Source organism: Schistocerca serialis, chromosome 9 (genome assembly GCF_023864345.2).
Source record: "Schistocerca serialis cubense isolate TAMUIC-IGC-003099 chromosome 9, iqSchSeri2.2, whole genome shotgun sequence".
Classification (NCBI taxonomy): Eukaryota; Metazoa; Arthropoda; class Insecta; order Orthoptera; family Acrididae; genus Schistocerca; species Schistocerca serialis.
In genome coordinates, this window is record NC_064646.1 from 207,913,127 (window position 1) to 207,985,215 (window position 72,089).

Sequence of the window (72,089 nt, forward strand, 5' to 3'; positions counted from 1 at the left end):
CAGAAAGTTTTGAGGTTAATTGTGTGTGGCACAGTATCGTATGCTGGAGAATCATCGGCTACGGGAAAATCTGAAACGGGGAGAAACGAAGCGTTTGAGAAAACGTATTTCAGTTAAGTAGCCTGATAATAAATAAGGAAGTCAGCCCCAATCAGGGGAGGAAAGTAGTGTGTGTGTGTGTGTGTGAGAAAAAGACTTATAAGAAGGAACGGGGCGACGGTTCATGTTTTACGACGCTACCGAGGTTGTAGATGAAACTGTAGGCTGCGAGCTTTGTAGGAGGAAGCGGAGATTGTAGGATGCATAACAAAGACTTTAGGAACTTGAGTGGGAGATAAAAAGATTATTACTCTGAGGTAGGTAGCATAAAACCAGTCACAAGATTCATGACCCGAAATAAAAATTTCACTGAACGAGTCAATTTCAGATCAATTCCTCACTCAAGAGCTGCTAATGGAGATAGTTCCTGTGCTTGAGATCTCATGCCCGTGTAGCCACAAGGAATGTTATCGTTCAGTTTGCCCCGTGACTAGCATGTAACTGCTAACCTTGGGCCAGACAATGAGACATAAACGCACTTGATCGCGGCTAAACAGCCCGTGCTCGAAGGCTAAAACTCTTCGTCTTGCCGACACTGGGCTTCACATGTAGCATCGTGTCAAGAAAACCACAAACCGCAGTGATGAAATTTTTGAATACGGAATTCATCATCAAATGTAGCGGGTTGTAGAGGCGGTCAGACAGACTTTAGGGCAGTAGGTCACTCACAAACTTTATGCTGGATTACAACAGCTAATTAGAACCATTCTCACTATACCTACAGAAAAAATTAATCCGGACCTCCGTTCAATGCACGTTAAAAAGACACTGAGATCAACAGTGATAAAGATATCTGGCTATTGGACGTTCTAAGTACGGAAACAGGCACTCAGTACTGATGAGTCAACACATATAATAATGAGGAATATCTTCTTTGGAGGTGCACTACATTTCCTTAGTATACTTCCACCATACCTCAGTTTCTCATCTGCCTCACATGCGATTGCTTTTATACGGTCGTTACACTTTAAATCGCTGGATACGCATATTCCTACATATTTTATGGCTGTGGCTGCTTACAGTTACCATAAAAAATGAGTCTTTCAGCACATTTATGCCTATTACCCATTTACCTTACATTTTGTTTATGTTGAGCGTCAATTGTCAGTCCCTCTTCTCCAATGCGTCGATCCTGCTGCTACAATTTTCTGGCACTACGGTTTCTCTGTGTATAGCAGCATCATCATTGAGAAACCTCATGGAATTTCCCACGCATCCACTATGTCATCTCAAATATTGTCAACGGTAACGAGGCTAAAACACTCCATTTCCGTATGCCTAAAGTTACTGTTACGTCCGAAGATTTTTCTCCATTGAGAACGATATGCTGCGTTCTGTTTGCTAGAACTCTCCAAATCACACAGTGGGTCTGATATGTGACACACAAGAATTCTGTTCGGTGGGTGACAGTGTGGACTTGTGTTGAACGCCTTCCAGAAGTCGAGCAACAACACATCAATTTGGCCGCCGGTATCTGCTGCTATCTAGGTCTTGAGATCGAATGCAGTGAACTGGGTTTCACACAGCCGCTATTTTCGGTTCCTACAGACGAGATTTTTGGTCTCCATATGTGTCATAATAGGCAAGCACAAAACATATTCCCAAATTCTACAACAGACCGACGTCACAGATGGCGATCTTAAGTATTGTACCTATGTTCGATGACCCCTTTCGAAGACCGGAATGACTTGCGCTTTTTTCCCAATTATTATGTTAGCTTCACCCCTGAAGAGACCTACGGTACGTTGCTCCTAGTCGAGGGGTAATTCCTTTCCATCCTCTGCGCAGAATCAAACTGGTATCCCGTGAGGTTCAGTTACCTTTCGTCTGTTAAGCGACTTCGGTTGCTTTTCTATTCCACAATCATTTATTTCCATGTGTGTCATTTTGACAATTTAAAGTAGCAATCTTACACAATGAAATTAGTTTTACAAAAGTTTAGTATTCCGGCTTTCCAGACGTCACCCTCCGTTTCGATGTCGTTGTGGTCACAGAGTGTTAGATTAAATGGCTTCAGTCCATTTATAATTTTAACAGAAGATCAAAACTTCTGATGATTTTCTGTTAAGTTTTGTAGATAGAATTTTCCTTTCCAGTTCGTAGAACGCTTCACGCATGGCTCTCCGTACGCTAATTCTGGCTCAATTCTGTTTTGGTCTGTGTCTCTTTTGCTACTTTATACAGGGTGAGTCGCGTATGACGTAACACCCCCTTTATTCCGGGGGCGATTGCACCTATCGGCAAGCGGTTTTCGGCGAATCATAGCAGACTATGGGGCACATACGTTGGTACATGCACAATAATCACTACGTTTACTTTGACCGAGATAATGAAGCAAGTACATTTTTTTAAAATGGGACGCTGTACTTATTTACCATCATTCGAAAAAAATGGTTCAAATGGCTCTGAGCACTATGCGACTTAACTGCTGAGGTCATCAGTCGCCTATAACTTAGAACTAATTAAACCTAACTAACCTAAGGACATCACACACATCCATGCCCGAGGCAGGATTCGAACCTGCGACCGTAGCGGTCGCTCGGCTCCAGACTGTAGCGCCCAGAACCGCACGGCCACTCCGGCCGGCACCATCATTCGAAAGCTCTGGAAAAGATGAGTATGGTGATGTAACGCATGTTGCTATTGTGATTCAAACTTTGCTTAAAAGACGCTGGGAAATATTGTAGCCGGCCGGTGTGGCCGTGGGGTTCTAGGCGCTTCAGTCTGGAATCGCGTGACCGCTACGGTCGCAGGTTCGAATCCTGCCTCGGGCATGGATGTGTGTGATGTCCTTAGGTTAGTTAGGTTTAAGTAGTTCTACGTTCTAGGGGACTGATGACCACAGATGTTAAGTCCCATAGTGCTCAGAGCCATTTCAACAATTTTTGAAATACTGTACGATTGAAGGAAGAGACGGTCGGAAGAGGCTGCAGACTGTAAACACGCCTCGCGCGACGTGCAGGCCGAGTTGCCGTGCTCTATGCAGCAGGCACGGCCTACGCTAGGTCGGTAAATCCTCATTTCCCAGCGTCTTTTAAGCAAAGTTTGAATCACAATAGCAACATGCGTTACATCACTATACGCGTCTTATCAAGAGCGTTCAAATGATGGTCAAAAAAGTATAACGTGCCATTTAAAAAACATGAACTTGCATCCGTATCTCGGTCAATATAAACGTTGTGATTATCGTGCATGTACCAAAGTATGTGCCCCATAGTCGGCTTTGATTCACCGAACAGCGCTTGTCGATACGTGCAATCGCACCCGGAATAAAGGTGGCGTTACGTCTTACGCGACTCACCCTGTATATGCCGTGAAGCTCTCTCTGCTTTTGTACAATGTTGCTATCACAGCTATGGAACCAAGGCGAGTCTTTCTCATGCCTCACAACTTTGCTTGGTACATACGTGTCTAAAGTGTACTCTGTAACATTCTTGTAGTAGGATCTTTGAAGCCCCTCTTTGTCAGTTCTGGAGATGAAGTTTCCTTGTTGACTGCTCTTGTAATCTGAAATCTGTTTTATGTCACTCTTGCTAAGCGGAAATATCTTCCTACACTCCCTTATATTCCTATTTATTGCCGTATTCAATGATTCTGTAATGACTTCATGATTACTGAATCCCTGCACTACGCAATCTAAAACGAAATTTTCGGACCCGTCGGTGACCAGGTGAGCAAATAGGTTATTTTCATGAGTCGGTCCTCTCATTAGCTTCTCAAAGTAATATTCGAATAAGACATCCAGAAGTATTACACGTGATTCCCTGTCCCTACTACTAGCCTTGATCACTTGAGTGGCCATGTCTAGAACTGGTAACTTGAAATCGCCACCTAATACTATAACACGACCAGGAAACTAACGTGAAATATTCTCCAAGTTTCCCGAGAAATATTGTGTCACCACTGTCCCTGAGGCAGAGGTATGTAAAATCGTCCGATGACCATGTTCGATTCTTTCTTAACACTTACCTTTACCCAAATTATTTCTCATTAAGAACATTTACTTATCGAGTAGATATTGTCATGTTCTTGCCGCTATAAAAACGCCAGTTTTTACTGTATAGATTCCAGTGAAAATATAGAAATTAATTGCTATTACCATCTGGTTTCAGCCAGGTTTCCCTCCTTAGTGCTGCATGGGCATTGTGGCCCTTTGCCGTATATAAGCGACACTTGTTGTGGGGCCTTTCCATAGATACTCGGCAGTTAGGCAGTAATATATTAACATTTTCTTTCTCCGTTAACTAATCCGTGTAGTATTTCTCCATGTGTGAAATTGAAACGTATCTAATCTGGCCCAGGAAGAGATTTCTCTTTCCTAAAAAACCCACATGTGCACATCACACATACTCTACCACCTTCGTAGCCACTTCTTGTGTATTGTGCTCGCCTTACCTGTTAAGGGGAGGGGATCCTACACGTCTCAACCCGGTAGCGGAAGTCGAGGAATTCGCATCCAAGATCGTCACTGAATCGTCGAGGCAGGTTTAAGTCTTCAGCTCTGCTCCAAACCAGAATACAATGTTGCGTTCTGGCAACGATGCTGCCTCCGCTCTGCGAACGTCGCTAGCTGTCTTCAACAAATCCGCCAGCCCTCTTTAGAGGCCGAGGGTGGGTTCTGTACACAAGTGGCAGCCATAATTCGTGCTGACAAGAGCCACAGTTTGCAGCCTGGTGCTATTAGTTATAGGGCAGTACTCATTGGCCTACACAGTGAAATATACAGACACAATTCGCATGTTTACAGAAGCCCGTGAGACAAAAATTGAACTAAATCCTGCGTAGGAAACTGAAACTGCTGCTGCTAGCATATCTGCGGCCTCCATTGCTGCCACTACATGATGAAATATTCTTCTAAAACTGAGCCTTAGTTCTTCTGCAAGCTCTTCCCCACACCTAAATGTAGGGTTCCTAATTGGGATACGACGCAACTGCTTCTTCAACGTTTGCTCAACAAATAAATCCTTTTGTTGCCCTTTGTTCTTCGCTTATCATTGTGGCTACAAGTGCCTCATGGTTACTGATATTATTCCCAGAGAGGTCGGGCCTCGTTGCTACTGTTAGATTCTACACATCCCCATCATGACTAGAGTTCCGAACAATCTGTCCTATGACACTTTCTGCCAGATTGAAATTATGTCTCATGAGTCGTGCTTGGGTAGCTCAGTGAAATGAAGTATCCCGGAAAAAGAAGAAGTGCCGGGTTCGAGTCCTACTCTGGCACACCATTTTAATCTGCCAGGAAGTTCGATATTAATGCTCAGTCTGCTGCAGAGTGAAAAATTCTCTAGGTACTTGTCCGATAAGACATTCAGTAATGTTTCGCAGGATATATTGCTCTGCTCAGCTTCTACAAAACTGTAGTTATCCCCATAAGTGTAGGACGATTTAAGTCTCCTCTGATGACAATAATATGATTGAGGAACTTAGGCAAGAGTGTATTTATTATTTCTCTACAGTTTCTGGTAACATCTTATGGTCGATAGAAAGATCCAACGATACCTTTATGCACACCCTTGATATTGGGTCTTGTTCACAGTCTTGCATGAAGCTTCTGATTCTATCTTGATACGTTTTAAGTTGCGAAAAAACAGCACCTCCATTTACCTATAGTCCATACTTCTGATATACACTTAGATTTCTGTACCTAATATTACGCGAGCTCCACTGCTTTTTAGAAGCGCTCCAACCTCGGACATTTTGTTGCGAATGCTTCAACACTTAATCACTAGTATTTTAAAATTCTCGCCTCTAGAAGGCATATGTTTGGATCTTATACTGACGTTTCCCGTCCCTTACAGCTATCGTTATCTGGGCCAGATAGAGAGTCGCCTAACCTAAAAAACCATTGTCTGTACCCTACACGAACAGGTAGTCAGAGAATTGGGTAGCAGCCTCTGATAAGTAATGCACACGTGTACTATTCAGGGAGCCCCATCGTTCTCAAACCTATGACGCAAGTCCACGATGTGGCAACGAAGCGTGACAGAGAACCTTCGAACACGCTGTTTCAATCCTTCCACTCAAATCAGAACCGTGGGAACACACAATCAGGTCTGGTGACTGTGCTGTTAATTGAGAGCTCTGCTTAAACTCTATGAGCAAGGGTGGTCCTCTCTACCTTCTTTGCATGTCATTGAAATGATCCAAGTGTGAGTTGGGGACCCAGATGACACACATCATTTGCTCCAACATGCACCACAATTTCCTATTGGTAGCACCCCGTTCCCTCAATGGCTGCCGAAATGTATCTTCAATAGGCTAGATGAAGAGCCCAGGCTCACATAGTGAGTGCGCTTCTCGATACAGGACACTGCCAGTCTTTCAACAGGTGAACTGAGACTCACAGATTCAGTTTCGCTTTCAGTGGAAGAATGGGCCTCGAACTTGTTGGCTAGGGGCTCGGCATAATACCCTGAGTTTTCATAGGTCCCTGAATCCCCAGATGTCTAAATTAAACCAAAAATCTTTATAAAATCCCTAAAATAACTATAATATCAAATTTTAAAATGGTGTGAAATAAAATATAATCTCAAAGATAGCAGTGAAGTGAACGAGTAGTGACAAGTCTCACTCTTCCTCTAAAGCATACGGGATCCACAGGAGAGAAATGTATTTGAAGTAAATATGATATCCGCGGTACATGATTCTCGAAGCCGTCTCAACACACTCAGTCACAGCAGCTTCAGAACACTTGACAGCAGTCACTATGATTTTGAGCTGCTAACGAATGTCAACTAACTCATACTGCGTTCGAGGACAACATTCATGGTAGATCTGCATTATAGCTGGGGCAATGTTTTACAGAACAGTAGACAAATAACTTTAAAATAAGTTCTGTGATACCATTTTAGTTTTTGAATCCATCAAACTAAATCTGTTACCAATTCTTTAAGAACTCAAGCAATTAGTATGCAAAAAGAGATTTCTACTAAGACCACCAAAAATATGGGATAAAAGTTACTAATATTCTCAAACTTGGTTGAGCTTATAGCCACAAAGGAACTCGAAAATGACATCAGTTTATGATAAACGCAGGCAATATGCACTCCTCTTGAAAGAGAAAATTGAATTTAACACGATATATTAATTTCATGTGCTACAGTTAATTAAATCACAGACGCCTATTTACTAAGGGATAAGTTGTTCACACCAACTTACCTTCAAAGAATCATAAGATATATACGTCTATTTATATTGATCTTCACTGAGATCCACGATGAACACTACGAGTAAATTGTGTAAAACACCAATGTTGGAAAAAACTGGAAATTTGTGGTAAGTTCTATGGGACCGAACTTCTGAGGTCATCGGTCCCTAAGCTTACACGCTTCTTAATCTAACTTAAAATAACTTGCGCTAAGGACAACACACACTCCCATGCCCGAGGGAAGATTCGAACCTCCGACGGGGGGAGCCGTGCGAATCGTGACAAGGCGCCTCAGACCGCGCCGCTATCCCTCGCATCACCTGTGTTGATCACAATTGATGCTACAGTACAAATTTCTTTTCTTTACACCACTTAGTGCACTGTTTGTTGCACGAGACATGTGGGACTTCCACTGCAATCAACACGAAAAGCACATCTACATTTTGTTGTTATGTTGTAATACCGAAGTTTACGAGAGGAATTAACCTGACTCACCTGATTTTACTCGAACACAAAAGGAATACCTGAAGTCACAGTTTGTGCGTAAATGCAACTAATTTAACTTGCTAACTGCGTCGATTTTGCACTTAACTGGTTTTGTGGGACCTCTTACACTACAATGGCAAAGATGAACGCTATAGCTTCAGTAAAATTCACAAAATATACCAAAAATGTGGAGAACAACAAAGCATGTCTTCCACTTGGGGCAGCTAACAATGGCTGGTTTGAGGCGGTCAGCCACCACTTCTGCTCCTGTGCTAACCTCTTCTTTCGGAGCAGTACTTATACTTGACGTCTTCAGTTCTTTGTCGGATGTGTTCCCGTTTCCATTCTCACCGTCATTTTTTATTCTCTACTACTTCCTTTCTTATCACTGAACACATTCCGTAATATCTTGAGACATGTCGTGCCATTCTGTTCCTTCTTCTACCAGGAGTTTTTCATATACCCCTTCCCTCAACGGCTCTGGTGGGAATCATTTTCAACTTCCTTTCTTTAGACGACATGTCAAACTCTTCGATCAACCTTTTCTGCGGTTTTTTCATATTGTGTAGTCATGCACGTTTCACTGTAGATAATGGCACCTTTCTCTGTTACCTGAGCGTTCATTTTAAGCTTTTAGGAAAGCCATTAGTGTTGGCATCTGCCTCAATACGCAAACATATGTCATTCAAATACTATTAGTTCTAGTTCGTTGTATAGGTATATAAGTAATTTTGTGGACAAGAGGTGTCGACACGAGAGTATCAAAGGAGCAGATTAGGAGACTGTTAGTTTTCATTTTAATTCCGTTGTTCTTTGTGTATGGTGTACGGTATCAAGAGATGACGTCACATTAGGACGTGTGAAAGAATGCCCGCGCCATCAGCGGCCGGAAAAAATGTAGGCTAATCTTCAGGTATGTGTGAGCGCGAGTGACAGAGGTACTAATAACATGATGCCTGCTACATCCCTTACTTGAGCTATGCAACTGAGAATTTGTTTGCTTCTACCCGCGGCTACAAGGTAGCGCGCACCTTGAGTAACAACACGAAATAACACTCCATTCCAAAGAGGTGTATACTATACATAATTATGTTAACTTTAGATAACGTGTTTTGTAAATCTGTATTTGGGAAAATGACAGTTTTCTCAAATTATTGGTATAATCTATTTGTAACGCGAGGGAGAGAGTTTTTGTGAAGAGAAAATTTTTTTGTGAATTTTTTAGTAGTTCTCTCATATTCAGTTGGCAAGACAGTTGAATGTAACTGGATAAATGAAGACTTACAGGTTGGCTTTGGAGCAATATAATGTAGTACAGCTGAGGTTAATTTTATGTGATGTAATATAACACTCCCTGAGAAGAAAATATGTCAAGAAAGTAATAGTGAAATTTTTGCTGTAAAATGTAATGTTTTGTTTTGTGTGTGAAGATCGTGTGACGTAAACTGAAAGTGTAATGTGTCTTTTGTTGTGGAGTACTGCTGTGTGGAGACAGTGCAGTAAGAATTAAAATTATAAAGTACACTTTCTTCACGACGTGTGGTCAAATTGAAGCTGGATGACGTTTTTGCAGTTGCGTTAGAATACACATCAAGATATAAGCCTTAAAAAGCCGCGGGAATGGAGTATTTTTCCTTCTCAGGAAGCGTACATCAATGTGGTATGACACTTTCTATTGTAAGAGAAATAATTCCCAGTGTTTCACTAGTGGAACGATACTAGCTGGTTGTTTAAACAATTTATGTAGTTAAAGTTAATAGCTCTACTCTCTCAAAACACAACTGTAAAACTGTGTAATAAACGGAGTTCATAAAGAAGTGGATTTCTGTCATTGTAGTGAAAATGCAATAATACACATCTTTCCCGCTTTCCTGTGCAATAAAGAGAGAGCAAGTATTATTATGTACTCGGAAATGTTTGACCTTCGGAAAACTTCAGATGTCATGTATAGCAAGTAAGTGATTATTACTGTAAATGAAAATGACCAGAAAGTATTACGTTATAGGCTTTTAGCGTCACTGTATTGGTTTCAAGGGTCAAGTAGTAGATAAAGTAGCCTAACGGTGAGGTTCAAACACCCGTACTAAATTTCCAGATATTAATGCTGATTGTTACACTGACACAATTAACTCTCTTTTCTCACTTCACATGAGCTGTATTCTCTCGCTGCGTTCTTCCTGACAGGTGGAATTTTTTGTGCTTAATCTTGTGAGCCGAACCTTCACTGGACTTTACTGCTTTTCTGTATTCTCGCGTTTGTCTATGCTGTCATCCTGAACAATACAAATGGTGTATTTACAGAAACGCTATACGGTAAAATGAGTCGATTGGCGACTCCATGGAGTGCTGTGTGCACAACGACCATATATGTTAAATTAAAAGAAAGGTCAGCATTGACCGTAATATTGATGTTTTATTGATGGCAGAATCGATTTTCGATCACATACTGATCATCTTCAGTGCGGATATGTACAAATTAAACTCAGTCACTGGTATCAAGTTATCAATAACCGAAACTGAGAAACGATCACAATAACTTCAGTGATCGCTTCTCAGTTTTGGTTATTGATAACTTGATACCAGTGTCTGAGTTTAATTTGTACATAACAGCACTGAAGATGGTCACTATGTGATCGAAAATCGATTCTGCCATCAATAGAACATCAATATTACGGCCAACGCTGACCTTTCTTTTAATAAGATGAGTCACCAAAACTGAAACAGTATAGCTGTGCGTAAATTAACTTCAACAACTTATTTTAAAAAGCCAACCTATAAACTAAATAAGCAGTCTTCTGTAATTTAATGTTGTGTAACGCACTAGGTTAAAGCACAACGGAGGGGTATGTGTTGAGAGGCCAGGCAAACGTGTGGTTCCTGAAGAGGGCAGCAGACTTTTCAGTAGTTGTAGGGGCAACAGTCTGGGTGATTGACTGAAATGGCCTTGTAACATCAACTGTACTGGTACTGCGAACAACTGAAAGAAAGGGGAAACTACAGCCGTATTTTATCCCAAGGGCATGCAGCTTTACTGTATGGTTAAATGAAGATGGCATCCTCTTCGGTAAATATTGCGAAGGTAATACAGTCCCCCACTCGGATTTCCAGGTGGAGACTACTCACGTCATTATCAAGAGAAACAAAACAGGCGTTCCACAGATTGGAGCGTGGAATGTCAGATCCCTTAATGTGGCAGGTAGCTTAGAAAATCTGAAAAGGGAAGTGGATAAGTTAAACTTAAATACAGTGATAATTAATGAAGTTCGATGACAAGAGGAACAAGTCACCTAGTCAGGTGAATACAGGATTATCAAATATCAGTAATTCAGCGCTAGGTTTAATACTGAATAAAAAATTGGAATGCAGATAAGCTACTACCTACAGCACAGTAAACGCATTATTGTAGGCAAGATAGACTACAGTATACAAGAGTATATGCTAACTAGCTCCGTAGATATTTCAGAGATTGAAGAATTGTGCGATGAGATGAAAGAAATTATTCAGATAGTTACGGGAGACGAAAATTTTATAGTCATGGGGCACTGGGGTTCGATAGTAGGGAAAGGAAGAGAAGAAAGCAGTAGGTGCATATGGACTAGGAGTAAGGAATGAAAGAGGAATTTGGCACAGAGTATAACTTAATGATAGCTAACATTTGTTTTAAGAATGATGAAAGAAGGTTGTACACGTGAAAGAGACCTGGTGACAGCGAAAGGTTTCTGACTGATTATATAACGGTAAACATAGATTTAGGAACCAGGTTTTAAATTGTAAGACGTTTCCAGGGGCAGACAAGGACTCTGACTGAAATTCATTGATAATGAGCTGTAGATGAAACTTGAAGAAACTGCAAAAAGGTGGAAATTTTAGGTGATGGGACTTGGATAAACTGAAAGAACCACAAGCTGTAGAGAGTTTCAAAGGGGGCATTAAGGAACGATTGACAACAACGGGGAAAGGAATAGAGTAGAAGAAGAATGGTTACCTTTGAGAGATAAAATAGTGACGGCAGCAGAGGATCAAGTACGTAATAAAGACGAGGGATAGTAGAAATCCTTGGAAACACAAAAGATACTAAATTTAATTGATGGAAGGAGAAAATATAAAAATGCAGTAACTGAAGCATTCGAAAAGGAAAATAAACATATCCAGAACGAGATCGACAGGAAGTGCAAAATGACCAAGCACGAATGGCTAGAGGTCAAATCTAAGGATTTAGTTGGTTCAAATAGCTCTGAGCACTATGGGACTTGACATCTGAGGTTATCAGTCACCTAGAACTTAGAACTACTTAAACCCAACCAACCTAAAGACATCACACATACCCATGCCCGAGGCAGGATTCAAACTGCGACCGTAGCAGTCGCGCGGTTCCGGACTGAAGCGCCTAGAACCGCTCGGCCACCGCGGCCGGCACAGGATTTAGTTGTATATTTCATTGGGGGAAATGGAATACCGCCTACAGGAAAATTAAAGAGGCTTTTGGTGAAAAGAGAACCACTAGCATGGATATCAACAGCTCACACGGAAAACCGGTATTAGCAAAGATGGGAAACCAGAAAGGTGGAAGGAGTATATAAAGTGTCTATACAAGGACGATGCACGTGAGGGCAATATTATGGAAATGGAAGAAGATGTAGGTGTGATTGGAATGGGAGTTATGATAGTGGATGAAGAATTTTATACAACACTGAAAGACCTAAGTCGTAACAAAGCCCCGTTAGAACTACTGAGAGCCTTGGGAGAACCAGCCATGACCAAACTCTTCCATTTGGTGAGCAAGATGTATGAGGCAGGCGAAATACCCTGAGACCTCAATAAGAATTACAGTCGAAAAGTAAGCAAGTGTTGACATGAGTGAAAATTATCGAACTGTCAGTTAATACGCCACGGTTGCAAAATAATAACAAGAATTCCTTAAAGATGAATGGCAAAACTGTTAGAAGCTGACCTCGGAGAAGATCAGTCTGGATTCCGTAGAAATGTAGATAACGCGTAGCAACACTGACCCTATGTCTTATCTTGGTAGGTGAAGATAAGGCAGACATATGTTTTCTGCATTCGTAGACTTAGAGAAAGTCTTTCCGTAATGTTGACTGGAAAACCATCTTTCAAATTCCGAAGATGGCCGGGATAAAATACAGGGAACGAAAGGATGTTTACAACTGGTACAGTCGCGGGGCATGAAAGGGGAGCAGGATCATAGAATATTCCTGATGTTATTCAGTCTGTATATTGAGCAAGCAATAAAGAAAACAAAAGAAAAATTGGGAGTAGGAATTAAAATCCATGAAGAAGAAATAAAAACCTTTGCACTGTAATTCTTTCAGAGACTTGGAAGAGCAGTTGAACGGAATGGGCAGTGTCTTAAAAGAAGGCTCTGCGATAAACATCAGCAAAAGCAAAACAATGATAATGGAATGTAGTCGAACTAAATCAGGCGATGCTGAGGGAGTCAGATTAGGAAATGAGACACGAAAAGTAGTAGATGAGTTTTGCTATTTGGGCAGCAAAATAGCTTATGACGGTTGAACTAGAGGGGATACAAAATGTAGACTGGCGATGCCAAGAAAAGCGTTTCTGGAGAAGAGATATTTGCTAACATCGAATATAGATTTAAGTGTGAGTAAGCCTTATTTGAAAGTATGTGTAAAGAGTGTAGCGATGTATGGAAGTGAAACATGTATGATAAACAGTTTATACAATAAGAGAAGAGGAATGCTGAAGATTAGATGGGTAGATCACATAACGAAAGAGGAGGTACTGAACAGAATTAGGGAGAAGAGGAATTTGTGACACAACTTGATCCGTTTGTAGGACACGTGTGAGTCATCAAACTATTGTAGGGACGCGTGGAGGGTAAAGATCGTAGAGGGAGACCAGGAGATGAATACAGTAAGCAGAGTCAGAACGATGAAGACTGCTGTAGTTACTAGGAGGTGAAGAAGCCTGTCCAGGATAGAGTAGCATGGAAAGTTGTATCAAATCAGTCTTTGGGCTGAAGACAAGAACAACAACAACAACAACAACAACAACAATAACAATGCAGTACCACACTGTCACACATCACAATATGTGGCTTTCAGTTCCAACACACAAGCTAACAGAAAGGAAATGCTACATAATAGTACCAATTAAATTTTTAAATAATAAATCACCGGAATGCTTCTATAAAAATACTCTGTAAATTTATATATACAGTCCAGCTGAACAAAATTCCAAATACAGAATAATGTGCAAGCAACTGTAGCACTGCACTGTGAAAACAAAACTGTCTGCAATAGAAATTAAATCTGGACTGAAATTTGCTTAGACTGGCATGATAATGAATTTGGAAAAACAGCACCTACATCTCAATGCTCCTATTACGTTCCATCTGTACTATAATAGGGCCCAACAAATTTGTGTGGCTTACCTGTGACAACAGAAACTGGGTGGTGCTCGAAGTGATGAACATAAAATAAGCAGCGTAGCAGCAAGCTAGCCTAAGCATAATAGGAAAGCCTAGCGCAAGTGCAGTGCAAGGACTTGCTACTATTCTATCATGTCTGAGTTTTAACATTCTTCTTCATGAGAGATGGTAGCGGATTCTGAACTTGCTAAATGAGTGAAAGGCAGTTGACCCTTACAAAACTACACTGCAAAAATTAAACTCACACTCTGAGTGTTATTATCAACTTTATAAAATTCACTTTTTATAACATATTTGACTTTGCCAAGTGATAAACTACTTAATTGGTAAAGGAGTGCAATATGTAAACAGAAAAGATTTCTTATTTTCCTCTGAACAATGAAATCATATAACCCAAACCAAGAAGGAAAAAAATTCTTGTACAAATAATATACAGCCAAAAAGTTCCAAAATGAATGTTTCTTTAAACCTCTTCACCATGGTTTCAACGTTTATAAAAATATCTTCTTCGGAAGGAAATAGTGACAAGTGGGTTACATGTTGTGTCATAGTTACTTTAAAATATATCTAGCGCACCAGCTTTCCATTGGTGAGGTAATACCAGTTGACAACAACCACGCTATGCATGTTTTAACTGTTATAGAGCTGAGATTTTAAATGGGACTGACGCCTTTAGACTGTATTTTAACGTACCTCTGCGTCAACATGTAGCCAAATGTCACTTTTACCTTTGAAGAAGACCTTTTTATAGATGTTGAAACCATGGTAAAGGGGTTTTAAATAAACATTCACTTTAGCAACTCAATGGGTGTTTCTAATTCCTACAAGAAGATTTCATCCTACGTTCGGTGCTCCAGAAAAATAGAAAAATTTAAAAGAAAAAAATTAAACTGAAAGGTTTTTTTTTCTAAACAGATCACGAATATGCGTAACCAGGCAATGTAGCAACCTTTGGCCTCAAAAAAATCTTCACTTGTTCAGTTAATCTTTACAAAATCGTATTTCACAATTCATCATCATCTGCAGTATTCTCCCTGTGTTCTCCAAGCTATTTCCATTTGCTCACTAATATAGGCAACACCTGACTCTCTCACCAGATTGTCTTACAACGCCTACTGCGGCAACAGTACTACTGACAACCACAGATCACATTGCTTCTACGCAGAACCGCAGTGGCGTCAAACATATAAACTACCGCATAACCCTGTTTGATAAATATCCAACAAACACATGTGCAATATGACGCATCGAATGAAAAAGGAGCTTACTTCACTTTTGCCGAATACCAAAAATAAAGTAGAAACCTTCCTCGGATGTGTGTAAAATGCCAGAAGTTAAACCACCACTGCTTTGACTGCTGTATATGCTAAGAGTATTAAGGTATTGTATCAGCCATTATTAAATAGTAATGTAATTTTGTCCTGTCTTCTTATTTTACTCAGTCTGTGTTACTGTAGGAAGCCATTGGTTTTTTATGGTTAATTGACTGTGATTGTATTGGTGATTACAATGGCTTTTGTAAAGCAATTTTCTGTCACAGGTATTTTCGAATTAGCTCTTGAGGCGTAGTAAATGATACATAATGCAATCAGCTCAAAAATAATTTTTCTAAATTATTGCTGAAGTGTGTGGCTGAGTAATGATTTCTTCCTTTTTATGTCCTGTTGCTTTAGATTTAGCGGAGATCATATTTTATGGGCAAGTTGAATTAAAGATAATAACATGTTTTATTTATATTAGTTAATAGTCATTTGTTTGAAACATTCCCAAAAGAACAGATTGGGAGTGCATGAAAATGTACTTGTTGTGGTCATGCATGTGTGCATGCATTCCTGTATATATATATATATATATATATATATATATATATATATATATATATATATATGTGTGTGTGTGTGTGTGTGTGTGTGTGTGTGTGTTCACACACAAATCTGGAAATCCTAATCTGAATATAAGTATTTCTTTTTAATTTCTGAAAATTAGTGTAGTTATTGGCAGTTAGGAAGGACAGTCAAAACATGAAACAGCTTGTTATGGCTCTTGCTACATTGTTACTCTTTTATTCCCATTTAATGTTATTACATGAATGCTTATTTTTATGTGATCATTTATGGCTTTTCCTTTAGGTCCATGGGCTCTTTCGATAAAATAATACTCTAGCAAAGGCACAAAATCTTCTAAGTACTTCTTCATTCTTATGGTCTTCATTTTCCCTTTAGTTTTAGCGGAGTCAACTGTGACTTTGTTGAAAACTGTACAAAGTTTGAATTACAGAATTCGTACTTGTTCATTGTATTCTATTTCCAAATTACTTCCAGTCCACATGAGGGGCAGTGTTATCATTTCACATTATGAAATGTTGCTTCTTGATTCTTTGTCTTTTGTGTTACTGTATAAATGATTGTTTTTATATTTATTTTTTATATATGCTATGTCTAGATATAGTTCCTAAGGACATTTGTTGTCTACTTGTTCTGGTTAACTATTAGTTTCGCCTTTTTTTCCTGTATTTAGAGCTTACTTTGTCTGCAAAGACGTTTTTATGTTAGTTTTAGTAGTGGAGATTTGTGCTGTGTTATCCTCATCCTGTTTTCTTTACACTGTAGTTATGTCTTGATGTTAACACGACATCTCTGCAAAAACTGCAATGTCATTTAATTTTCGCTAGAAATATAATTTTTTTCACATTCTACACACAAACAGAACACAAATGAATTAAAAAATTAATGATATTAGTCTCAAGATTTGAGAGACAATAATTATTGAAGACAGTCATCTATTTTATCATCCAATGTCACATAATAGAAATTAATGAAAAAGTGACTCTGTATAATAGTGTATAATATATTTGAAGGGGATCAATAAATATTACTGTTAATTTAATCAGAGGTTACAAGAGAGTTGGTTTGTCCTGGTGCACCATAATGTGTCCTAAATACAATTGATGCCAGTGTTGGATAAAAGCAAGTATACATTTTAATGGTATTACTGATTTCTGAAGAATTAAGAGATAACATGCTTGGAAGCCATATTAATAAATGAGATCTAAGTCATTCATGAAACTACCAAGTTATGTGCATCTTTTCAAATAGTTGGCTGGTTGCAAACTGTCAGACATACTACAGAGAGACCAAAGCACTCGATGGCAGTGATTATCATTTGAAGGTACACTAAGGTAGTGGTTTGCTAATCCTGGGAAATTTCATCAGTAAAATATATGAAAATAAATAAGTATAAGTGCATTGAAGTCAATTATAAATTCCTTTGATATGAAAAGAGAAGTAGCAAATTATCTTACTTACCTATTTCAGTTAACATTTAGTGAACGAAATTCTTGCAGTGGAAACTAGAGATTTAAGTGTAGTATCTGTTGTTTATATTAGAAAATGTAACATTTTTAGTAATGTTACATTGACCAATAAGCATAGTAAAATTCAATAGCATAGCATTAGGAAAAAATGTAGCTCTGCTGAAATCCCACAAATTTAACCAGTGAGCAACGTGTGTATTCATATCTTTCGCTGCAAAGAAAATTTTGAAAACTTTTTAATTTGGGCATTTTATGAAAACAAATCAAATGCATCATAACTTAACATTCCCTTAGGGATGAAAAAGGTAATCATTTGTTTAAATGTAATAAATATTGTACCAAGAAAATAACATTATGTTTGTAACACCTTTATGTTTTCTTATACCTTCATAGAAGATAAATAAACATGTTGAAATAGAAGTTTGTTCATATACAAAGGAAAACAATGTTTGAGATGTATTACAATATATATTCTGGATGTGCTTGAATGAAGATATTATCAGAATTACACAAGATTTTTATGGAAAGCTACAATCTTTATTTCAACAATGAAAACATTTTACTGGCAGTAACCAGTACTGTGTTTTGTAAGAACAGAATAATGAATAGTGGTCTCTCAACCAAAAATTCATATGGTAAACTGTTGTATGATACTTTTCTAGGACTACAGTTTTATTCAAAAAGACAATAACAAATACTGGGTAATATTTTAATGTAACATAAACAGGAGCACCATTGTTTCTTTCTGACAGTGTATGTATTATAGTCTTCTTTCCTCTCTCCAATCTACAAAACAATTTCCAGTGTAGCTTTAGATCCTTTATTGTGATAAATTTCATATTCGACAAGAGTCTTATGCTATTTGTTGCAAAACATTGAAAAATGGAATTATCTTTGAAGAATGTAATTTGGATGAAATTAACTAAGACAACATTGCTGAAAATAGGAATTTAATTCACATTTTACATTTTAACATCAAATTCTGAAGGAATTTTTTATTCAAGTAAGGTTTAGAATAAAACAAATTATGTTACTAGATTGAAAATGTCTGTACAAATGATAACATTACTAATGCTGTAGACAGCAACCTCTTTTAATCAGAAAGGAAAATGTGAAGAAGTAACTTTAAATCTTGTAAATCTCTCTTTTGTCATTTCATTGTATAGCAACTAGATGGAATTAATTAAAATGGTTTATAAAAGCTAGTATGTAACTTCGTTGCTGGCGATTCTGAAATTGGCCATGTGCTCTTACAAGCGTTTCTGTTTTCCAAAAGCAGTTGCAACAACTGTTGTAATAGTCCTTTACCAGAAAAAGAATGATTTACAACTACAACAAAGTGCACTCGGAGAATTAAACTGTAAAGCACAGATGTTGAAAGAGTTGTTGGACTTTACTTCAGACTGCAGGCAGTGAGCAGTACAGGTCCTAATGTCTGTTCATTTGGCCGAGCAGAGCGTAGTAGGAGTATGATGCATTAACCAACTGAAAACAGATGGAACAATATCAATACAAAAGGATTATAATAAAACCCAATTTCTTTTTATTTCGCTTTCCATCTTGACTTATCATTAGTAGTAAGTATTCACCACCAAGAATCTGTACTCCTAAATGTAATAACGTTATTTTTGTAAACACAAATTCTTGCTGAAATTTCTGAATTCATCAAGTTTTCCACGTTTTTAACACTCCAAAACAGCTATGAAATGGCTGTCTCTTCCTCATTGCTACCTTGTATCCTAGTTAAGCTACCTGAAAGCTTTGTAACAAGACAGAACAATATATTTGGAAACAGTAATAAAACGATGAAACCAATTTTATCATTGGCAAAATAATGTGTCAAATACATTAGCAGTGCTTACACAGTGTGTTGGATATCAAATAAATACTCATTACGACAAGTTATTACAAAAGTGCGTTACACAATACAGGTTTATGAGCCAGAAATATTCTATCTTTGATATCAATTTGGTAGTGACAGACTATTGCTCTCCATAAACACAATGGAAATATTCGCCCAACAAAGAATGACTTGTGATATAACAAGAAGATAATGATATTTTTATAATCAGCAAATACAATATGCATGTAATAACTTCTGAACTAAGAAGCACTGTTCTAGATTTGGTTGAAGTGGGATGGACATTATTATGTATTAGTTTTCACATTATATATGTCTTTCTCCAAGATTTTTGCGTACTTCCATTAACTCTACATATACCAATAACATATGTAGTAGCAGTTTGTGAGTAGTACAGACACAGTATCTGCTGAGTTCTTACATAAAAGGAATGAGGCAGGAGGGGAGTTACCTGCTTTTAGTGATTATGGTGTTGGTGATGTTAGACAAAAACATCAAATGAATGCATGCCCTTTCCTTAATTCTTATCCGACATACAACTGTTTGAAAATCATGGGCGTCAGTCACACGTCCTTCTCCACCAGCACTCACATGCAAATACAACCAAAGTGACATTAGGTTACACAGTGATCTCTTTACTGACCATTACAATGTACATTTCAGTTGTGGTCTGGTATTATTGATGACCAACTCGTTGCTCCAGTTTTATTTGGATAACCCTCTTAATGGAGCAGGCTACCGTGATTTCCTTCAGAATGTGTTAGCAGATTACTTGGAAGATATTCTTTGACAAAACGACTCTTCGTGTACTTTCAGCACAGTGGAGTTCCTACACCTTCCATATGGCAGCTGACACAGTACCTCACTGGAATATATCTTGGGCTTTGGATCCGGCGCCTTGAGTCGTTTCTGGGCCACTGAGATCACCTGATCATACTCCATCAGAATACTGTTTGGACCCAAAGGGCTGACCTGTATTTTATATGTGTAAGCTGAAATGAAGGACCGCAGGAAAGAGCTCAGATCAGCAACACAGCAGCTGTCAGCAAGAGCAGCAAAATGCATTGATGCTGAAGGTGGACTTTTTGAAAATCTTTTGTGAGGATATGTACAAAAGTAATCAAAAGATAATGCGATCTTATGTTTTGATTTATTTTCACTTGTGTTTGTCCTTGTCCCCATTGATGATACAACTGAACTCTTTTGGATTTTTTGAGTACTTTTGACGTAATTCATTTGGTTCTTCTCTGCAAATCTGGAAAATCCAACCTAAGGGACTCACATGGTCGGAGAATCATAGGGGATTCTCCTTTGTTTTGCAGTGACTCTTTGTTGCAGCCATGATGCAGTCAGGCAAGGAACGTATGAGCAACTTTGGTTGGCACGTGAAGATCCCTGCAGTTCTTCACATCATATATAGTAGAGCGCACAGGTTAAGGACCAGCAAAGGTGTTACTGACCGAGAGGAAGGCGGCCCTGTCGATGGGGTAGCAGTAGCCGGCAGTGAGGACGAGGCGCTTCTGGGCGCGGCACAGCAGCAGACGGAGGGCGCGCTTGAAGGCCGCGCTCGACCCCACCCAGGAGCAGCTGTACCCTGCCGTCCATACCGCTTCTGCCTGTTGACATCCATACGTGACGTCTCACTACCACTGTGGATTGTTCTGCGTCGATTAACTTAGAAAGAGCGACAGATTAGCAATCAGATTCATACTGGACTGATTGTAAACCATGGAAAAGCTAGTGAACCACATGATACTGGAGCCATACACGACTGCGTATTATATCTGCATTAAGTGATACCCGTCAAAGTCACATCGGGATCAAGACTCAGCCGTTAATAGACGTTCACCTTGGATTTAAAGACCAAATTTATTCGGTCTAGTTGCTGTTTGTGGAGGATATTGTACCGTCTGGTAACACTGGCGAAGGTACATTAGTAAACTAACTGAGCACGATGAGACAATGAACATCTACTGAACAAAAGCGCGTAAATCACGCTAAATGTAGAGTGGAACATAAGGAACATAAGGCGACGGAGCGACCATTTACGTCGACTGTGGAATCACTATAGAACTATTTGGGCCTGATGCTCACGCTCTGACGGAAGACGAAAGGGCAGATACGGACAGCCAGCATCGCTCATTTTTGGCATGTCCAATTTGGAGAGCCCAAAATGACTCTTAGAGACATTTTGGTCCAACAAGCCCAGATTATGAGGAAGCTAAGCTAGGCGCTATCGAATCAGAACAGACGGGATCGATAGATAACTGAAAATCGAGCTTTTTTCGTGAACGAAAGTGGGGACCGCAAATTTTCCTAGAAATTGGGGAAACAAACTTCTTCGACTGCCACTTCGATACCCGAAAGGTAAGAGCTGTTCAACGAAATCGCCGCTGGCGTAGCGATCAAAGCACCAGGCTGCGGAGTGAAGAAACTGTATCCGATTCCCAGCTGCGTTCTTTAGATCTTCTTTCTTTGATATGGTGTATAAAGTTGAAACATCAAGAAGGAGTGGTGCGACATAAACCATTGTTTGTAGGCGTGTTTCTACACATAAAAGATGACATTTTTCCAAATTGCGGGGCAGTCGCGTAAGGATCCCCCTGTTAACGCCATTATCAGATTGAAAATCAGGTCTGCTTTAAATACACCTTGTAACGGTCGTTAGCGTTAGTTATCTTTGACATTGGACGTATTGAGTTGATGTTTGTCAATAATGCCTTTAAGGCGATAGGGACGCCATTGTCAACACATCACTGCCTTTGAAGTATTTCGCGTAATAGGGCTGCGAGAGAGCTGGTGCTCCGTCTGCGATACTCCAGAAAGATTCGTCATGAGAGTAGCCACTATACGTTACTGTTGGTAGCTTTTGTTACCAGAACGTACGGTCGCAAGAAGACCGGACTCCGGACGGCCACTTGGCACTACCGAGAGGGAAGCCCACTGTGTTCGGCGTTTGGCTCTGGCGCATCGTACTGCACCTGCAGCAGCCATTTGAGTAGCAGTTGGCGCAACAATGACATAATGAACAAATCGATCACTCCGACGACAGCTCCGAGCCAGGCGCCCTGTAGCGTGCATTCCAGTGACCCCAAACCACCGCCATTGCCGACTTCAGTGGTGTCAAGAGACAGCTCACTGGAGGGCAGGGTGGAGGTCTGTTGTGCTTTTTGATGAATGAACGTTCTGCCTTGGTGGCAATGATTACCGTGTGTCGGTGAGAAAAAGCCTAGTTGACGGCCTGCAGTCTACCTCCGTGCGTGCTAGACACAATGGATCTACAACTGGACCTAACGTTTGGGGTGGTTTTTCTTGTGAAAGTAGGAGCACTCTCGTGGTTATCCACGCACCCTGAATGGAGATCTGTACGTCAGTTAGCTGATTCGATCTGCTGTGCTCCCGTTCACGTACATCTTTCCAAGGAATATTTGACAACAGAATATCGCTCGCCGATATACCGCTCAACGTGAGTGTCGACATTTCGCCGTGACCTGCTCGATCACCAGATCACTCTCCACTCGAACACGTATGGGACATTATCGGACGACAAATCCAGCGTCATCAACAAACAGCATTAACCGTCCCTGTATTCACCGACCAAATGCAACAGCCATGGGACTCCATCTAAAAAACTGACATCCGGCAGCTGTAAAACACAATGCATTTACGTCCGCATGCTTAAGTTCTGGCGGTTACACCGGTTTATTAATGTACCAGCATTTCAGATTTGCACTGAATTTTCTTGCGAGTACATTAACCTGTAATCTTGGAATGCCAATCACTCAAATATGCTACCTAGGCAAATGTGCTCCCGAGTTTCATTACTCTACGTTAAGTCTTTTGGTGCTGCGATTTATTTCCGTTAGTGCAATTTTTCCATTTCGATATTGGTAGGTACAAGAGGGCTAATACTATTGGTAAATCAATAATAAGTATTAACAATATAGGCAAATAAATTTCTGAAACCACATGGATTAACACAAAATTAAAAATCTAAACCCGATGGTCTTACAGTGTCTCTTTAATGCACTGTGTTGCATGTCCTCAGTTTATTTCGAAAAACTGAATGGATAGTATTTGTCTTATAAACATTCTAAGTAGACACACTCGCGGAACCAAGAACATCTAATGAATGGTTCAAAATGGCTCTGGGCACTATGGGACTTAACATCTGTGGTCATCAGTCCCCTAGAACTTAGAACTACTTAAACCTAACTAACCTAAGGACATCACACACATACAAGCCCGAGGCCGGATTGGAACCTGCGACCGTAGCAGCAGCGCGGTTCCGTACTGAAGCGCTTAGAACCGCATCTAATTAATGGAATCTACCCGCAGCTACATCGTTCCATCCGAAGATTCGGAAGAAAACTAACTTGGTTTGCATTTAAATATACTCATTTTTCAGGAAGTAATTTTCATTCATACGACGCATAGAATAACATCTGAAAAATCGATACTTGAAGTTGATAATGTATTGTTCTGTGGGTCGGTATTCCATTCGATTGGTTGTGCAATTCCCTCTGTGTTTCCAGAAGGCTCCTGCTATTCTGAAGCCTCGAAATTAAGTTTTTAAGTTACTAATAAAAATAAGCATCACATGGCTAATACACAGGTGCACATTTTGGCAGCATTACTTCTACCGTACAAGTCGTCTAACCCTCGTGTACTGTAAACATGCTATCACAAGAGACCGTGTTAGTTTTTCCATCTCAGCAATCCAGTATTAGACAACACAGGTTATCAGTAAAGTATGGTTTTAAAATGTTCTCAAGATATGTTTTGTGACCTGAGTTATTCTGTTTCCCGGATGCAGAGCAAGTGAAGTAAACATTTAAATAGTCGGTTAAGCGATTGACCTCTTCTATAGCCCGAGAACTAAGTTAATCATCAGTTTTTTGCAAGCACGGGAAAATTTTACCCAAAATTTCCCAGTTTTACTCACTTATGCGATAACGTGCGACTAAAGCTCGTCTTCGCAGCAATGTTCTCGGAATTGTTTTCACACAAAGAGGCTTCAAATTTTAATTCCTTACTAATCCAAATCGTTTCAGAGGTTTATTTGCCTAATTTGTTATTATTCCTTATAGGTTTATTTACAATATTAATCCTCCCGTACTTACAAGTTTCGAAGTGGAAAAAAATGCAATTGAAAAAACAAACTGCTGGATGCAACTGGGAATTAAAGGCAGGTCCTCTGCCTGCCAGCTTGACGTGGTTTTATTATTTTTATTTTTTCCGGGTTTAATCAATTTAAATTTATGTAACTTTTTATAATTTAAAATTTTATAATTTAAAAATAAATCTCCACGACGAACACCGTAGGCGAGCATGGCGGCGACCTAAGGAGAAGTCACATTATTTTTCTGGTGTCATGGTATGACTACAAGTCACGGCAGGTAGCAACTGAGGGACTTCCGACTTCACAGCAATACATCTTGGACATCCTCCGTACTCATGTGTTACCCCTCGTGCGACTGTATTGGAAGTCATTTTCAGCAGGATAATGCTTCTAAAGACATAGCACGTGTCTCTATGGCCTCTGTAATGTTAAGGAACTCTCATCACCAATAAGATCACCAGAGGTTTCGTCGACAGAACACGCATGAGACCAGTTCGTACGTCTCATCTCTCCCACTGCCAGTATCAAGAACATCAAGGAGCCGATACAATGGTTGTGCGTCAACTTCTGTGCGGCTGGTCACGGCGGAGGTTCGAGTCCTCCCTCGGGCATGGGTGGGTGTGTTTGCCCCTAGGATAATCTAGGTTAAGTAGTGTGTAAGCTTAGGGACTGGTGACCTTAGCAGTTAAGTCCCATAAGGCTTCACACACATTTGAACATTTTTTGCGTCAACTTTCTCCAGCAGAGAATACGACGACTATACGACACCCTTCACAACTCATTCACTGCGTGCTTCCTAGCTAGAGGCTGTGCAACGTCATACTGATAAATGAGCCCATACTGCCAAGTTCTTTGTAAATTTGACTCTAATTTTAGTCATTTAAATAACGTCAGATTCACTCTCCAATCGTGAAGTTTCGTTTCGTTTCCTCTTTCCCGTCTTGGTGTTTGACATTCATTGTCAGGCAGTGTGTTTACAGAAAGTAGAAAAGAAGTTTCTCGAAACTGTTACAATGATGTAATCGTTTTACTTCACTACCAAGGGAGGAGAAACATCACCATTCTTTCCCAGATGTGCAAGGTATTCACCTACGATTATCACTGGCCGGTTATAAAAAATTTCTGTTCTATTTCACAACAGGAACAAGTTGATTCTAGGCTGAATTACTTGAAGGTCGTGAATCAAGCCATAGAACGGTACAATGAATAAGGAACACAAATTTTTCGGGTACTCATTCATCTTTTAGAAAGGTGGTGTCGATTTCAACTGAATCATTACAAACATCCTTTCGAACAGGACATTGAATCAATCTATTTCAGTACACTGACGAACGCACACGTTAGTGCTACAGTCTGCATTCATTCTGCTGAAAAAATGTTTTATTGGTTAATTTACATTTATTATACCGGATTAAATTAGGACCAATGTATCTTAAAATTAAACAACATTCACTGAATTGTACCATTATGGACTAGTATATCATATTAAAGCTACAGTTCGAAATCCATCGCAACATTTCCCAACGGTTTTCTTGAAAACATTTTCCTTTTCAGTATCGTTCAAATTCAACGCACAGACATTGTACACAGCAAGTATATACAAGGAGATGCATACAAGAAGTTCGAAACCTTTACAGTAAAAACTGTAGAGATCGTAGAGGGCCCAGATCTGCATACATTGAGATAAGGACCTAATGGTCGGATATTTACGAGCCTCACTTCACACAAATGAAACGGAGTACAAAACAGTCGTACTGATTATCCATAGCGCCAGGGACCCATACCAAACTGAACTAACAGCGAATATTGAATGTTACAGAAAAGGGTCAGTTGAACGGTGGCATGTTTGTTTCAGTCACGGGAGGAAGTCACTACAATCCTGGGAAACGAAACTAACAGACAGCAAACCAGATGTCAGTAATCACCCGAAAGCCTACTAACAGTTTTTGAGAAACCAATTATAATAGACATTCCTATGAATCTCCACCTGAGATCCGAGAAGGTAGGATTAGACTAATTACAGCAAAGAGAAGCAATTACGCACTCATATTTCCCGAATCCTAATATGCGGTACAATAGGATGTAACCTATGTTCCGCACTTCCCAGTAGTTGCCAGAGTATGAGCGCATATGATGATGAACTGAAGCGCCAAAGAAACTGGTATAGGCATGCGTATTTAGGTATAGAGATATGTAAAAGAGCAGAATACTGCGCTGCGGTCGGCAACGCCTATAACAGGCGCAGTTGTTAGATCAGTTACTGCTGCTACAATGCCGGGTTATCAACATTTAGTTCAGTTTGAAAGTGATGTTATAGTCGACGCACGAGCGATGGGACACAGCATCTCCAAGACAGAGATAAAGTAGGGACGTTTCCGTACGGCAGTTTCACCAGAATAGCGTCAATATCACGAATCCAGTAAAACATCAAATCTCCGACATCGCTGCGGCCAGAAAAAGATCCTGCAAGAACGGGACTAACGACGACTTAACAGAATCGTTCAACGTGACAGAAGTGCAGTCCTTCCGAAAATTGCTGCATATTTCAATGCTGGGTCATCAACAAGTATCAGCGTGTGAAAAATTCAACAAAACATTATCCATGAAGATTTTCGGAACCGAAGGCCCACTCCTGTGCCCTTCATGCCTGGGCCCGTCAACACGACGTTGGACTGTTGGTGGCTGGTAACATGTTGCCTTGTCGGACGAGTCTCGTTTCAAATTGTATCGAGCGGATGGACGTGTGAGGTCATGGAGACCACCTCATTAATCCATGGACCCCGTATGTCAGCAGGGAAGTGTTCAAGCAAGGTGGAAGCCCTGTAATGATGTGTGGCATGTGCAGTTGGAGTTATATGGTACACCTGATACGTGTAGATACGACTCTAACCGGTGACAAATAAGTAAGCATCCCGTTTGATCACCTGCATCCATTCATGTCCATTTGTGCATTTCGACGGGCTTCGGCAATTCCAGGAGGACAATGCGACACCACACACATCCTGAATTACTATAGAGAGGAATACTGTTCTGAGTTTAAACACTTCTGCTGACCACCAAACTCCCCAGACACGAACGTTATTGAGCAAATCTGGGCTGCCTTGCAACGTGCTGTTGAGAGGAGATCTCCAACCCCTCGTACTCTTACGGACTTACGGGCAGCCCTGCAGGATTCATCGTGTCAATTCCCTCCAGTATTACTTCAGAATTATTCGAGTCCACGCCACTTCGTGTTACGGCACTTCTGAGTGCTCGCTGCGGCCCTACACGATATTAGGCAGGTCTACCAGTTTCTTTGGCTGTTCAGTGTATAACCTCAGTAAAAGTTCATTGAACAATAAAACCTGCTAGAAGAGGGACCGTTTTAGCCGACCGGTGTGGCCGTGCGGCTCTAGGCGCTTCAGTGTGGAACCGCGCGACCGCTACGGTCACAGGTTCGAATCCTGCCTCGGGCATGTATGTTTGTGATGTCGTTAGGTTATTTAGGTTTAAGTAGTTCTAAGTTCTAGGGGACTGATGTCTTCAGATGTTAAGTCCCATAGTTTATGAACCAAGAGGGACAGTTTTGTACATTTCCATCAACTAACCGAACTTTGGCTGGTAAACCTTTTGGTTGCACATAGTTTTTGCGACAGGAATGTAATTGCTCCTTCATCAGTTAAGCTCGACTCTGCGATGTCTCACGTCCGAGATAAGTTGGCCATGTTAGTGTGTACGTGTAAACGGATCTTCTCACACAGGGTGCAAAACCATGTGCATTGACTCCGCTGAGCGAACGGTTATCTGTCGAAAATATAATCCATCTCTCTGAGGTTTGAAAGGTTCTAGTTCTTATGCATGGCGATAAATCTATTTTATTCAGGATAGCGCAGGTGCTAAATAATTCCCTATATATTCTTTCGGATTTCTGCGCACCACGTTCCCTTCCATCACACATTAAAGGCATGCCTGAAAAATATTGTGACATGTGTGGTTGTAACATCCCCAACTAACATGCACTGTTGATAGTGGTAAGCGACAACGCGAAGTCATTTCAGGCGACTGTGTAATGGTCTTCAGAGCATCGTCATCATCATATATACGGCAGTTAGTTATTAGTATTATGGCGCATAAGTAGACTACCAAATCGTGGGTCACATACACTGCTTATGGAAAACCTCGTATCGCCCAATATATTGTTTGCCAGCCGTTGGTTGTAATCTCAAACTTTTCATATCCGGAGCTTCTACCATCTGCACGATTTTGACTCTGCAGGATTAGAGCACCGTGGGGGCCAGTATCAAGCTTACCCAGATATTGAAGTCGAAAAAAAAGATAGAGGGAGATATAACGAGAGAGAAACAGAAACAGATATTAAGAGAGATAAATTCAGAGACAGAAATAAGTTCATTCTTTTATGCTAAACATTCTGATTTTATAAAACCTTTATTTATATTTTCAAAAGCACGAAGAAATGGGCTACAAAACCAAATACGAGACAGGACTAGATAGAAATTACGTCGTATACAGGTTATCAATATGCTGTAATTGTTTGAATTAGTATCTTAATAATGTGTCATTCACAGTAAAGATAATACAATAACTTAATCAAATTGAAGAAAAAAAATAACAAGTAGAAAATTCCGATCACTGAAGAATCACTTAGTGAAACCTAGTGAACCGTTAAGTATGTATAGATACTTCATTGTTAAAAGAAATTAGAACCAATCAGAGTGAGAGGTCATCAACAGTTATGCATTCTTAGTGCAGTGATTTGATCCTTCGTTTGCTGTATATCTTACATTTCATTAAGAAATATATAGTGCCCTCTTCGGTTGAACAGTAATCAAATAGTAAGAATCTAGCTGGTGCTTAATTTTGATGGTAGCCATGTGGCGCGGTCTAACCTCGTCTGCAACGTTCTGCGCTGCCCAGCAGTACAGGAAGACCTGGCCTCCAGGCACCGGAAGGAAGGCCACGCACTGGAAAACTGCTGCGAAATCCGTACTCTGAGGAACACGAAATGACGAGTCAACTGGTGCGAACTGTATACAGAGGCGGCAAAGCACAGAAATAAAAATAAAAGAAAGTCTATGTCTCTGATTATCAAAAGTAAGTAAACCTGTCGGTAATAGGTCATTGTATCGTCAGGTGAATATTTTTCTCCATTTCATTCTATACGTAATATGTAAATTAAGTTACCGTTACAGAACATGTGAGACTTCAGTTCCATCGTGGCATTTAACACATAAATACATCAAAATAAGGTTTGCTATCTCTCTGTGTACGTATATGATGTCAGCAGGTAAGATAGACTATTCCAGTGGGTTAACTCATACCTTCTCAAGGGACACCCTTCTCTAGCATTACTTTTCCTCAACAGAAGTAGTCGATACGAGAAATATCTTCCAATTTTGAATAGGTTAATATTATCTCAGCTGTTTCTCTGAACAATTCATATGGTTTTGTGCACGATATGTTATATTTCAGGCTAAAATCTGTAAAAGAAATTACTGTGTTTTCGTTGTTACAATCGACATGTACTACCTCCGTATGTACAATTAAAAACATTTTTCAGAAACATTTGAAATTATCAAATATTTGGAATAGTTAAAATTACTATTATTAATTACGCTGTCCGATACTGTTTATTATGTTTATTTCTAGATTCATTTAAAAAATAATAATATAAATTAATACAAATTCATTTGTCAAGAATATCTGAAAATACTTTGGAATATTTTTATTACCGCAGAGTGAAGTAGTAGTGGGCATGCCACTGATGTGATCGAAGGTCTTTTTATTTTTGGGAAAACAATGTGACTATCGGGCTTTTTAATGTGGAAATTCAAAATATAGTCTGATGTAGAAAAATGTGAGAAAATAAAATATTCGTGAAAACAAAAAATACAGCGCACGCTTACTTGAAACTTAATTATGTGAAATGGAACCATGAGAGCCCGTAATGTCAAAAATTTCAGCTTCAAGAATCAGCACCTAGACGTGAAGAACTGCAGCCAACTACGAGAAAAGAAGATAAGTTTATTTTAATTCTTACTCCTCACAAAACTTATTAAAAGAGTTAACCATAAAGACAGTGACAACAACAAATAGTGTGGAGAGTGGTTTACAGACTGCTTGACTTAGGTTTTCGTCAAGTGAGCGCTCTGTGTTCGTGTATCCTCCTCTTAAAAGACGAACCCAGAAATGTAGACAGAATGGTTGTAAAAGTTTTTGAAGGATCCCGTCACAGTACTGTACCGCCTCAAATTATCTTCCATACTGATAACAGGTTCGCAACATTCGTAGAAGATACGTCTCTGAAACCTTACTGGCCTAACTACTTACTAAACTCGTAGTTCTACATACTTCAGAGACATATTGGTATTTGGATGTCTCTGTACTAATCCACAACGATCACTGAGCTTCACACAGTTTTGAACTCAACGGTGAAAAGAGCCTAATGCCCAATGATCAAATCTTAATTCCAGTCATTCTCTTGTTCACCTCCTTCGCACAGATAGGTGCTTGTGAGATTCTGCTATAGTTGGTAAAGGAGGCCCAAGAGCTAAGTGGAGACGTTAGCTTACTGTCTTGGCCGACACTACCCTCCAAGATGCTCCAAAATGGCAGCGGGCAGTTATGTTTTATTCTCTTCCGGCTATCTGAGAGGAATAGTTTGAGAAGTGCATTCACATTATAAGACTTTCGATTTTTCCCACAAACTAGTTACACTAAAACTTTCTTTTCGACAAAATCTCCCTGCCGCCGTACACATTTTCCACAATGTTGATGCAGTGATTCCATGATCGTAGTGAGCGGCTGTGCATCCACTGAGTTCACCGTCGCTTCAATTGAAGACTGACAAACAACATCCATGCATTATCCTTTGTCAAAGTCGATGAAGACAAAGTCCCATTCATGCCGTCATCATGTGGCATCATTACCTAGCGACATTCTACGCTTTAAGCATCACAAACAATCCTCACGCTCGTCCCTGCTGCTGGAATTGTGTGTGCCGTTCAGTGCTGCCATATATGTCAGTCATTCACAACGAGTGCACGCACATTTTATAACAAACAGCATGTTCCCATCTGTATGAAGTTGGAAACAAATCACAGACTTTATATTTTGATCCGACTTTATATTTAGAGATGAGCAGCTGGTGTTTTAGAGCAGGGGTGTCCAAGCTTTTTTCTATTACTTGGGTCACATTGGAAGCAGACAAGTAGCTTTGGGCCGCGCAAAATATATCTAATACAAACAATAACCGCTGAGGGGTTAACAGCTGCAGAAGAGCATCGCCTGCCGGGTGTTTAAAATCGAAAATATTCAGTTTGTCGTAACTGCACATAAAGAGAATGTTATGGACTTTCTTTTACCGATCGTCTCACGATAATGGCTGAAATGTTGGAACAACTTCGCCGCGGTCTACGCCTGTTCAAGACACACTTTTTGGGCTTACGTCCCCTGTCGCTGTAACGTGACCATACGCGCAAATGGAAACCTGAAATGACAGCGGTTGGTATTTATAAATATGCGATATTCTAAAATGACATGTAAGACCGAAATTCGAAATCGTATCTGTGTCTCCGTGGGACGTGACGACTCCGTTATCCTTGCTCCTCGCTTATTTGCCACTTGGGAAGTAAGACAGGAGAGAAACAACAAAGCAGAAACCGTCGATCAGTTTAGGACGTGAGCAAGAATATCACAACTGGAAGCGTAAATTAATCTGTCTTCACCCTATACGTTGCTTTGAACACTACAGTGCTTCAGTAAGCAGGGTGCTATTTGGGGTTTTACTCCCTTTTCTGCCTTACTCGGAACTTGAAACTGTTTTACGCTGGAAGTATCTCCAGTTTACGTTCACCGCGAAACGTACAAGATGTTCTTTCAAGGTCAGTTTTAAAGCTGGCCGCTATGGCCGAGCGGTTCTAGGCGCTTCAGTCCGTAACCGCGCTACTGCTACGGTCGCAGGTTCGAGTTCTGCCTTGGGAATGGATGTGTGTCATGCCCTTAGGTAGTTAGGTTTAAGTAGTTCTAAGTCTATGCGACTGATGACCTCAGATGTTAAGTCCCATAGTGCTTAGTGCCATTTGAACTATTCAGTTGTAAATCAGGACAAATATTTCACCACATTTCACCCATCAAATTCAATCTCGACAGATAATAACAATTTGCTCATCTTCATCATACATAATCAATTGGACGTTTTGTTAACTTAAATCTTCTGAAACTATCCACCTATTACCACACGTTATTGATGAAGAGAGAAATGGAGTTCTCATTATATGGCAGTAATCATAACCCATCTGTGATGTATTTGAAATCATGATGTGATCAATTTTTATTCGATGACTATAAATGTATCGCTGGAAAATTGTCAAAATATCGATTAAGATGTTTGTTATTTTCCCCCTTAACACTTAAAATTGTTCAAATGGCTCTGAGCATTATGGGACTTAACTTCTGAGGTCATCAGTCCCCTAGAACTTAGAACTACCTAAACCTAACTAACCTTACGACATCACACACATCCATGCCCGAGGCAGGATTTGAACCTGCGACCGGAGCGGTCGCGCGGTTCTAGACTGTAGCGCCTAGATCCGCTCGGCCATTCCGGCCGACAATAACACTTGAAGGTAATACGCTATTCCGGAATCCGGTAATGTCAGAAAATCAGTGTCATGTAATGTGGCTTGGAACGATATTTTATATATCTACATGCACATTAGTACTCTGCACATTTTACCAAAATTGTTGTCCCCCGTGGCCTATTCCATTTGCAAATGGTGCGTGGATACAATGACTACAGATGAGCATCCGTGTGAGCACTCGTAAGTAATTTTGGTGTGATGCATGTGGCAGGAAGCAGTATCTTTCCACAATCTTCTGAGAACATACATTCTCTGAAATGTAACAGTGAACGTGTCTTTGAAGTACACCACCTCTGTTATAACGTCTACCACTGGCATTTGATGCGCATCTCCATAAGACCACCTCGCTTACATAACGAACCCGTGACAAAATGCGCAGCTCTTCTTTTTATCTTCTTGGGCTCCGTAAACAGATTCCGACTTTAGCCATCAGAGACTCCGTCGACTAATTTTTTCCCCTCAAATTACATTCGACACGTCAAAGATAATTGTAATGTATTTTCACCTAAACGTACAGCAAAGTTATCAACTTTGTTTTTATATCAAATTGCACTATATTTTGCGCTATATTTTGCCTCCATGCCTCCAGAATAGCATATCTCGGTAAGGAAAATTCAGTTACATCTTTCATTGATCTAACAAGAAATTACGGAATAAATATGTACTGAACAGAAGAATTATGAACTCTTATTGCGACTGTTGAATTACCGTCACTTGGATGTTTACTTCACCCTCCGGGCATACTTGCACTGCTGAGTTTAAACACAATGTCGTACACTTCCGTTAGATTTTGCAAAGGTTTAAATATGTTTCATTCCAAAGAAAATGTTACATAGGTGGAAAGTCATCTGGTCGGTACTAAGAGGGAACAGTTACACTATGTGATCAAAGTATCCGGACACTCCCAAAAACATTTTAGCTTCATTGTGCTGCCACTTACTACAAGTTACTCCATATCAGCGACCTCAGTAGTCATTAGACGTCGTGAGAGAGCAGAATGGGGCGCTCCGCGGAACTCACATACTTCGAACATGGTCAAGTGATTGGGTTTCATTTATGTCATATGTCTGTACGAGAAAAGTCCACACTCCGAAACATACCTAGGTCCACTGTTTCCGATGTGAGGGTAAGGTGACAACGTGAAGGGAAAAGTGTACAGGCCGTCCTCGTCTGTTGACTGACAGACACCTGCGACAGTTGAAGAAGGTCGTAATGTGTAATAGGCAGACATCTATCCAGACTATCACTCAGGAATTCCAAACTGCATCAGGATCCACTATACGTACTAGTACAGTTAGGTGGAAGGTGAGGAAATTTGGATTTCTTGGTCTAGCGGCTGCTCATAAGATAGACATCACGACGGTAAATGCCGAACGGCGCCTCACTTAGTGTAAGGAGCGTAAACAGTGGACAGTTGAATAGTGGAAAAACGTTGTATGGAGTGACGAATCACAGTACACAATTTAGCGATCCGATGGCAGGGTGCGGGTATGGCGAATGCCGGGTGAACGTCATCTGCCAGCGTTTTTAGTGCGAACAGGAAAATTCGGAGGCGGTGGTGTTATGGTGTGGTCGTGTTTTTCATGGAGGGGTCTTGCACCCCTTGTTTTGCGTGGCACTACCACAGCACAGGGCTACATTGATGTTTTAAGCACCTTCTTGCTTACGATTGTTGAAGATCAATTCGGGGATAGCGATTGCACCTTTCAACACGATCGAGCACCTGTTCATAATGAACGGCCTGTGTCGGAGTGGTTACACAACAACAACATCACTGTAATGGACTGGGCTACACAGAGTCCTAACCTGAAGGCTATAGAACACCTTTGGGACGTTTTGGAACACCGTGCCAGACCTCAACGACCGACATCGGTATCCCTCCTCAGTGTAGCACTTAGTGAAGAATGGGCTGCCATTCCCCAGGAAATCTTCCATCACCTGTTTGAATGTATGTCTATGAGAGCGGAATCTGTCATCAAGGCTGAGGGTGGGCCAACACATTCCAGCGTTACCGTTGGAGGGCGCCGCGAACGTGTAAGTCATTTTCAGCCAGGTGTCCGGATACTTTTGATCACATAGTGTACCTTCCTTTCTACCTCCCATAATGTTTAATAAATGGTTAGTTACCCATTAGAATATCTGACTCTCGCATTGTATAGTTCTTTAGCCACAAAATCATTAAAATATTTGGAATAAAAATTAAATTACTTCTTCAGGTTGCTTTATAATATGTATGCCTTATTCGTATCCCCGTAAATTATCATAAATGAAAATAGTAAATGAATTAAATCAAACCAATCATTGCGAAGGAAAGAATGAAGACGTTATTATAAGCCGTCACATTCCTGATGCTATTTTTTTTAGAAGTATGTTCAAAGGAACAACATTTTACGTCAGTACACCTTCGTACGCGCCTCATCATCGATTAACTCACTCCTGTGAACTATCTGTAGGAATGGAGTTACCCAGTATAGTAAATCGGTCCCTCGTGCTCTCCACAGTCATTGAAATCTGCTTTTAGACTACATGACTTACATGATCTCGGTGGAAGAAATGTGACTATGTCAGGTGAGATGATCGTGCTGGATATCTCTGAACAGAGCAGCCTCTTCCCTGTCCCCCCCCCCCCCCCCCCAACTTCCTGTTTCTAAATAAACTTGTTACTGTGTCTCCTGCTACTAATGGATTATGGGCAGGACATCGATCATGTTGGTATCACATCATTTCACGAGTTATCAGACGCACATTTTCTAAGAATGAGGTTAATTTATTTGTGAGTGAATAACTCTACTTTTTCCCTCTCAACATACTAACCGAAAAAATAGGAGGTGATCATGGGCTGTCCGATTAGCCGAAAACACACATTCACACTCCACTGCTGTCGGTTGAACACCTAACGAAGCCTGTTTGGGTTTTCCATTGACAAGCAGTGATCTCAGCTTAATATTACCGTGATCTGGGCTCGTGGCCTCATCAACAAATAGCACTTTCTCCGCAAAATTATTGTCTTGCAGAAGTCCCCACTGATAACATTGAAAACGATGTCGAAAATCACTACCATGTAGCTCTCGTAGTGGAAAAAAATTGAAAGACGTAATATATATATGTTGTTGTGGTATTCAGTCCTGAGACTGGTTTGATGCAGCTCTCCATGCTACTCTATCCTGTATAGAGTAGCGTGGAGAGCTGCATCATGTGTGTGTGTGTGTGTGTGTGCGTGTGTGCAAAACGCCTCCTTGGCTGATACCAGACTCTCTTTGCGTTTGACGGTAACTAGTACGCGCGTTTGTTGCAGCAGAAGCAGGAACCACCACGTCTACACCTTCTTTGGTAGCAGCATAAGGACATTTGCCATGCAGGAGATACCCATAAGAAATGTAGACACAAAGGATTATATAAACTATCGTAGTTTTCAAGCGCAAGACAGAAAGACGAACAGGCAGTGGTGCTACACTATTGGACATGGCCTTCATGGTATAAAAGAAAATAACCAATTCATATATAAACTATCGCATTTTTCAAGCGCAAGACAGAAAGACGAACAGCCAGTGGTGCTACACTATTGGACATGGCCTTCATGGTATATAAGAAAATAACCAATTCAATCAGAGAAGTCAACCCTATAAGCAAGAGGCACCCACAGTGCGCATGCAAGTACTTTATCATGACCGATGTAGACTCATCTACGAATGGGGATATGGAGATAACAAAAAAGACCCCTAAGCAAAAGGGTAATTCTGGATAACATGGTGTGTGAATATTGAATCAGACAACAAGCTAACTCGAATCAAAACCAAGTTAACACCGAAGAAAATCCGTTAAAAAACAACACGCGTAGAGAAATTTGGCGCCATAAAGATCGTAGAATCCAATATAAAGCAGGATTTGAAAAGGCAAAAAGCAAACAGATGGGAACAATTAGATTGAAAGATCGAGCAAAAAGCAAAAGAACTGATACCAAGGAGGAAACATGCATGGCAGGACGCAGAATGTGAAAATGCACTAGAGACACGCAAACAAGCCTTCCCTTAATATAACAGCAAAACATTCCTGGAAACTCTAATTCGTTTTAATGACACCAGAAAAAAGGCAGTAAAACACGCTAGACAAACCAAGATAAGGTATATCACGGAGCAACTAGGCACTACAGAGGAATATTTCAGCAACCACAACACGAGAAGATAGCACAGGAATTTTCGAGGCATAAAGATATTGTAGTGCTTATATTACACTACTGGCCATTAAAATTGCTACACCACGAAGCAATGCAGATGATAAGTGGGTATTCATTGGACAAATTTATTATATTAGAACTGATATGTGATTGCATTTTCCCGCAATTTGCGTGCATAGATCCTGAGAAATCAGTACCCAGAACAACCACCTCTGACCGTAATAACGGCCTTGATACGCCTGGGCATTGCGTCAAACAGAGCTTGGATGGCGTATACAGGTACAGCTGCCCACGCAGCTTCAACACGATACCACAGTACATCAAGAGTAGTGACTGGCGTATTGCGACGAGCCAGTTGCTCAGCCACCATTGACCAGACGTTTTCAGTTGGTGAGAGATCTGGGCAATGTGCTGGCCCGTACACGACCTGCAACATGCGGTCGTGCATTATCCTGCTGAAATGTAGTGTTTCGCAGGCATCGAATGAAGGGTAGAGCCACGGGTCGTAACACAACTGAGATGTAATGTCCACTGTTAAAAGTGCCGTCACAGCGAACAAGAGGTGACCGAGACGTGTAACCAATGGCACACCATACCATCACGCCGGGTGATACGCCAGTATGACGATGACAAATACACGCTACCAATGTGCGTTCACCGCAATGTCGCCAAACACGGATGCTACCATCATGATGCTGTAAACAAAACCTGGATTCATCCGAAAAAATGACGTTTTGCCATTCGTGCACCCAGGTTCGTCGTTGAGTACACCATCGCAGGCGCTCGTGTCTATGATGCAGCGTCAAGGGTAACCGCAGCCATGTTCTCCGAGCTGATAGTCCACGCTGCTGCAAACGTCGTCGAACTGTTCGTGCAGATGGTTGTTGTCTTGCAAACGTCCCCATCTGTTGACTCAGGGATCGAGACGTGGCTGCACGATCCGTTACAGCCACGCGGATACGATGCCTGTCATCTCGACTGCTAGCGATTCGAGGCCGTTGGGATCCAGCACGGCGCTTCGTATTACCCTCCTGAACCCACAGATTCCATATTCTGCTAACAGTCATTGGATATCGACCAACGCGGGCAGCAATGTCGCCATACGATAAACCGCAATCGCGATAGGCTACAATCAGACTTTTATGGTACGCATTTATGCTCCTTAAAGGACGCATCAGAACAACGTTTCACCAGGCAACGCCGGTCAACTGCTGTTTGTGTATGAGAAATCGGATGGAAACTTTCCTCATGTCAGCACGTTGTAGGTGTCGCCGCCGGCGCCAACCTTGTGTGAATGCTCTGAAAAGCTAATCATTTGCATATCACAGTATCTTATTCCTGTCGCTTAAATTTCGCGTCTGCAGCACGTCATCTTCGTGGTGTATCAATTTTAATGGCCAGTAGCGTATTTCGAATTACGATGCATGCATGAATGTCCGAAGAAACATGGCATCGTAATTTGGAGTAACAAAGGCACTGCATATTGCATTTATCGGCGATCGCCGAGCAAGACATTTTCAAGCCAAATGTCTCCTTTGTACAGGAATGTACATAATGGTCTCACGAGTACAGGTTGTAGACACATGGTTGACGACAAGTGGAGGTTTGAGTCTGGCAGGGAGTCGTCATCGGATAGCGAAATTGTAAAGCGACCGCTCACGAAAAGCAGGATATCCGCTTTCGAGGCCAGGTCAGGAACATATTTTCAGTGTCGTCATTCCCTTTTACAGCTGACGGTTGTTCATATTTGCAATTGCGAATAAATTTCGGTATTGTGCATGAAACGTCAGTGGGTACGCATGTCACATTTGAGTTTCTGAAACTAGTGTTAACTAATCACGAGAACTGTCAGAAACTGGTGAGTTATTTCTCTGAGCTCCTTAAATGCGCTGAACCTGAAACAGGTTTCCCAACATAGGACTGGACCTCCACTCACCGAGAATCGCTACCACCAACATACGAAAACGTCCACAAACACATACTTAAATTAAAAACTAACCGGACTTCCGGTGAAGATGGCATCATTTCAGAACTAATAAAGAATATTCGACCACAATCTTCACAGAAACTTACACAGATAATTACAAACATCCGACAAACTGAAAAACTGGAAATATGCAGTTATCTACCCATTGCGCAAGAATGCAACAGAGGAATCTCGCCGCTACAAGTCACCTAAGAAATTTTCTCAGTGTGCTTACTTCACAGAACACAAGAACAGTTAGAACACAAAATTTGTGAATAACAGGCAGGTTTCCGGCCTCGTCACTCATACACACAGCAAGTCTTTAACCTGTAAACAGTTCTAAAATACAAGGCTACTATCAGGAACAGTCCAATGATTTGAACTTTCATGGATTTACAGAAAGCATACCATTCTGTCGATTGACAATCCTTGTTCATAATGTTTGAAGAACAAGTTGAAATCTCTGACCCCTTCATGATCAAAACTGCAGTACGCGAACACGACGGATATTCCCACTATTGCTCAACCTACCCCTGGGAAAAGTGACGAGGGGCAGGGAAAGAGAACTGGAAATCCAAGGACACTGGAAACCAACACAACCAGGACGATCCCAGGGTGAGATAGAATTCTCAAACGTAGCTTTCACAGACGACCTGGCGGCACTCCCGAATAACGAAGCAACAGAAACCAAACAGAAATGCTAGAAGAATGCTCAGAAAATTTGCAAATCCCTTTCCAGATGTCTGAATATTTCTGCTCACAGTTAAATGCACAAAAAGTAGACACAAAATACGGCAGGAGAAACAGAGTTGTACATTTCAAATATCAAGGTGAAATCCTTCAACCCACTAATCGAGAAGAGATAGACTCGAATGTAAAGAAACGAACAGAGTTTATGGAAGAACACAATTCATATATAATAAGAAACGCATGTCCATTTAAACAAAGATCAGACACTATATTACAGTAAACAAGCCTGAAATACTGTATGCGCGTGAGACACCAACATTCCATAAGAAAAATGACATGAAAAGCTTACTGAGGCAAGAATGCAAAATCATGAGGATAATTCTGAACCCAAAGCTGACACAGGAGGGATAGAGATTGTAGTCTAGGGAAACCACAGAGAAAATGTCAAACATAATGACAAATGTCATAGAGAGCAGGCTGTCACCAAAAATATTCACCTGCAGTATTCTGACAAACATACAATGGGACAAGTCAACAATGCTAAGGATCACACAAGTCGGACTTGACCTAGGCAAAGCAGATACTGATCCAATAGAAACTGAAGATGGCAACATATAAAGTGGGACATTAGGTCAAAGGATGAAGAGACAAAGAAACCACGGACAAAGTGGATGGAGGATAGAAAGGGACTCCACGGAGAAAGAACGAGAGAATCGTGGAAGGTCAGGAAGAATTCTCAAATGAGGCAGAATGCTTTGTGTGATCCTATAGGGTATCGACGAAAGTAATTATAATACGTGAAAGGTCAAAAATAAATTGAAGTGAAAACGTTAGGAGCGTCTGCTGTAACACTGGCCGGGGAGAGCCAAGTTCGCTGAAGCTGTTAAGAAGACCTGAAGAAAATTTAGTATTTCGGATACTTTTTACTTATTTTGCTAACATCAAATAACATACCACCTTGCGTCATTCCTAATGAATGCCACCGGATGTTAACGGTGGTCTGTTGGTTAAACCCTCCTACTTGAAGACATCTCGGGAATTTTGTATGACTATGAGGCTACTTTAAAATTTACATGCACTCTGCTCCCGTCTCTTTACTATTTTCATCTCAGAAGTCCGGGTTTAGCCATTGAGATTACGTTTCCTACAGTTTACCGTCATCGCTTAAGCGGAGGCCTTGCCAGTTCCCTGTTTCTGCATGCGAAGACTGTAAACTACCTCTAATTATTTCATTAAGAATTGGTAACCCTAATCTTTGTTCATAAATTACTGGCGGAATACTGAGTTTAATCTCACTGGTGACAGAATTCTGAAAACCAATGTACGGGTACCTGTTTGTAGACCTTTTATTAGGTCAGCACCTGACGATCTGACCAAATTCCATTCGTATGGCTAGTGAGCTCTCGATTAGGTATCTGAAAAAGAACTGACGAGTTGCCAAGGTACTTGAATACCGGAGGGCATTTATGTATAGAGCTTCACCGTTCCACCGTATGACATGCACCGTTTCATGGATTTACTGTGATTTCCTTAACCAGAGAAAAATAGCTATCGCGAGATCATATTCGTAGAGTCAGTACAGCTCGTCAACCATGGATCTGTTTCTGTTTCTTTGTTCTGTTAGAACGATGGCTGAGCTTTCTATACCACTTATGAGCTCACTTGATAACAGAATGGCTAATCATCGTCCAGGGAACACATAAATATGGTAAAATCTCTGACAGAATTGATGCACTTGTTGTTCAAATGGTTCAAATGGCTCTGAGCACTATGGGACTTAACTTCTGAGGTCATCAGTCCCCTAGAACGTAGAACGACTTAAACCTAATTAACCTGAGGACATCACACACCTCCATGTCCGAGGCAGGATTCGAACCTGCGACCGTAGCGGTCGCGCGGTTCCAGACTGTAGCGCCTAGAAACGCTCGTCCAATCCGGCCGGCAATGCACTCGTGGGTCCCTATATCGTGCACCACTGGAATAAACTCATTTCTTCTCATTGTGACTGTTTGCTGATGATACTGTGGTGGTATGGGATTATATTGTCGTTGAAAGAATGTAGGAAAATACAAGATGATGAAGACAAATTTTCTAGTTGGTGTGGAAGAGGAGGAGATTAGTGTTTAACGTCCCGTCGACAACGAGGTCATTAGAGACGGAGCGCAAGCTCGGGTGAGGGATGGGGACGGAAATCGGCCGTGCCCTTTCAAAGCAACCATCCCGGCATTTGCCTGAAACGATTTAGGGAAATAACGGAAAACCTAAATCAGGATGTCCGGAGACGGGATTGAACCGTCGTCCTCCCGAATGCGAGTCCAGTGTGCTAACCACTGTGCCACCTCGCTCGGTTCTAGTTGGTGTGATGATGGCAGCTTCACGAAATGAGAAAAGGAAGGTAATGCATAATAGTAGGATAAACATACCGTAAAATTCGAATATAGCATTGTTAGCATGCTGTTGAGACAATCGCATCGATTAAATATCAGGCGTAACGTTGCAGTGCGATAAGAAATGGAACGAGCAGACAAGAACGGAAGACATTTTGACAAAGTACTTAATCACGAAGATCAGGTATAACTGGGAAAAGACAATCGGATGTTCGATTTTTAAAGAAAGGTGCTGTCACAAAAGTGAGTAGTTATCGAGAGATTTCGCTGCTGGAGATAGGATATGAAGTGTGCACCACTCTAATACTAAGTCGACTAAAACCATTGCTCGAAAGGATTGTAGGCAGTGTATTAGTGCGGATTTACCCCTGGACTTTCAACCACCCAACCACATCTTCATACTGAGACAAATGGTGGAGAAGATTTATGAGTCTGCTAAAGGCCTTCACCATACGTTCATTGATTTCCTGCAGGCATATGACAGCATTGATCGCACCACGCTCTGGAATATAATGTAGATGTTCAGCATTCCAGAGAAGTGCATTAAGCTGATTGCAGCCCGTTAAAACTGATCAAGTTGCCAAGTACGCTTTCCAAATCAACTGTCGGCATCTTTCACAGTTAAGAATGGGTTGAGACAGGGCGATTCTCTCTTATCTGTTCAACATAGCGTTGGAAAAGGTGTGACGTGCGTTTGGCAGTAACAGGATGATGAAGATGGCTGGAAGTGATACGATCGTTGGGTCTGGAGATGATATGGTGATTGGCGGCGAATCTCTGAATTAGGTGACAAAAGATACTTCTTGATCTATGCTAGAAGCGAGCAACTGGTTAACGACGAGGGAAAGAAAAGAATATGGTAGTCTCACGTCGACAATGGGATATGGACGCCATCAGTATAGGCCGTCCAAGTTTTTAAAATTGAAAAATTCAAGCACCTGGGTTCCATACTGTCGAATAAAAGTGAGATATAGAAGGAAATTCGACAAAAAATAAGCGCGAATCGGGTTCGCATCCCACGAAAGCAAGATACAGCTATACATGTCCCTTCTCTGACAGGTTGTGCTGTATGGTTGTGAGACATTGACAAGTACATAGACAGTGGAAAAGCGCATTCGTACATCTGAGCTGAAGATTTTAAGGAAAATTTATGGCCTTGTACACAATGCAGAAACTGCAAGATGGGGAAGAAGGTACAATGAAGATCTGTATCGGTAGTTTAAGAAAGCTGATATTGGAAGAGTGATTGCAAGAAGAAGGGTACAGTGGGGAGGACACGTTGTACCAGCAGAGGGCACTCTCCCTAACAGAGTATTTCTATAACAGCCATCTGGCAGACGTTCAAGAGGTCTTCTGCTAACGAGATGGAGAGGCAGGGTCTTAGTGACCCTGGAAGAAGCGTATCCAGCAGCCAGCACTGGAGATGCCCGAGACAGAAGTAAATGGGCAAACATTTGTAATAAATTTCTGTGATGTTACAACTAATTTGTCATGACTTGTGGAATTGATGTGTTAGTCATTACATTATATTCTCTGTATGTATTGTATTTGTATGTTTTTGTCTTCTGCCACGGCCCTAAATGGCCTCTGTATCTGCAATGAATTACGATGGTGAACATTCTGACAATTCTCTGCTTATTTTTCTGTTTAATGCCTATAGACAGTAAGTTGGTAGCATTTCGTCTCTGTGCATGCTACGTCGTGTTAACAGACAGTAAAATTGTGCAGTTCGGCTTAACGGTGGGGCGAGGTGTATCTCGAATCCTGTCACCGAATTTCACCTAGTCAGATGTGGGACACTGACTAAAATTCATATGCAGGCTGACTGTCACACCGATTCTCATCGTTAATCAAATGGGTAATTTCGATCTGGGGGGCAGTGCATTCTTCTGAATCCCGAAAGCAGTGTGCTATCGAATGTGAATATCTGGATGGGTCGTTACTTTCGTTTTCCTAAAAATAAGTAAACTGAGATATTAGGCAGCATGCACTTCTGACAAGATTTCACCTGTAAGTTTTCTGTGATATTGTCTGTTAAGAAACTCTGTATCACAGGATTTGTTATACAGCCGAATATGTATACAGAACAACATACCTGATAAGATTGTTAATATTCTAACACAATAAATGATCTTACGTATGTTGCCTGAAATAGCGCCACACACCCAACGAGGACACTGAAGATGAACTGGGTCATTGCAATGGGATTCATTACACGTTGCAGGTCTTTGACGAATCTGTAATAGAAAAAAGTATTGTTTGGTAAAAACACACTTGTTTCAATGTATAAATTGCTCTAAGGAAACCGTTCCTTGCGCAAGAAATATGTTCTAGGGGAAGAGACCTTCTGAGATTTCAACTGATTCTTCCAATGATGAAGTTTATGATTTTAAATTTCACAATGTGAAGAAGCGTAGTGATATCACAGTAGACAGCGAGCTAAGGAATTCGTGTGAAACCTTGTCATCCTGATTTAAGGTGCACATTATTTTGCCTAAATAGTTCAAGGTTAGTTTCAGGACTGTTCATCGGAAAGTATGCTGCTTCCTTTGCTCTCATTTAGATGTCTTTCGCTTCTCACATGGGGGAGAGTAAAGTGACTGTATGTCTCTGGAGGTAGAATTCTAATCTGCCTTACTGCTACTGCAGGATCATCCCCTTTGAAAGGTGTTTCTCAGTGAGTTTGTTCAGGATATCAGGTGAACTTGGTGATCACATTGCCTGCAGATTGTATCACATCAACGGTACTAATGCTAGCGAATTGAGTTCCATTGTTAGTTGGCATGATTAAAATTGTGTTGACTGTGTCTGTTTACATGCTATGTAGGTAATATAAGTACCAACTATCCAACGTATTTTGTTTCTATTTGTGACATCACGTGAGCAGACCATTGCGCTACCCTTGATATCACATGGCATGCCTCCTTTAACTGTGACTTTATTCACAAAACAATACACCATACGTTGTTTCTTGAAAATGAAACACTTAGTAATATCCTAGTACTTTACCAGCCATTAATACGAAACAGCTAGTCACCAAGTGGCCCCAAAGATGTCTGCATGGCCATGTTGAAAAGTATTTGGAAGATCAGATTTTTGTGCTCTATGTTCTAAGGTGTTGATCAAAAATGTAACATCGATTCTTTCCCCATCTAAAATAAATAAGCTTTGTAGCTTTGTCGGCAGCGCTCTCTCTCTCTCACACACACACACACACACTCACTCACACACTCAGTCTCTCTCTCTCTCTCCCTCTCTCTCTCTCTCACACACACACACACACACACACACACACACAAGCGCTAAACCACAATGATTATGTTATGAACTTAAAGGTTAAGCAGCACCTGGGTATGTCCATAGCTTCATTTCTGTACCACACTTGGTGTAAGACGCAGCTGAAAAATGAAATATTTCCGTGTCCAAACTTTTCTGTGAAACACATGATTCTTGTGAGCTGCCACAATGTTATTTTCGTCAAAACTGGCACCTCTAACATAGATGTGAACTCTCTAAGCACATACCTTCCTGCTATTTTTATGTCCATTGCACCAGTCATGGAAACGAAACACCCAATAATAGTGCAGTATATTAGCAACCATTTAAGTGAATGCCAGTGTGATGTCATAGTACTCGTCATCTTGGATTGTGACAGCATGTGGTCTTGGTCAATGACATGTCTGAGATGTCATGATGATGTCACAGTAATGGTGGTCATTGCTTTAACATCATGGGTAGGGTACTGACTGTGCGTGTGACATCAGGACTCTAAGAATTTTGTCTCGTGGAAGAAGTCGCATCTTGCCAAACGAAGTATAAACTTCCTTAGTCTGACATATATATCTTAGTGTAACCATGGCGATGTGTGGGAGCAATTTTCCCATCACATAGCTAAATATGTGGTAATTTATTACAATTTTTGCTGTAACAGGAAACATTTGTTACAGTTTTGTGTGACACTGCTGTTATGGAGAGTAATCTATTACAAATTTTCTGTAACATTTCGAAGTATGTGATAATTTTTTACAATTTTTGCTATAACATACCGACAAATGGAGTAAGATGTTTCTAGTTTTGCTTTAACATAGTGATGTATGTCTAGCATATATAATTCTGTTGTAGATGAGATGGGAAGAGAGAGTGAAAAGAATTTCCTGAAGTATGGGGAACATCAACTGCATCAAGTTTTGAATTTTGTAAAACTGTAATGGCCATAGCATGCTCAAAGTTACCCAAATAACTCTGATGTATAAAACTTCTGGAAAATGTCCAGATCAAAGAGAGATTGTCACATTCTTTATGCTGAGTGAAGAATGTGCAAGTGAAATATTTAAATTGAGGATCCACTGTGTGTCACATCAATTGTGGTACAGAGGTCGGCCATTCACAAGTGCTGTTTTACCTATAAATTCATGTAATAAGCATTTCCAGTGTATGGCGCTGCACGGGGGGCACCTTTTCGTTTTAATGGCCACAAGCAACGCTAAAATGAAGTGTAGCTTCTTGGAATGTGAATGGCATATTCTGCCTAGAGTACAGTTTAATTCATATGTTTAAGGTTCACGTTTGGGCAAGTGTGAGTTTCTCAAGCAATAGCTACGTTTGTGGTATGGCAATGCATATGCATTTAATGTTAGGTCACACTTTCCTTCTGTCAACCGTATTTACATACACTAATGTGCCAAAATGTACAATTATTTCTTAACAGCGTCTTGGTTCACCTCTTGAAATCATTACAGCAGCGGTTCTGGGTGTCATTGGTTTAGAAAGCTCTAGGTAGCTTTCTTGAGGTGTGTGGCACCAGTTTTCAACTCATAGGTGAAGAAATTCCGTTAAATTGTGGGTCGGTGGTTGATCGGTCTGCAGGTGGTACCTGATAGCATCCCAGATGTATTTCATCAGGTTCGCATGAGGTGAATTGTGTTGTCAAGTCATCAACATGTGTTCCGCACTATACACATTAAATTAGTGTAGCACGATTGTGACTCTGAGACACGGAGAGTTATTCTCGAGGAAGATGGCATCAATGTCGAGGAAGATATCGACCGTGGAGTCGGTGGGCAGACAGTATTGTTTATGTAGTCCAAAGCTGTCATGGTCTCTGCTATTGCTGCCACAGTTCCGATGAAGGCTTAGGGAAATGCACTCTGTCCCCAACTGCCTGTGTATGTGGCGAGGCTTACATTGTTAACAGTTGTTCGGTTGGATGAGGGCGTCCCCGGACACAGCAATCAACTTGGTGTAAGAAGAAACGCCATGCATCTGACTAGGTGACACGTTTTTACGTGCCAGGTCACAAACATATTCCTTTTGTCAAGTCGCTTACATCAGTGGATATCCTCTTTTATGGCCCGTGTCATTCCTGAAATGATTCCTCATCGTTTGTGCTCCACCTACAGGGTGTTTCAAAAATGACCGGTATATTTGAAACGGCAATAAAAACTAAACGAGCAGCGATAGAAATACACCGTTTGTTGCAATATGCTTGGGACAACAGTACATTTTCAGGCGGACAAACTTTCGAAATTACAGTAGTTACAATTTTCAACAACAGATGGCGCTGCAAGTGATTTGAAAGATATAGAAGACAACGCAGTCTGTGGGTGCGCCATTCTGTACGTCGTCTCTCTGCTGTAAGCGTGTGCTGTTCACAATGTGCAAGTGTGCTGTGGACAACATGGTTTATTCCTTAGAACAGAAGATTTTTCTGGTGTTGGAATTCCACCGCCTAGAACACAGTGTTGTTGCAACAAGACGAAGTTTTCGACGGAGGTTTAATGTAACCAAAGGACCGAAAAGCGATACAATAAAGGATCTGTTTGAAAAATTTCAACGGACTGGGAACGTGACGGATGAACGTGCTGGAAAGGTAGGGCGACCGCGTACGGCAACCACAGAGGGCAACGCGCAGCTAGTGCAGCAGGTGATCCAACAGAGGCCTCGGGTTTCCGTTCGCCGTGTTGCAGCTGCGGTCCAAATGAATCCAACGTCCACGTATCGTCTCACGCGCCAGAGTTTACACCTCTATCCATACAAAATTCAAACGCGGCAACCCCTGAGCGCCGCTACCATTGCTGCACGAGACACATTCGCTAACGATATAGTGCACAGGATTGATGACGGCGATATGCATGTGGGCAGCATTTGGTTTACTGACGAAGCTTATTTTTACCTGGACGGCTTCGTCAATAAACAGAACTGGCGCATATGGGGAACCGAAAAGCCCCATGTTGCAGTCCCATCGTCCCTGCATCCTCAAAAAGTACTGGTCTGGGCCGCCATTTCTTCCAAAGGGATCATTGGGCCATTTTTCAGATCCGAAACGATTACTGCATCACGCTATCTGGACATTCTTCGTGAATTTGTGGCGGTACAAACTGCCTTAGACGACACTGCGAACACCTCGTGGTTTATGCAAGATGGTGCCCGGCCACATCGCACGGCCGACATCTTTAATTTCCTGAATGAATATTTCGATGATCGTGTGATTGCTTTGGGCTATCCGAAACATACAGGAGGCGGCGTGGATTGGCCTCCCTATTCGCCAGACATGAACCCCTGTGACTTCTTTCTGTGGGGACACTTGAAAGACCAGGTGTACCGCCAGAATCCAGAAACAATTGAACAGCTGAAGCAGTACATCTCATCTGCATGTGAAGCCATTCCGCCAGACACGTTGTCAAAGGTTTTGGGTAATTTCAGAGACTACGCCATATTATTGCTACGCATGGTGGATATGTGGAAAATATCGTACTGTAGAGGTTCCCAGACCGCACCGCCATCTGTTGTTGACAATTGTAACTACTGTAATTTCGAAAGTTTGTCTGCCTGAAAATGTACTGTTGTCCCAAGTATATTGCAACAAACGGTGTATTTCTATCGCTGCTCGTTTAGTTTTTATTACCGTTTCAAATATACCGGTCATTTTTGAAACACCCTGTATATACTTCCCTTACTGTGGAATGGGAGACTGGAATGGGCTTGTACGGGTAGGAGGAGAAGAAATGTTTACGGGAAAATATGGAGTTGGTAGTAGAAATGAGAGAGGAGAAAGCGTAATTGCGTTCTGTAATAAACATCAGCTACTAATAGCGAATAATTTGTTCAAGAATCACAAGAGGAGGAACTATACTTGAAAGGTCAGGGAGGTGCGGAAATATTCCAGTCAGCTAAAACATGGTCAGGCAGGGATTTCGAAATCATGTATTGGACTGATAGATGAAGGAACAGGATTAGATACAGACCCAGATCACAATTAGGTAATGATGAAGAGAAAGCTGAGTTTAAGAGACTACTCAGGAATAATCAGTGCCCAAAGAAGTGGTATACGGAAATACAAAGGAACAAGGGGATGCACTTGAAGCAATAGTCACTGTGACAACGAATATCGCAGTACGCAGTTCAGTTGAAGAGGAATGGGTAACTCTAAAAACGGCAATGATAGATTATGGACGGTCAAATGTACGTGCAAGAAAAGTAATTTGTGAAGAAACAATGGGTAACAGAATAAACACTCCAGTTAATGGAACGAAAGAAGGAAGTACAAAAATTACCAAGGTAATACTGCAATACGTTATACAGGTCACTTAGGAATGAAATAAATAGTGCAGATCTCTATTTAGTAGGGATGAAGTGTCGCCTGAAGTATAGATACAGAAGTACCAAGGAACAACGAGATACACATGAAATTCTCTAAGAATATAGATACAGAAATAAGGATTAGCTCAGGAGGCATTACAGTTGAAGAGGAATGGTGATCTCTAAGAAAGACTGTCACTGAATTTGGAAGAAAAACATAGGTACAAAGAAGCTAACTTCAAAGAAACCTTGGGTAACAGAAGAACTACTTCAGTTGATCGATGAAAGAAGGAAGCACAAGAGTGTTCAGATAAATTAAGGAATACAGAAATACAATGCGCTGACGAATGAAATAATTAGTCAGTGCAGGGAAGCTAAGGCGAAATTGCTGCATAAAGAAAATCAATAAATCGAAAAATACATGATTCAGCATATTGAAGATTCAAAAAAATCTTCTGTTAAATTAAAATCGTGGCTGATAATATTAAGAGTGCAACGTGAATTCCAGTGTTAAGTGCAGAGGAGAGATCAGATAGGTGGAAAGAATACATTGATGGCCTCTATTTGGGTGGGGAGGAGGGGTAGAGAGGGGGCTTGTCTAGCGGTAGAAGAATAAACAGGAGTCGATACGGAAGAGATAGGGGATGCAGGACTATAGCCTGAATTGAAAAGCACTTTAAGCCAGTCAAGATCAAATAGGTCACAAGGGATGGATAACACAATATAGGTATTTCTAAAATCATCGGAGAAAGTGGCAACAAAACGACTATTCACGTTGGTGTGTAAAATGTATGGACTGGCGGTATACAATCAGACATTCGGCAAAACATTCCGGAAAACAATGCCGACGATTATAAGAGCCGACAAGTTCGACAAATTCCACACAATCAGCTATACTGCTCATGCATCCAACTTATTGACGAGAATAATATGCACAAGAATGGAAAAGAAAGATGAGGATATGTTACATGATCAGTTTGGCTTCAGGAAAGATAAAGACACCAGAGAAGAGGAATCCATGGCTACCCGCATCAAAGCTGTCAGAAGACTGACAGTAAATCGAAGGAAACCGGAAGTAATGAGAAGTAGCAGGAATGAGAGGAGCGAGAAACTTAATATCAAGATTGGTAATCACGAAGTGGATGAATGTAATGAATTCTGGTACCTAGGCAGAAAAATAACCTCTGACGGACGAATCAAGTGACATAGAAAACATTCTAGCGCTGAAAAAAAAGTATTCGTGGAGAAGAGAAGTCCAACAAACATAGGTCTTAATTCGAGAAAGAAATTTCTGAGAATGTACGTTTGGAGCACAGCGATGTATGGTAGTGAAACGTGGGCTGTGGGAAAACCGGAACTGGAGAGATTCGAAGCAAGTGAAATGCAAGGCTACAGAAGAATGTTGACAATTGGTTGGTTTTGTAAGTTAAGAAATGAGTAGGTTCTCCACAGAATAATCGAGGAAAACGAATACATGGAAAACACTGGCTGGAAGAGCAAAAATACGTTAACAAGCCAGGTAATGATTTTCATTGTATTAGAGGGTGCTGTAGAGGTTACACACTGTAGAGGAAGAGTGAGAGTTGGATTTCAAGCAGGAAATAATTGAGCGCCAAACTTGCAAATTGTTACTCTGAGATGAAAATTTTAAGAGAGGAGATGAATCCTTGCCTAGCTGCATCAAAGGTGTCAGACGACTACAAAAGAAAGAAAGGTACTCTGTGTCAGTTAGTACTACAGTAAATACGGTTAAGAGTCTATAGTTTGTAATCTTCTCATTTCCATCGTGAAAACTATCTTTAGTATTTTAAAGAGTTTTAGGCACTTTTATGGCAAAACTAAATAGTGTTGCAACGGCTGTTAGTTGCTGTTCCTGTGTTGCTATGGTATATCGCGGAAGAAAATCACTGTATCGACACCATATAGCGCAGAGGTAATATGTTGGCGTGTAATTAGATGCACACAGTTTTGAGGTATATGTTGACTAAACTTCCTTCCTTTTCACATTTAAATTTAGAAATTAACTCAATACAATTTATGGACAAATAACATAGTCTTTAATAAATGCGTCGATACTATCTTCTCTATGTTACTGAAATGAGGGCCATTAGCATTTAACTTATCATTACCGACGAGGTCTGACCTAATTATTTTAAAGTAGGTTTTCTGCCGTTCAGCTCTAGTACTTTAGATAAAACACGGAAAACCTATGACTTTAAGCCACGGGCTTGATTTGAATTTTTTCTGAATACTATTTTGTGATATTAGCTTTATCCCTAGTGGCCTAGATGCTTTCAGTACCAGTATTTATTACGCTGTATTGCACCAGCTTTCTCGTAAGCATGTATTAGAAACACAGGTGTTATGGCTACCTTAAGTTACGAGAACTAAGGCCTGCAAAGTGTAACGAACTGAGGTCTCCCCCAGCAAAGCGTTTTCACACAAGGGTATCGGGATGGAGGCACACCGACCGTGGAATGCGCGATAGATAATGACTCTCCGGTAAAGCCTCAAAACCTGCGGTACCTGTGTTCCCAAAACAAAGCAGCAATTTGGATGATCAGACACACTGTTACGTACATAAATAATAATCGACCACCCGTTTTCAAAGATTATTAATTATGCAAATGACATGAACAACAATGAAAAGGATTTTGTAGGAACTACGCATTTGGCTGAACACAATGATCACACTAACATACCTAAGAAGAAGAAGAGGGGAAAAAAGGAAGCTGCAGCTATTTTCGATTAGGACTGAAGTGACGAAGTATCGAGCTTTCATTCAGGTTATGGAAGAAATCCCAGATACATTGCGTCCTACTGCTGAACACAGGCACTGCAGTGTCGTATTTACCCACCGACCCCGGCATGCGACATTCAATTAACATGTCTCCCCTATACAGCAATATACATATTGGATGTACGAGTGCAGGTTGTAGACACATGATTGAAGACGTATGGAAATTCGAGTTGGCCGTGAAGCGTTCATGGATTGTCTAATGGTAACGCGACCGCTCGCGATAAGCGGCAAATCCGCGATCGAGTCTCGGTCCGGCTCAATCTCTCATTCGTCATTCTACTACACAGCCGACTGTTGTCCATTTTCCCAACTTCCACAAATCAAAGTCGCCAAAGCTTTCGGGTGAAGTACTTGAGTATCGTAGCACTTGTCATAACCATTACTAGCTGCCCTTTAAGGAAGAATTACCAGCAGCAGTTATGTAAATCCTTTCGAAGACTACAACGTGTAGTAAACTTAGTAGCAATAGCGTAAGTAAAGCTGAAAAATATTTGAATTTCTCTGTTCAAGTCCCACATGCCGTAAAGTTTGTCTACATTCTGGAGTACAGTAAAGAACACAAGGAACACAATTCTTTGGTAACCATTATCATCAGAATACAGATCACCACCTTCAGAATGACGTCTTCTAGAACGCACTGAAGTTTTGTGCTCGCCACTGGAAGAACCACAATGCGGGGTCGGGGAAAGGGGCGGCGAAGGACAATTATGGAGGATGATTGGGAAAAATGGATACGAAGAGAATTAGGACAATATGTGAGAAGATGAAGGAGAACGTTTTAACAATAGAATGAATGACAGATTTAGAAAACAAATAATCCAGTCGGACGTTGTGGAGACTTAAAAAAAGTTATTCATCTTCTCGTGCTTCTCAGTGTAAGTTGCCCTCATTTCGTCTATTAAATTCCCATACAATAATATATTACGTACCGAAGAATTTGCTGATGGTTTTCAATACAGAGACACAAATCTTTGTACAGCCTGTCCTGATACACAGCAGGTGGACCCTCCAAACGCTGTTTGACTCCTAGTTCCGTGTCGGCATGTTCCATTCTCAGGGCTGCTACGCGGATAGTGAGGACCTTCAGCTGCGCGGCCACCAAAATCATTATAGTTACTAGAAGACAGTCCATGCCGAAGCTCACATTGGCCAGGTAGTTTGCTGAGCAACACTGCACGATGTACGACAGCGCGTAGTAGCTATTGTTGCCGGCCCAGTAGTGCTGGACGAGCGGAAGGCGACGTTCGCCTGGGTGCGCGATCAGCGGCATTGGGAACCACACGACTGCCTGCAGAAAGAGGAACAGGAACATGGCCAGCGAAATGCGGGCAGCACGTCTGCGCGAATTCTGGAGGATGTTTGCCAGGGTGGTGTCCGTGGTGCAGGCCTCACTCTGTGCCCACACCAGCGCATTCAGACGCTGCGCCATGGCGTAATACTGTGGCCTGTCCCACACAAACAATATGCCCTTGACGAGTCCGCTGCAGGTCGTGAACGAGTTGGCCAAGACCAACGTCGTTTCTTCAAGATCAGCTCCGCTGTAGCCGATGGTCAGAGCGCCTTCCATGCAGTTCCAAACGCCCAGCGTCAATACGAGGGCGCTGTAGAAGTTATACAGCGGTGAATCACACAGTGGCCACATCCCGATCAGACACAGTTGACGGATGTTCAGCTTGAGGACGGAATGGCCACTAGTTGACCAGGAGAAGGCCATCTCCAGGTACCTACAACCTTTACCGCTGATTTGACCACTGGCGTTGTCGGATGTCAGGGAGACACTATACCAGTATTCTCTCTGCAATCTGGCAGATTCCCTCCGATCTGGCCGACAAAGAATGTTGCACAAGCGATAATTCCTGCTACTATCATGAGCCAATCGGTTACTGCGTAATCTATATATAAAAAACGGCGAAATTTGAGGGGTCGAGATACATACTCAATTAACAATGAAGTGCTATTGCATTTTGCAGTCGCCTTTCTTAGTAGATTCTCATATATTCATTCACTCGCAAGTCAGCAATACAAGATAGATTAGAGTAACTTGTCAATCGCAATTAATAATCGAATGCCCTTACTACCAAATTACTGCGCTGAACACGCTAATCGAAGCCGGAGTTAAATAATATAATATTTTAAAACATGCTCTTCTGCATAATGCATATTCCTGTGCATTTTGCAAAAGATATCTGTAAGTAAGCTGTAAGTCGTCTTTCTTGATTCGTGTGTTTATTTTGAAGTAAAAAGTATTTCAGCAGTGCGTGTGATACATAATAGTTTCTCGTATGCATGTTGTCTCGAAATTTCTAATTCGTTTCATCAAAAAAATTAGCTAACTACTTCAAAATGATCGTCTGTCACACTAAAATTCTCGGAAATATTGTAGAAACTATACGTATAGTTTGTAATTTAGCTTTCTATTTAGGAAGTTTTGTTATTATTCCTGAATTTCTTCTTCTGTAGCATTCGAAACAGCGCAGGGGCGAATTTTGTGTGCGTTCCTACATGTGGAATCAGCATCATGAACAGCTGAAGTCGAAATACTCTGGAACCATTCAGATAAATTTCCCAACATTATCCAAGAAAGGGGTGTAACCGACGATACTTAACATTCGATTAAGTAGCCAAAAAATCTTCAGCTAATTGGAAAGTTGATTTAACACTGTGTTGCGGTTGTGAAACCGAGAGCGCTACAACATGCTGTTCGCATTCGTGAGGGGATTGAAAGTTTCAAATGGTTCAAATGGCTCTGAGCACTATGCGACTTAACTACTGAGGTCATCAGTCGCCTAGAACTTAGAACTAATTAAACCTAACTAACCTAAGGACATCACGCACATCCATGCCCGAGGCAGGATTCGAACCTGCGACCGTAGCGGTCGCCCGGCTCCAGACTGTAGCGCCTAGAACCGCACGGCCACTCCGGCCGACGATTGAAAGTTTCATCGAGAGAATATGGAAAAGGAATACAGACGATACTGAGGAATTAAAGATCACCAGATTAATCGGCAGTGTCCTGGGTTAAATCGTATATCTCATGTGTCTCATCATACGAAACACATTACAACTTTCTTGCCGATCGGTTCGTTGGAAGAGGACCATTAATTTGAGCGACATCACTTTTCTATTGAAAAATAGTAGTCTGTGCTTTAACATCATATATCACTCTCTACAATAAATTTATTTCGTTTATGACCCATAAAAATCTCAACACTACTCGTGTTCTCGTGACAGCTCACCACGCAACACCTGGGACACATTTGATATACTATGTCTTGCTAAGATACGGGATCCTATCAGAAATTTTAGCATTTCGTATGATATCCATGAAAATTAGTCATAATGGTGGAGATGCAAATAAGAATCGAGCACAGGAATAAGATTAGTAATGATGTAGGAGTACGTTTATCTCGCTTCACGGCATTCGTTTCTTGATATACCACTTTAATTCTCTTCCCTGACCTCCTGAGATTCAGCTGGATATATTTCTCCATTCTGAAATTTCATATTACGAGCAATTTACTCAGTTTTTATGGGCATGTAATCTGAAACTTCCACACAGCTTTACTTCCGCCAGTACCTCATCTCCTGGCTTCCAGACTTCACACAAGCTCTCATGCGAAACTTGCAGAACTAGCAATTCTGGAAGAAAGGATATTGCGGATATATGGCTTTTCCCAAGCCTGGGGGATGTTTCCAGCATGAAACTTTCACTCTGCAGTGGAGTTTGCACTGATATCAAACTTCCTGGCAGATTAATCTGAGGGCATATTACACTGTTAATAGAGATCTGTCCGTGAGAAGGGGGCGTTGAGCTTGACTGCCCCCTTGGTGCTGTTCGCGAGGAGTAAGCTATGAGTCGGCGCCAGGTTTCACCCTCTTCCTTCTCTCAAGATCATAAAACCCAAATATTACACTACACACCACACACACACACATACAATACATACATTTAGTATTACAGATACTGTAATGTACGATGTTGAAAATAAATAAAGAAAAAAAAAAACAAATATTTGCAGGTTTTTTTTCTGTTTGATTTTCTCCTATGTTGGATGAGTATTACTTACACTACAACTCAAATCTGGAAATAGAACTGTAGTTTTGTGTGTTCTCACTCAGCACAGTATTACATTCTTTATGTTTGTTTATTTTTCATGTAGATTGTGAGCGCTGCATACGGGTGAAATAATTCTTTTACTTATCTCTTAAATCATATATAGTTCATGTGTGAGCGCATGGGCTCTTGTGTGTGTGTGTGTATGTGTGTGTGTGTGTGTGTGTGTGTGTTAAGACCACAACGCGCAAGTCCCTTCTCCTCTGTAACGTATACGACATTTTCCCTCACACTCTCTCTCTCTCTCTCTCACACACACACACACACACACACACACACACACACACACACACGTATTATTTATAACTAAAAAGTATATATAAATAAAATCGTTTCACAGATTGACAACGCACACAATCTATACGATAAAGGTAATAATGTGGCCGATGTAAGGAAAAACGCCAACGAATTAAGAAACAGTATGTTGCAGAATACGGAATGGCAGTTTTTTCTACGAGTGAGCCGCGCAGGATTAGCCGAGCGGTCTGAGACGCTGAAGTCATAGATTGTGTGGCTGGTCCCGGCGGAGGTTCGAGTCTTCCCTCGGGCATGGATGTGTGTGTTTGTCCTTAGGATAAATTAGGTTAGGGACTGATGACCTTCGCAGTTAAGTCCCCTAAGATTTCACACACATTTGTGCATTTGTACACTTTTGTACGAGTGCTTCTACAAACGCCAATAAACAAAGCTGTATAATCGATTGAATAAATTTTTAAGTGAGACTCGAAGATTACGTATGTTTGTCAATGAAGACAGTCCCCCAAATGTGGTGAGAAAGAGAGAAAGTCTCTGTCTGATACCGACCTGTGAGACTGCGTATTTAACAATAGTAATGCCACGCAGAAAGTCTCAGAGAAATGTAACAAAAATCGAGAAAAGAGAGAGGCCGTATTATTGTATGACTGGGGACATGGAATCAGTGAAGGCCGTTTATTTATAATCTCATGGCGTCTGCAGGTGCATCGAATGAGGTTAATAACAATTCTACGTGTAGCAGAGAGGTAAATGAAAAACACCCGCATGTTTGTCGATGTTTTGATTCTAAGTCGTTAGTAAAATATCTTTTTCATATCTCTTAGTGTCCGGAACTTTTCCAGGGGTACGTGAGCACAGTCACCTTTCTCGTAACCATCAGGGCACGATGCTGCGTCTCTAGGGTGAATTCTTGAACAGCTGTGTGCCGCACGTCTGTTTGTGTGCATACGCTGACTGTTCCAGCGCCACCCATTGATCAAATGTTCGTTAATTTTTTTTTATTATTATCTGACATACCCCCCTGTGTGAATAATACGCTGTTCAGATTTAAGCGTGTGTATATGGTCCACATCTCCACCTCAACTACAGGATAGATTTCAGCCAAACTTGGTACACTTATCACTTACCGTCTGGAAAGAAGGGGGAATGGAGGGTGGGCGTTTGGGGGGGGGGGTTAATAAGACGCACCTACCTGTCAGATGAGTGAGGTGAGAAGAGAAGCGTTTGGCACGAGGAGCAAATAGCCAGACTATATTAATCCAGTATTTTAGAATAAATGTAAATGTCGTGTGACTAGGGCCTCTCGTCGGGTAGACCGTTCGCCGAGTGCAAGTCTTTCGATTTGACGCTACTTCGGCGACTTGCTCGTCGATGGGGATGAAATGATGATGATGACGACACCACAACAACCAGTCCTTGATCGGAGAAAATCTCCTACCCAGCCGGGAATCGAACCCGGGCCCTTAAGTTTGACATTTTATCGCTCTGACCTCTCAGCTGGCGGGGGCAGGCAGTATTTTAGAATGAGCACTCTTAGTGACTTACAATCAGTTTACAAGTAATTTAAAATATTTGCGAGACTTTTATCGCTGATACGGTAGACAAAGATGAAAGTAATGAAGTTTATTGCTTACTACATTCTCGCTATACTTGCAGTAAAACTGCCACATCAGGCATGACCTTTTAATTTATTACTTCTTTACTAACAAATGTATTAGCAACATATTCGGCATAGAACATCCACATAAGCCACCGAATGTCTATGTAAAATTTTATCGTTGTACGTTACATAGATTCATGAGACATGATGTATACACAATGAGCTGCGTTGAAACGAAGTTGCTAAGAGATTCGCAAGAGATAGAGATGGAACGAGTTACAATATTTGAGAAATATATCAAATATATATGACGTGTGGGCACATGGGTAAATACAGTATGTGATCAAAAGTATCCGGACACTTGGCTGAGAATGACATAGAAGTTCGTTGCGCCCTCCAACGTTAATGCTAAAATCCGCCCATAGCCTTAATCACAGCTTCCATCTCGCAGGCATACGTTTAGTCCGGTGCTGGAAGGTTTCTTGAGGAATGGCAGGCCATTCTTCACGGAGTGTTGTGCTGGGGAAAGATACGGATGTCGGTCGGTGAGGCCTGGCACGAAGTCGGGGTTCTAAAACATCCCAAAGACGTCCTGTAGAATTTAGGTGAGGACTCAGCGCAGGCAAGTCCACCACAGGGATGTTATTCTCCTGTAACAACTTTGCCACAGGCCGTGCATTATGAACAGGTGCTCGATCGTGTTGTGAGCTGCAATCACGATCCCCGAATTGCTCTTCAACGATGGGAAGCAAGAGGGTACTTAATACATCATTGTAAGCCTGTGCCTTGATAGTATCACGCACAACAACAAGGGACACGAGCCCCTCTATGAAAAACACGACCAAAATCGTAACACCACCGACTCCGAATTTTACTGTTGGCATTACACACGTTGGCAGATGACGTTCACTGGGCATTCGCCATACGCACACTCTGCCATCAGACCGCCGTATTCTGTACCGTGATTCGCCACTCCACACAATGTTCTTCCACTTTTCAATCGTCCAATCTTTATCCTCCTTACACAAAGCGAGGCATCGTTTGGCATTTACCGGCTTGATGAGTGGCTTATGAGCACCCGCTCGACCATGAAATCCAAGTTTTCTCGCCTCCGGCCTAACTTTCATAGTATTTTCAGTGGATCCTGATTCAGATTGTAATTCCTGTGTGATGGTGCGGATAGACGTCTGCCTATTACACTTTACGACCCTCTTCAACTGTCCGCAGTAATTGTCAATCAACAGACAAGGTCCACCTGTACGCTTTTGTGCTGTACCTGTCCCTTCATATTTCCACTTCACTATTACATCGGAACCAGTGGGGCTAGGAATGTTTAAGAGTGTGGAAATCTCGCTTACAGATGTATGACACAAGCAAAACCCATCAACTGACCACGTTCGAGGTCCGTGAGTTCCGCGGAGCGCCCCATTCTGCTCTCTCACGATGTGTAATGACTACTGAGGTCGCTCATATGGAGTAGCTGGCAGTAAGTGGAAGCACAATGCACCTAATATGAAAAACCTATGTCTTTGGGGGTGTCCGGATACTTTTGATCAAATTGTGTATGCGGATAAAAAGCTCCTCGTGTACACCCAGATCATTTTCAGCCAAACTTTCTATCGAGATAAGAAACAGAAAACTCCTTTAGGAGTGGAGGAGACAGCATAGAGAGAGATGAGGGAGGAGGAGGAGGAGGAGGAGGAGGAGAAGTACAGACAGAGAGGGGGAACGAGGAGATGGACAGAGACTGGGGGATGCGGAGTTTGAGTGGGGGAGGTGATGGACAGAGAGAGAGGGAAGAGGAGGCAATAGATAGAGATGGGAGAGGATGAGATGGAAAGGAAAGAGGAGGAAATGGACTGAGAAGTATTGGGATGTTTACATTGCTCTAGGCCTTCCGGATTCCTGACACTTTAAGTTAATGCAGGAGACTATAAACTGTAGTAGAAATGTAATGCAGCTCTGATCTTTAAATACGATCAGCTACTATGGAATTATGTAGAAAATGAGTATTTTGCTGACCGTAATTATGTGTACAAAATTATGTTCGCTATAGAGAAAATAATATTCGCTATTAATTAATAAATGGTTAGAGTCTGCTGTTACTTGAGATAGTAGACATATATCTGTATCAACAGTAAATAAACTTACAAAATCTGCTATTATTTAATAGCGGTACGTCCAGGAGTACAGTAACCTGAAGGGTACTATTATCTTTTTTTTATGTATTATGCTTTGTGTTACTTTGACATTAATCTTTGGGGAAAGTGTTGTCCAGGAGTACAGTAACCTGAAGGGTGCCATTATCTTTTTCTTTAATGTATTATGCTTTGTGTTACTTTAACATTAACCTTTGGGGAAAGTGTTGTCCTTTAAGATAGTTTGCGGGAATGGCGCACTAGCTGTAGAGACGGGAGCATGTACATTTAAGGGAATATATGCAGTTATCACAAGTCTACGGTATTGATGTTTTGGTGGTCTTCACCATGATGGGTGGTCTGGAGCAGTTCTCATCGGTACTATGTCCTTGGCCAGGTTATTCATCGCTGAATAACTACGACAACCTACGTACACATGAACAAGATTATAATAGTCAAGCCTTGTACTACGTCTACAATTTTTTCTCCCATCAGATTCATCCATTACAGCATTGCGTATTCCTTAATTCATGAGTAAGTGTCCTATCAACGGAATCCTCTTTTTTTGTCAAGCTGTGCCATAACTTTATTTTTCACACTGTTAGCACATCCTCGTTGGTTATTTGGTCTACCCATCAATTGATCAGCATTCTTTTTCTGAACCACATTTCAAAAGCTTTTATTGTATTCTTGTCTCAACTGTTCGTCATTCATGCTTCACTTTCGTTTAAAACTACATTCCAGGTAAACACCTTCAGAAGAGGTTTCTTGACATTTAAATGTACTTTCTATGTTTTCCAGAAACACTTTCCTTGGTACTGCCTTGGGTCATTTCATACCCTCCACTCCAACCAACATCATTTAGTTTGTTGCCCAAATTGCTAAACTCATCTATATTTCGTTTCCTAATCTATCTGGCTCTGGACTGCACTTCATCGCACTTATTTTACCTTTTTTGATGTTAACTTTACGAACTCCTTTCAAGTAGCTATCCATTCCGTTAAGATGAGCTACCAAGTTTTCTGACATTTGTGAAAGAACTGCAGTGTCCTTGGGAAACAATAATCCGGTTTGTTTGTTATCACTGAACTCTCTCCAGGGAAAGTTGGAGTAACAGATAAAATAGGTAAGAAGGGCGATACAGTTGCGAAACAAGTACACAAAATCGTGACCAACATTTAGAAGTAACAAAGAATGCCATCTGTACTGAAAGAAGCGGTCATAGCACCAATCCACAAAAAGAGTGATAAAGAAGAATGCAGAAATTACAGAGGCATCTCATTAATTGTCACGGTCTATAAATTTTCCAAGGTTATCCATAGAAGAGTGGAATCATATTTAAAAAAGATAGTAGGTGAGAATTAAACGGGATTTATGAAGAACCGAACCATCACGGATCAGATGTTTGTAATAAAAGAAGCCATATCGAAATATTGGAAATACAATAACACAGTGGCAATAGTATTTGGTGATTTTAATATAGCCCACAACAGCATAGACAGTGAAATCTCTAGTAGTAAATATGGATGTTTGTAAAACCTAAAGAAGATTACAGAGTTGGTAGAATATGCTCTTGATGGCCCAAAAAGGATAGACAAAATCAATAGTGATTATACCATGGCTTTTACCTAAAAACAAGAGTCAGACAAGGGGATGAAACATCACCACTCTTTTTCAGTGGAGCAATACAGGAAGCACTAGATGCAACAACTGAAGCGGAATAGGGAATTAGCACAGAAATAAAAATGAATCTACTGGCCTCTGCAGATGATGAAGCATTATTCGCTGAACATCTAGATGCCCTAAATCTAATGGCAAGAGAGTTATTTCAGAAACAGGAGGAAGCAGGATTTAGGTAAGTGACGAGAAAACGTAATTCATGGAGGTAGAAAGAAATTGCAATACAGAAAGGCGTGAAGCCATACAGTTCCATAACCCTGTGTTGGAAGAAGCAGAAGCGCTTAAATATCTGGGTGTTGGAGTAAATAACAGAAATGATGAGCCGGCCGTTGTGACCGTGCGGTTCTAGGCGCGTCAGTCTGGAACGGCGTGACCGCTACGGTCGCAGGTTCGAATCCTGGCTCGGGCATGGATGTGTGTGATGTCCTTAGTTTAGTTAGGTTTAAGTAGTTCTAAGTTCTAGGGGACTGATGACCACAGATGCTGAGTCCCATAGTGCTCAGAGCCATTTGAACCATTTTTAGAAATGATGAGGAACAACAAATATATCGAGAGAGAAAGCGACATCCAGAACATTATATTCACCCAACATATTTCTTACATCCGAAAGTTTATCAAGGGGATCCAAAGTAAGCATGAATAAAACTATAATCAGACCAGTATTACTACGAGGGCAGCAACGTGGAGACTGGAGAAGTATTCAGGGAGGAAGATGAAGGTTTTCGACAATAAAATCCTGTGGAAGATATTTGGACCAATTTTTGAGGGAGGAGAATGGAGAGGAAGAAAAAACAGCGAGCTCAGAGAGCTGCGAAATGAACTAGATGACGTTGCGGAAGGCATGTCAAGGAGGCTGATATTTGCCGGGCCCGTCTATAGAAGTGAGGAGGGATTAAGACTGAGAGGAGCGTTTCGAAGAAACCCGAAGGGTGAAGGCAAATTTAGGCACACTGAAAACAAGATGGAAAGACAAGGTGGACGAACTTCCTCAGATACCTGGAGCAAGGGAAGAAGATGCCAAGGACAGCACCTGGGGAGGAGGCTACATCGCGAGGCCACAAACCGACTGCTGTTTCCTGGGCCAGAAGACTAAGGGAAAGTTCGTTACAGAACTTTAATTAGTTTTCCAAATTTTTCTTTGCTTTCCTCTACTGCTTGCCCATTGCACAGACACAGGACTCCTTTCCCAGCTGCCAGCTCCCTCTCATGTTCTACTCAATATTAATTACGCTTTTGAATAGAATTTATTTACTATCTGAGGCGTGCCGCATTACTTGGACGAAAACCCATAAAGGTAAACCACGTAAACGACAACTGTTTATCCCAAAGAAAACTGGTCATGCGCATAAGGATTTGGCTGTGCATTTCAAAATTGTGGATAATTATTCACAGTAAAACTAAACACTATTTGTGTAAATGACTAATAGCTGCACGTATATCAGATACACTGTGGGCTCGATAAGGCCTAAAATGGTTCAAATGGCTCTGAGCACTATGGGGCTTAACGACTGAGGTCATCAGTCCCCTAGAACTTAAAACTACTTAAACCTAACTAATCTAAGGACATCACACACATCCATGCCCGAAGGAGGATTCGAACCTGCGACCGTAGCGGTCACGCGGTTCCAGACTGAAGTGCCTAGAACCGCTCAGCCACAACTGCCGGCTGTCTCCATGTTCCTGAATGCACAATACAATGCGGCTTCTAAAGGATCTGCGGACGAGATGTTACATAGCCGATGTCACGGAGTAACATGCGTCTTCGATGCGCCGTTTTAGATCATCTGAGGATGTGGGACCAGTGACATAAACACGATCCTTTAAATATCCCCACAAAAAGAAATCTAAGGGTGTTAAATCGGGCGACATTGTGGGACATAATGAGGACCATGGCGTCCCAACTACCATCCTGCAAACGTTGTTTAGTTCTTCGACAGCAGTACGCGAAGAATGGGCTGGGTGATCATTGTGCTGCATCCACATATGGACCCTCGTATGTAGACACGCGTAGTCACAAATATTCAGGGAGACCACCCAAACTGTCGACAATAAACGCGTGATATAACTCACCTGTCAGTGTACCTGGGAAGTAGTGTGGACCGATGATTTCTTCCCCAAGGATTCTACACCATACATTAATAGACCACCTACGTTAACGGTAGACAGATCGTACCCACCGAGGATTGTCTGCGGCCCATTAGTGCACGTTATGTCGATTCACTGCACCATAATTTGTGAACGTGGACTCATCAGAGAACATAACACCTTGTAAAGAGTCCAGCGCGAAATTACGCATCGGCCGTTCACAGAATGTAACTCTCGCACGGAAATGTTTCCCATGCAGCTCCTGGGTCAGTGACAGGTGGTACGGGTGAAACCTGTGACCGTGTACTATACGCCACACAAATGTGAGACTGACACCAGCGACTGCAGCAACGTCTCCTAAGCTGACATGAGGATCGTGGAGTACTGCAGCTAAAACAAACACCTCCGTCTCCTCACTTCTTGCGGTTCTTAGCCTTCACTGCGGTGCATTACCAAGCTGCCTGTTTCCTGAAGTCCTTGTTCGGCACGTAAGAACGTAATGGCTGCCGGAGCTCTTCGCCTAGGATATCTCACCGCGTACCCCATGGCTGCTTCAGTGGCATCGTGTCGGCACTCGCCGACCATCAGCAACATGTCAACGTACTCGTTGTTCGTGTATTCCATCTTCATCCGATGTCAGTAACTGTGGTATATTGAGCCCTGTTTGTTTCGGGGTGGCTGGAACTGTTGGGTATACGGCCGTGTGCAGCGACAGTCGGCAGTCTAAAAGCGTATCAAGGAAGCTTCTCGCTCCGTGAAACCGGCGACGTTGCAACTCAGCCGCAACACATTTAGAAGGCGCAATGCGCTACGCGCAGCGTGTGTGGTATCTGGCCCAGACACTTTGAAGGGTTGTAGCTCCCAAACTAAAAGTGACAGGAATGTAATTTAAATTGATGTATACACAGCTGGTGTTACTGATTCCAGTGCATGGTCGAAACAACCATTGTTCCTTTAAAAATTGTATCTTTTTGCTGTACCTCTTTGGATAATAAAAAACACAATAAACTATGTTCATAGCTCCGCAGACAGTGTAACGTTTCTTATGGTGACCTACCGCAATAAATATTTCCGTCGCCTATTACTTCGTAACTTACAGAGGCAAACACATTTAGTGAAACAACCTGTGTACATAGATACTCTGCAAGCCACTGTACGGTGCGCGGCCTTACTAGCCATTTCCTTAGCTGTTCCACTCGCAAATACGTTGTTGTTGTTCTGGTCTTCAACCCTGAGACTGGTTTGATGCAGCTCTCCATGATACTCTATCCTGTGCAAGCTTCTTCATCTCCCTTTACCTACTGCAACCTACATCCTTCTGAATATGCTTAGTGTATTCATCTCATCGTCTCCTTCTACGATTTTTACCCTCCACACTGCCCTACAATACTAAATTGGTGATCCCTTGATGTCTCGACACATGTCCTACCAACCGATCCCTTCTTCTAGTCAAGTTGTGCCACAAACTTCTCTTCTCCCCAATCTTATTCAATGCTTCCTCATTAGTTATGTGGTCTACCCATCTAATATTCAGCATTCTTCTGTAGCACCACATTTCAAAAGCTTCTATTCTCTTCTTGTCCAAACTATTTATCGTCCATGTTTCACTTTCATACATGGCTACACTCCATACAAATACTTTCAGAAATAACTTCCTGACACTTAAACCTATACTCGATGTTAACAAATATCAATTCTTCAGAAACGCTTTCTTTGCCATTGCCAGTCTACATTTTATATCCTCTGTACTTCGACCATCATCAGTTATTTTGCTCCCCAAATAGCAAAATTCCTTTACTACTTTAAGTGTCTCATTTCCTAATCTAATTCCCTCAGCATCACCCGACTTAATTCGACTACATTCCATTATCCTCGTTTTGCTATTGTTGATGTTCATCTTATACCCTCCTTTCAAGACACTGTCCATTTCATTCAACTGCTCTCCCAAGTCCTTTGCTGTCTCTGACAGCATTACAATGTCATCGGCGAACCTCAAAGTTTTTATTTCTTCTCCATGGATTTTAATACCTACTCCGAATTTGTCTTTTGTTTCCTTCACTGCTTGCTCAATATACAGATTGAATAACATCGGGGAGAGACTACAACACTGTCTCACTCCCTTCCCAACCACTGCTTCCCTTTCATGTCCCTCGACTCTTATAACTGTCATCTGGTTTCTGTACATATTGTATATAGTCTTTCGCTCGCTGTATTTTGCCCCTGCCACCCTCAGAATTTGAAAGAGCGTATTTCAGTCAACATTGTCAAAAGCTTTCTCTAAGTCTACGAATGCTAGAAACGTAGGTTTGCCTGTCCTTAATCTATTTTCTAAGATAAGTCGTAGGGTCAGTATTGCCTCACGTGTCCCAACATTTCTACGGAATCCAAACTGATCTTCCCCGATGTCAGCTTCTACTAGTTTTTCCATTTGTCTGTAAGGAATCCGCGTTAGTATTTTGCAGCCGTGACTCATTAAACTGATAGTTCGGTAATTTTCACATTTGTCAACACCTGCTTTCTTTGGGATTGGAATTATTATATTCTTCTTGATGTCTGAGGGTATTTCACCTGTTTCATACGTCTTGCTCACCAGATGGTAGAGTTTCGTCAGTACTGGCTCTCCCAAGGCTGTCAGTAGTTCTAATGGAATGTTGTCTACTCCTGGGGCAGTGTTTCGACTCAGGTCTTTCAGTGCTCTGTCAAACTCTTCACGCAGTATTATATCTCCCATTTCATCTTCATCTACATCCTCTTACATTTGCATAATATTGTCCTCAAATACATCGCCCTTGTATAGACCCTCTATATACTCCTTCCACCTTTCTGCTTTCCCTTCTTTGCTTAGAACTGGGTCTCCATCTGAGCTCTTGATATTCATACAAGTGGTTCTCTTTTCTCTAAAGGTCTCTTTAATTTTCCTGTAGGCTGTATCTATCTGACCCCTAATGAGATAAGTCTCTAAATCCTTACATTTGTCCTCTAGCCATGCCTGCTTAGCCATTTTGCACTTCCTGTCGATCTCATTTTCGAGACGTTTGTATTCCTTTTTGCCTGCTTCATTTACTGCATTTTTATATTTTCTCCTTTCATCAATTAAATGCAGTATTTCTTCTGTCACCCAAGGATTTCTACTAGCCCTCGTCTTTTTACCTACTTGATCCTCTGCTGCCTTCACTACTTCATCCCTCAAAGCTACCCATTCTTCTTCTACTGTATTTCTTTCCCCCATTCCTGTCCATTGTTCCCTTATGCTCTCCCTGAAACTCTGTACAACTTCTGGTTTAGTCAGTTTATCCAGGTCCCATCTCCTTAAATTCCCACCTTTTTGCAGTTTCTTCAGTTTTAATCTACGGGTCATAACCTATATATTGTGGTCAGAATCCACATCTGCCCCTGGAAATGTCTTACAATTTAAAACCTGGTTCCTAAATTTCTGTCTTCCCATTATATGATCTATCCGAAACATGTCAGAATCTCCAGGCTTGTTCTATGTATACAACCTTAATTTATGATTCTTGAACCAAGTGTTAGCTATGATTAGGTTGTGCTCTGTGCAAAATTCTACCAGACGGCTTTCTCTTTCATTTCTTCCCCCCAATCCATATTCACCTACTACGTTTCCTTCTCTCCATTTCCCTACTGCCGAATTCCAGTCACCCATGACTATTAAATTTTCATCTCCCTTCACAATCTGAATTATTTCTTTTACTTCATCATACATTTCTTCAATTTCTTCGTCATCTGCAGAGCTAGTTGCCATATAAACCAGTACTACTGCAGTAGGCGTGGGCTTCGTATCTATCTTGGCCACAATAATGCGTTCGCTATGCTGTTTGTAGTAGCTTACCCGCATTCCTATTTTCCTATCAATTATTAAACCTACTCCTGCATTACCCCTATTTGATTTTGTGTTTATAATCCTGTAGTCACATGACCAGAAGTCTTGTTCCTCCTTCCACCGAACTTTACTAATTCCCACTATATCTAACTTTAACCTATCCATTTCCCTTTTTAAATTTTCTAACCTACCTGCCCGATTAAGGAATCTGTCATTCCACGCTCTGATCCGTAGAACGCCAGTTTTCTTTCTCCTTATAACGACATCCTCTTGAGTAGTACCCGCCCGGAGATCCGAATGGGGGACTATTTTACCTCCGGAATATTTTACCAAAGAGAAAGCCATCATCATTTAACCATACAGTAAAGCTGCATGCCCTCGGGAAAATTACGGCCGTAGTTTCCCCTTGCTTTCAGCCGTTCGCAGTACCAGCACAGCAAGCCGTTTTGGTTAGTGTTACAAGGCTAGATCAGTCAATTATCCAGACTGTTGCCCTTGCAACTACTGAAAAGGCTGCTGCCCCTCTTCAGGAACCACACGTTTGTCTGGCCTCTCAACAGATACCCCTTCATTGTGGTTGCACCTACGGTACGGCTATCTGTATCGCTGACGCACGGAAGCCTGCCCACCAACGTCAAGGTCCATGGTTCATGGGGGAGGGGGGGGGGGGGGGGCTCGCAAATATAGCGAGGGAAAATCGAGTCTGAATATGCCTCCGTATGAGCTCTAATTTCTCGTATATTATCTTTGTGACCCTTTCGTGCAATGTACGCTGGCGACAGTAGAATCGTTCGGGATTCAGCTTCAAATGCGGGTTCTCTAAATTTTCTCAATAGAATTTCTCGAACATAACATCCCCTTGCCTCCAGGGATACCCATTTGAGTTCCCGACGCATCTCCGTAACGCTTACATGTAATACGAATGTTCCCATATCAAATCTAGCAGCCCGCCTCTGAATTGTTTCAGTGTCTTCCTTTAATCCTACATTGTACGGATCCCGAACAGTCGAGCAGTATTCACGAATAAGTCACACCAACATCCTATATGCGGTCTTCTTTACAGATGAACCATACTTTCTTAAAATCACCCAGTAAACCGAATATGACCATTCTCACTCCCTACAACAGTCCTCATGCGCTCGTTCCATTTTATATTGCTTTTCAATGCTACCTCCAATATTTAAAAGACACTAATGTGTCAAGCAATACACTACTAGTGCTGCATCCGAACATACAAGTCTGTTTTTCCTAGTCATCCACACTAACGTACTTTTTTTCACATCGAGAGGTAGCTCCCATTCATCACACGAACTATAAATTCTGCCTAAGTCATCTTGTATCTTTAGTCACTCAACTTCGACACCTTGCCGTTCACCACAGCATCAGCAGCAAACAGCGGCAGACTGCTCCTCACCCTGTTCGGGAGACCGTCAATGTGTACAGAGAGAAACAGCGGTCGTATAACACTTACCTGTGTCACTCCTGTCGATACCCTCGCCTCTGCTGAATACTAGACGTCAAGAACAGCACAGTGGGATATATTACTTAAAGAAGTCTTCGAGCCACTCACATATATGTGAAATTATCCCATATGCTCGTACGTTCGTCAACAGCCAGCAATGCAATCAACAAATATGTAGTCTGCGTGTTGCCTTTCATCCGTAGTTCGCAGTATATCACGTGAGAAAAGGTCTAGCTGGGTTTCGCATTATCGATGCTGTCGAAAACCATGCTGATTCATGGACATCAGCTTCTCAGTGTCAAGAAAACTTATTACATTCAAAATGAGAATAGGTTCAATGGTTCTGTAGCGAACCCAAGTTAAGTCTTATTGTTCTGCAATTTTGCGGGGCCGTTCTTATACTATGTAAGACTCCTTATGTAAAGGAGTCATCTGCGCTTTTTTCCAATCGCATGGGATTTTGTGCTGGGTAAGAGTCTCGCGATAATTGCAAGCTACGTAAGGGGCTAATGCCTTAGAGTACGAACTTTGTGACTTATTTGCTTTCGAATCTTTCAGTCGTTTCTCTGCGGCAGGAATGCTTATTATTATTTCGTCCATATGGGAGTCAGTCTGATGGTCAAATGGTGGTATGTTCTTGCGATTCTCCGGCGTGAACGATTTCTTTAAAGTGAAATATAAAACTTCAATTGAGCGAATTGAGATAGGACCAGAATTTTCTCGAGTTCTCTGCCAGATATTTTCCTAAAGTATGATGGTGGTAGTTGTTGTATGCTTCGCTCATAGATCTTCTCGGAATTGCACGAATCTCTACTAAACGTTGCTTGTGGTCATTTGTGTATTGTCTTGTGACCCGAGGGTGCAGAGCCTCTGCTTCTTCAGCAACTTCCCAATTTCGTTATTAAACCGCAGTGAGACTTTTCCATCGTTACTCCACTTACAGGACACATAAATCTCCGGACCACGATTTACGATCTGCTTGGATTTTGCCCACATTCAAATTACTGGAACCACGTGACGACATTTCACTCTAAGTGAGATGCTACCAACCGCTAAGCTGCTCTGTCTAGCAGAAAAACTCTCCTAGTCTTCTTAAGTGATTTATTACCGTTCGCTACAATAGCTGCTATAGTGACATCATGGTCACTAATTCCCGTTTCTATACTGGCATTGACGATATGATCTGGCCTATTTGTAGCTACGAGGTCTAACATATTTCCATTGTGTGTCGGCTGTCAAGCTAGCTGCTCAAGACAGTTTTCAGAAAACTTATTCAAAAGTATTTCGCACGACTGTCTGTCTGTACCTATTGCAGTGAATCAGTAGACAGTCTGCACTCGGTAGGTTAGTGTCGCCTCCAATGTTATTGAAAGAAATGGGTATTTACGTGCTAATGACCGTAGACTTCCTTTGAATGACCCTAGAACTGTTACAGCAGAATCGGGTGGCCGGTAAAGTATCCAACAATTATGTTGGTTACACCTACAGAGAAGCGAACAGATAACTTCACTGTCACACACCACTTCGACCTCAATAGAGAAAATATTTTTGTCAACTGTAATGAACATTCCCCCTCCTGTGCCCTTTGACCAGTCTTACCGGCATATGTTCCACGACTCTCTCTATCTCAGAGGTTTAGACTTTGAGTTTCAGTCAGCTCTAGGTCCCAAGAATAAATTGAGCATCAGAGCTTTCCTGCAGGGCAGTAACTTCGGGAACTTTGTAAAGAATACTTCGACAGTTTACTGATAACATGTTGACAGTCGAAGCGTCTGCACTATCAACACGGTCAGACTTCCCTTGCTGCCTACCGACTGACGAATGTTCATCAGAGTACTTCAAACTACCGTCTAGCTGAAAAAACCCTCACATCCACTCCACAAGTACTCTGCTACACGAGCAGCTGCTTCCTTTTGGCAGTGCACCTCTGACCTATCAAGGGGAGTCCTACAAAACCCCACCCGATAATTTGCTGGCTTTCTTGTTACTTCTGGTACTTTAACAGTACATTTTTCGGAGAAAGGGTCTTAAGTCTTCTACAACCATACCCTGAAAGCTACTGGGAAGTGGATGCCAGGCGATACGTGCCACTGTAACAGTTATTTGGGCCTACTCCTGTTCCATTCACGTGTAGAGTGTGGGAAGAATGACTGTTTAAACGGCTCTGTGAACGCTGTAAATAGCCTGATTTTGCACTTGCGAAGGGTAGGAGGTTGTAATATATTCCTGGACTATCTTAG

At 41.4% G+C, this 72,089-nt stretch overlaps 1 protein-coding gene across 1 annotated transcript; it reads right to left on the bottom strand.

Moving 5' to 3' along the window:
• Positions 1 to 18,888: 18,888 nt before the first annotated feature.
• Positions 18,889 to 54,391, bottom strand: LOC126419478 (uncharacterized). The gene is made up of 3 exons (XM_050086667.1): positions 53,635 to 54,391; positions 20,782 to 20,915; positions 18,889 to 18,945 (listed from the first exon to the last, which is right to left on the bottom strand). Exons 1-3 carry the CDS (start codon positions 54,389 to 54,391, stop codon positions 18,889 to 18,891), a joined length of 948 nt encoding a protein of 315 aa, XP_049942624.1.
• Positions 54,392 to 72,089: the final 17,698 nt, after the last annotated feature.

Coding starts and splice junctions, on each gene's coding strand:
- LOC126419478 (XM_050086667.1), bottom strand. CDS start 54,391: ATGGCCTTCTCCTGGTCAACTAGTGGCCATTCCGTCCTCAAGCTGAAC. Junction 20,916..53,634: donor GTACAAAGATTTGTGTCTCT/GTATTGAAAACC, acceptor TATGGACGGCAG/GGTACAGCTGCTCCTGGGTG. Junction 18,946..20,781: donor ACAGGGCCGCCTTCCTCTCG/GTCAGTAACACC, acceptor ATCTGTTTTCAG/TTGGTTAATGCATCATACTC.